Below are 72,089 nucleotides of genomic sequence, written 5' to 3' on the forward strand. Positions count from 1 at the left end.
CCGAGCGAAGTGGGTCGGGAGCCTCGCCCACGCTGCTTGGCTCTGCAGTGGAAGACTCCAGCCGCATCCTTGTCAAATGGGAGCGTGCAGGGTCTTGCTCAAACCCAGCGAAGCTTGGTGTTTGAGGAAGAAGGAAGGGGCGGGGCCGGGGAGTTCAGTTAGGAGTTAGGAGAGCTGGCTCTCTCATGAGATGGCTGGGGCCTGAACGTGCAGAAACCTTTACGGGCGGCTCCATGTGGTGATGCACGCCAGAGCCCAGACTGTTGAAGTGGTTCACTGAAGATGACGTTGTTCCTCCACTGTTGGCGTGCCACCAATCCCTGTGCCAGTCTCTTCTATTTCACTGTCCAGCTGCTCTGGAAGCAGGCCCTGGGAAGGGCATGGCAAGCCGTAGGCATGCAGGGCATCCCCCCTACCTGAGTGTCCACTGCCGTCAACCAAGATCTTCCCTTGGACTTCTTACTTCCCTTCCCTCCTGGACCCCAGACCCTGGCACCACGGAGAGCAGAGAAGATAAAGTCAGGAGTTGGCCTGGATTTCTAGCTCCACCCTTGTCGCCTCCTGCTTCTGTGACCTGGGCAATGGTTTGAATTCTGTCTGCACTGTCCGAATGGAGGAAAACTCACAGCCAACCGTCCCCCGACCCCAGGCCCTCAAACCAGACAGTTGCTCAGAGAAGCATTAGGCATAAAGGAAACGGAAAAGGCCTTGCTTTTGGTTTCTCATTTAAGTAGTGTTCTGTCTGTTCCTGAGGAAAGAAGCTGTCAGTCTCTGCACAGTTGTGCACGGAAGCAAGGCAGTCAGCGTCTTGCACAGGAACGCAGATGTGAATGTCTTCAAGGTTCCCCATTCATGAGACACAGCCACCTCTTGTCCCACAATGCTCCCATGGACACCAGAATCCAAGGGTGCTCAAGTCCTTTATTTTTGTTTATTTTTATTTATTTGACAGCAATAGAGAGAGAAAGAGACAGAGAGAGAGAGAATGGGCGCGCCAGGGCCTCCAGCCACTGCAAACGAACTCCAGATGTGTGCGCCCCCTTGTGCATCTGGCTAATGAGGGTCCTGGGGAACTGAGCCTCGAACCAGGGTCCTTAGGCTTCACAGGCAAGCGCTTAACTGCTAAGCCATCTCTCCAGCCCTCAAGTCCTTTATATAAATGGCATGTTCTACCAGTGCACACCCTCCTGGATACCTCAAAGCATCTCTAGATTATAGTATCCAATACAATACAAATGCTAAATAGTTGTTACCCTGGATTGTTTAGAGAATAATGAAATTAGTAAATAAAGAAATAAGAAGATAAGGTGCCTGCTGTTTTCAGTACAGACACAACTATTTAGTTACATAATATATATATATATATATATATATATATATATATATATATATATATATATATATATACATATATATTTGCTTATTCTTGGTGACAGTCTCATGTAGCCCAGGCTGGTCTTGAACTTGCTGTGTAGCCAAGGATGGCCATGAACTCCCAACCATCCTGCCTCCACTTGTGTTGCTAAGATTACAGGCATGCAGTACCACACCAGCTACGCTTAAAATTTTATTTAGAATGGTTTCAATCCACATGGATGGACAACTCATAGATATTGAGGGTCCACTGTATTCATCTCCAAGGTCTGTCCGCAGAACTCAAGTATCAGAGAGCTGCTTACCAGTGCGTCAGAGCAGAGAGGCGGTGTCTGTGGAAGGGCACACATGGGGCTGGTGCACAGGCGCACTTACCCCAGCTTCGTCACAAACTTCCTTTGTGACCCTGGGTCACACACTTGACGTCTGTAGATTTAAGGTTCTTTAACTAATTGGTAAAATGGGGATCAGAGCCACTGTTCTTCCTGCGTTTCCACATCTAACTGGGGTGATGTGTTCCTGCTTGCCCGCCCAGTGAAAGAGGGAATAAGAACCTCTGCCTGTCCTCCCCCCCAAACAGCGTTGAGAAATCTGAATTCTATGGGAATTGTTTGAACCAAATTAATTTTGTCTTAGTTTCAGGTCTACACAACAGCCCAAATATTATCAGATATCATGTTGATATCCCCCCCGCTTTTTTGAGGTAGGGTCTCATTGTAGCTCAGGCTGACCTGGAATTCACTATGGAGTCTCAGGGTGGTCTTGAACTCTCGGTGATCCTCCTACCTCTGAGATTAAAGGTGTGCGCCACCACGCCCAGCCTAAAATCTCTCTTAAAAGAGAGTAATGTAGTTATCAAATGGCTCTGAATTTCTCTTGGTTCTGGATGGAGTTTCTTCCCCATAGACATAGAAACTATAGTCCTTTCCCTTTCCACAAGGGTTACACTTGAAGACTCCTGGTGAACGCCCCCCAAAAGCATGCATGGTACTGACCTGTACTGGCTTCCCTCCACGCAGGCAGCACTGTTAGGTGTCCTGCCTGCTGTGCTGGGCTCTGGTGCCTCCGGTATGTCACCGGGGGCTTTGGTGCCAGGAGTAGCAGTTATCTTCTCGTTGCTGGGCCAACAGGTCTGTGAGAAGAAGCTGGTGGAGATACAAGGTTTACTCCAGTGCACAGTTTTGAGGGGAAGCTTTATCTTTGTGTGGAAAGCATGGCTAGGGCAGGAAGCTGGTTTATGTGGTCACAGGGTGACCTGGGCTACAAACCAAGAGGCTGGGCTAATAGACAAGGCTTGTCCCCAGTGACACCCTCCTCCAGCAAGGCTCTGCCTCCCAAAGGCTCCACAGCCTTCTGAATGGCCACCAACTGGGGCCAAGCCTTCAAAACTCATGAGGCTGTGGGGACATTTCATTTAAACCATCACGCATGATAATAAAATCAGGGTTATTTGAACATGGCACTACCGTTCTGTGATGGTCAAGCCAGTGACCAAGATGACTTCTTAATGATTCATGGGCAGGTGGCATGTACAGCATGAATACCCTGGATAAAATGTTGATTAATCTCCAGGGTAGATGGAACAGGACAGTGTAAGATTTCATCACGCTGAGAAATTTATTATTTCTGGAAATTTTTATTTAATAGTTTTGGACTAAAATTGACTGTGTACAGTGAAGCCACGGGCAAGACAGAATGTGATTTTTAGTGGTCTCAGGTCACAAGGATTGTTGTATGTATATTTGTGTGGCAGAGAAAAAAGGTGTAATCAAAAGAAACAAAATTTATGGAAAGAAGAAAAAAGCAGTTTCATTAATTCCTAACACATGTTCCACCTTGTTTCATTTATATTCTTAACCATTTTCCTGTCCCATAAATTTGAATAAAATTTCAGACAACACTCAGTTATTTTTTGGAGGGGTGAGCTGTTAGAGATTGAACCTGTGTATGGTGGTTTGAATCAGAAGTTCTCCACAAACACAGGTGTTCTGTATTCTTGGGTCCCAGCTGGTGACAATTTGGGAAGTGGAGTCTTGCTGGAGGTGTATTGAAGGGGGCTTAGGGGCGTTCTAGCTAGCTTGCCCCTTGCCAGAGATCAGCTCACTCACTGGCTGCTGTTGTCCACCTGCTGTGGCAGAGGTGATGTCCAGCCTCTGCTCATGCCCTGCCTTTCCCTGCGTCGTGAAGCTTTCCCTCCAGATTGTCAGCCACTAGAAAACCTCTCCTTCCCTCAGCGGCTTTGGGTTGGGTGCCTTATCCCAGCGGTGGAAAGATAACTACAACATAAAATTGGTACCAGAAGTTGGGTTGTTGCTGTTAGAAACCTGACTGTGGCTTTTGGCCTTTTGGAATTGATTTGTGGAAGAAATGTGGAAGGATTTAAAACCTTGGCCAAAGAGACACCTTGAAGTGCTGAGGGCAGAGTTGGATGGACCATTCTGGTCAGAGTTGAAAGAACTAAATGCAGAAAGAACTATGGACTGTGAAGGCTTGGCTTATGTGGGGAAGAAAAAGCCTTGTTTGGACTGATCTAGCAGCAGTTTGTGTGTGGCTTGCTGCGTTCTGCAACTTCAGCTGGGTTGAGTTTAGAAGAAATGGACTGGATTTGCCACAGAAACAAGTGCAGCCTGCTTGCTTCAATTGCTTGACAGATTACCACCACTGTGGTTGGGTCAGCTGTTTTGCACTGGGACATCAGGATGAATGCTGACTCTTTTGAAAGTAGGGTGCCTTAAAGAATTTTGAAGGGATTTTCCTGCTCACTAAAGTCAGCTTTATTACCTTCTGGATTTAGTAGTTTGCCCGATACTATGGGAGTATAACAAATGCAGGGAAAAAAGGGTCACTGTATTTGCAACGGGGTTTGTATTTTAGAAATGGTCACTGGGCAATGTGAGGCAGGGTTGCTGGAATCTCTGTGTGGAGACCTGATGGAGCCATGAGGATGTACTGTGGGTTGTAGTGGAGACCCTAGGATTATTATTAAGATACTAGGACTATGGGATGGGTTGTCCCCCAAGCTGTGAGCAGCACAGGTGAAGAGGTGGAATTGGAACCCCAGAGACTTTGTCACTGGTTACAATGTCAAACTTGGAGCAACAAGATTTAATGTTTGCCCTGTTTTAGATCTTATATCTGTTCAACCTCTCCTTGCAATGTCATCTTTATCAGTGTTGAATGTTTACTGTGTGCCATTATGTGTTTTTGGTTTATGGCTCACAGTTAAGGAGAACTTGGACCATGGGGATGTTTCAACAGTGTTGGGATTGATAAAAACTATGGAGATTTTAAAAGTTGGATTGAATACATTGTATTTGACATTATGGATCGTCTTGAGTTTATGAGGGCTGGGAGTGGAATGTGATGGTTTGAATCACATGTTCCCCATAAACTTGTGTGTTTTGAATGCCTGGTTCCAAGCTGATGACAATTTTGGACGTGGAGACTTATTGGAGGATGTGTGATATTGGGGGTGAGCTTAGGGGTAATATAGCCAGTTCCCCTGGCAAGAGTTTGGCTCACTTTCCCTGCTGTTGTTTCCCACCTGCTGTGGCAGAGGTGATATGCAGCCTCTGTTCATGCCACACGCTTTCCCCTGCCAGCATGCAGCTTCCTCTCAGGACTGCTTTTGGTTAAGTGTTTTATCCCAGCAACAAAAAGGTGACTATAACACTGTGCTTGCTAAGCATCTTTCTACCACCGAGCTATACTCCCTGCTCAATTCTATTTTTATTCCAGTAAATGTCTCTACATAATTCTTCTCATAGTTCCATTGTTAAACATAAAAATAGCAGTAACCACCTGTGGAGGTTTGAATGTAAAATGCCCCCACAGCCTCACGTGCTTGAGTGCTTAGTCCCCCCAACCCCAGCAACTCTGTTCGGGATTAGGGAGCCTTTGGAAGGTGGAGACTTGCTGGAGAAACTTGTCACTGGGAATGGGGCTTAGGGTTTTATGCCAGCCCCACCTCACTCTGCTTCCTCTCTGCTGCCAATATGATGTGGCACCAGCTATCTGCTCCTGCCATGGTGAAACTTCTCCTTACAAATGAGAGCCCTAAATAAACCCTGTGTGTCCATGAGCTGCTTCTGGTTGGGCGTTCTGTCCCAGCAATGAGGTCACCACTACACTACATAACGCCACTATGTACTCAACACTGGGTATTTCCATGAGCGTCGTATGTGAGAAGTTTGGCTTAGATCCAGATAGGATGAATGCATTTCAAGTGTCTGATTATCCCCACCTAATCCTATTGCTGTTGTGTTGCAGGAACCCTGTTGTCTTAGGTTTCTGAGGACTACTTGAACAGTGTGCATTTCTATCAGGAGGAACAATGTCTTCCTCCATTATGCTCGTTATTTATAAGCGACATCGAGGTCCATCCTGTATGAAGGTGAAGAGATGCTCCTGACTTACCAGCTGAACTTCTGCTTTGCAAACTCTCCCCTTCCTTACCCATTTGGTTATTGTGAGGGGCAGTTTATAGAGCAAAGGGTAGGATAGACGCTTGACCAACCTAGAGAGGCCAGGGTCCTGGACTGCACGGAGGAAGTGAGGTGTGCACCAGCATCCACCCCTCTGCTTCCTGACTGCACATGCAGCGGGACCAGCTGCTCCACGCTGCTGCCGCCCCACCTTCCCCATCGTGGCCAGGATTTCCTCGAAGGTTAAGCTGAAACACACTCTTCTTTCTTTCCTTGTTTTGTCAGAGCAATGGGAAAAAAATAACTAATACATTAACCAAGTCTAGTAAACTTCAAGTGAAGGAAAAAATGTGGTCAGGAGACTGTTTCTCTCTTCCAAGATCTGGATTCAGTGACATGGTGAGAGTGGAGGTTAGGGAGCAAGGCCCAATAACATTTATTTTTTAAAGAAGACTTGGTGATTTTGAAGCCAAAGTAAGTTTGAGAACTGACAGCTGAGGTCATGAATATACTCCAAAAGAACGTTGCTCCTGAAAAGGGCCTTTCACGATTACTGCCTTATCTTCCCCCCAAGGGACCAAAGCAAGATGAAGCTTTAGACAATGCATTTGTCCATGCACATAAGCACTACCCTCTGCAATTTCAGAAGCTCATCAAGAACATTGGGAAGTAAATGACAGTATCTTTGCATAGGACTAGAAATTGCTTTCTGGTGTTGGTTACAATCCCCATAAATTTGAATTTCTAAAATAAGGAAGCTGAGATACCTACATCAAATCTGAGATTAAATTAGGATGTTTTGTTATTAGCTTTACTATTTTTACCTAGAAGATGGCCAGATGTTCATTTGTCCTCAGTAGAACTAATTTTTTTTTTAAATAATGTTTTTATTTGAGAGAGAGAGAGAGAGAGAGAGAGAGAGAGAGAGAAAGAGAGAGAGGGGTATATGGGCATGCCAAGGCCTCTAGCCATTGCAAATGAATTCTAGAATACTGTCACTTTATTCATCTGGCGTTACATGGGTACTAGGGAATTGAGCCCAGGCTGTCAGACTTTGCAAGCAAGCATGTTTAATTGCTGAACCATTTCTCTAGCCACACACCTGCTATTTCTGATGACAACCTCCCTAAGAGATTATTTAAAAGCTTCACAATACCTGATTTAACTGAACCTTTCTGACTCATTCAATTCAGAGGTTCAGTTAGCTGTGATTTTCATAAGTTTGGTCAGGCTTGCCATGATCACTCTCCTTCACCACACCATCATGTACTGGCAGACGCCCCCAAAATATCCACCAGGCAAGAAACCTTGAGGGTGATTATGTGTGTGCTTTTTTTTTTAATTGTATAATTCATTTATACAGAGAAATCATTTGATTGGTCTATTTACAGTATTTTCCAATTTTCATTTCCATGGGCAAATATATTTCACATAATGGTTAACATTTACTTGGACACCACTATAAGCCTGTGATGGCATAGGGCTTTCATTCTCTTTCCTCTCTTTTAAAGAATATAATCTCATTTTAACATCAGCATTTTGTGGTAAGGTCACCAATCTTTCTCCCTCTCATCCTATAAAGAAACCCAACCAAATTTGATCTAATATGGCCAAACTGCTAGCACATTCCATGGCTTTCTTCTCAGAGTCATTACTGTGGGCATTATACACTGAGGCAAATAGCGTTCACACCCCTCCAGCCTTCTACAACTTCCCATGCACCCTCAGGTCGGACTTCTGTCTCCTTTCACGCACACTCCTGCACAACCAGGCACCGCTACTTTAGACGAAACTACTTTCCTTTGCCCTCTGTTTTCTTTTACTATTCCAGTCACTTGCCTTCCCTTTTACTTTTCAGACAACACTAAAACTTTAAACAAAATCCTCGAAGTGGTTTTCTTTCAGTAGTCTAGATTACACTGAGTCATCTCACGTGTCTTCACCACCTGAAATGCTACACTATAAAAACTGAAAATTTCTTAATTGGCTCAAGAACAGTATGGCTTAGTTTCACTTTGTAAAATTAATATGATTTAAAAACCCCACATACATATATATATATACATACACACACACATACAAACATTTTTTTTAATCAAGAAGAAAAACACTTTAAAGACATGCCAATTTGAAGAGGCATCAAAGTAAAAAAATAAAAGCAAATACTAAAAACTACTTTACAATAAAAAATTAAATAATTGGCAGAATAAATGAATGAAAACAAGGAATGTGCAGTGAGAAACTAATATAAAGCATTCCAGTTGATAAAATGGAAAACATACTAAGCTTTATGCTTTGTTTTCCAAGGAAGCTATGCGTTCCTGTCAATACTGAAAATTTTCAAACATAAAAATCTTCCATGTCAATTTTAGGTGTCACTGTTAAAACTTTCAAATTCTTCATGTAAGGTTTAACAAAGAACACTGGTTGAACTCCAGCATTTGCAAAAGTTTGAATTTTAACAAACACTGTAAATATCACATTTGGTTGGTATTGGAAAGTCAATGAATTCAGAGTTAGGAGAATGTCCATCTCATACATATTTCATTTCATTAAAAATACCAGGCTTGCATATTGTAAATAAGCCAAGGAAATACCTTTTTTAAAAGCCTGCAATTTAACAGTAATCTGTGTATCTTTAGCTGCCATAAAAAAAAGAACCCCAAACCATGAACATGTTACAACAGGCACAGAGAACCCAAGGATGGTGCTAGGCAAGATAGACTGTACACATTTATAAATAAACAGTCTCTCATCTCTCCTTTACACCAGAGTCTCTTTCCGTTTGCCACCTAGCTGGGCCTGGTCCCTTGCTCTCCGGAAGCCAGGAGGCGTTCGGTGTGCCTTTCCGCTCCTGGGGTCTTCCCGCGCCAGCACACTGGAGCCACACCCAGACGTGGTCTCCTCTCCTTCCAGCTGCGTGACAGCGGAAGCCCCGGACGCCCTTCTTGGGGCTCTGAGGTTGCCAGCGGAGGGGTCGTTCTCCTCATGCTCTTCGTGGAGCTCTGGCAGACCCCGAAGCTCTGGGGTGCTGGCGGCCTGCTGGAAGGGGGCGATGGCGGTCCGGATACAGCTGAACCACTGCTGCTTATGGAAGACGTCATTGGCTTGCAGAGTGTGAGACTGGCCTGGGCAGGGGTCTTGGAAGCGGACTCTAAAGATATTTTTAGCTGCAAAAATAAAGACGGAAAGAAGAAATTACACTTTAAAAATCAATTATTCAGAAGAAAGCAGTTATATACAGCCTGAACCGAAGTGCTACTATTTATGCAGTTAACTGCGGTCAGTTCCAAGAGGCCCTGACAGCTCAGTGCTGGTACATGTACCAGGCAGGGCGCGGCGCCAGTTCTTACTTTCTTAAAGACTAAGCCTAGTTTCACCGAGGAACATTTATATTTCTTTTCTTCTTTTTTAGAGACGGGGTTTCACTCTGTAGTACAGGCTGGCAGGCCTTGAATTTACGGCGATCTTTCTATTCCAGCCAGTCCACTGCCCAGCTACTTTCTTTACAACATTTAAAAGGTTGTAGTTTACCTTTGTCTGAGTTGCCGAAAGCTCCCCGGAAGGAGCCTCCCATGCGCACGTCACCATCCTGCAGGTCTTCCAGCACAAGCTCCTGGACCGGGATCGGCTGCCGGTAAACCTGGTAGGATTGGCGCTCATTGCGAGTAACAGGCCGAGTCAAAACCAAGATGTCTTGAAACAGGAACACATAAAGTTTCTACAGAAATGGAAAACAAACACTTCCTAAGTATAAACATTATGACTTTAAGTGATTGAAATGCATTAGTAAAATCCAGATTTCACATGTATTTTCTAATATCTTTTTTGTAAATAACTTCATGAAACTGATTTCAAGGCTATGCATATTTTATTTGGAATGTTCAATCCAGTTGTAGGATACTTTTCTTTTTTAAGTTGGCCTGTACTGCCAGGTTGAACAGCAGCTGAGTAAACAGCATGTGTCTCAAAGCCCTTACTATGAGTAGGAAGCACTAGGACTTGAAACATCAGTACTGCATGTCAATCTTCTAACCGCACACATTCAAAGTGCACGCTGCTAAGACGCTAATGGCTCCATCGTGTCTACACAGACAACCCTTAACCGAGGCCCGTGATATAAACCAGAGGTAACGGAGTGCAATGACTTCTGGGAAAAAAAAGCCCAATTATAAATTGAACTTTTGAAAAAACACACATGAAACAAACAGCATTCTATGATTATACTTATTTCTAGTAGGTAGCAAGGTACTATTTAAAAAATAAGCTTAAAAAATAAGTTTGCTTTCCATGTGCTGTACACATTGGACAATGATAAAAGCTTCTTCCATAACCATACAACACTTCAGAAATTTATTCTCAGGGGTACAGTTTCCTATTAAAATCACAACTCAGTTTTTAAAACTCTTAGCTCAACATGTTGACTTACATGTTAAAACTGGTATGTTAATGATTTTCTGAGGCATAAAATCATTGTATTTACTCTGTTGCTACAGAAACCGAGTGTTTGCTTGGTGTAAGTTGACAACACAGTAGCTTTTACGTGCCGTGGCACATGACACCGCGTGATGAGTGGGCAGCGGGCTCCTCCCCGCGGGGCCGGCGCACTCACGTGGCCGTGCTTGCTCTTCAGCTCCCCGTGGCACAGCAGCACCTTACTGGCCTCGATCCTCGGGTCCTTCTGCTTCTCGTCCAAGTATTCCAGCTTGTCGATGTAGTACTGACACTCAGACTCGCCTTTCTTCACGTTGATGTCAGAAAGAACTCCTTGTATTATCAGCACCTAAAAATGATGGAAAAATGGACAGAGCAATTTTTGTGTATCAACTAACTCTTCCTGCTTCCCTACAGAGCAAAGGTGTCACATGAAATAACAGAATTTAAAGCTTCAAGGGACTCTAGAACTCAGTTCAACCAGTCTTTTATTTTACAGATGGAAAAACAGTTCCAGACACACTGGGTGATTAGTCCAAAGCTACCAACTAACTAGAAGAGACCAGCTTAAAATTCAGTTCCTTGACTCAAAAGCCATGTAAAATGTAAGTGCAGCACATGTGCGTATACTCAGTGCATAGTAACCGATATATTGTGCACTTATAATCCAGGAACTTGTATTTATGAGATTTAGAAGTACCACTCCATCTTTTGCTAAGGTAGCCAAGCACATAATATAAACAACAACTGCCAAGTTCCTGTATTGGATTACTTACTGCTTCCTCCAGAAGCTGAGCGTCGGTGTGGTCTTTTGGTGTATGTTTAAGGATCTCTTTTAACAGCAACGGGTACTTGACCAGGCGACTTCGAGGGATATCTAGGAAACTCCACAGATCTAGTTTTCTACTGAAGGGAGACTCAAGACACCGCTGAAGGAAGTCCTGGACTCTTGGGTCCTGTTTCTTCTGATCGAGAAGAGCTTTGGCCGCCAGCTGGTTACTACAGTAGCCTTTGTAGGCATGCAGACCTGGTAACTGACAAGAAACCAGGACAAAGGATGACACAATCTTGTTATGATTGGGCACACTAACGAGCCTATGAGCACAAAACAACAGCATAGCTACTACTGAGTTTTAGCAGATGTGGACAATTTCCTGAGATGAGAATGGGAGGAGAGTGTTCAGGGTGCTCTTTTCCAAGTTCCCTAATTTGATTCAGATCAACTGAAGACTCATGACTTCCACTTTCTACCTTCACTTGCTAGTTATCTGCGTTCTGGGGACAGATGAGGATCTTCTATCATTTTCATCACAGCCCTGATGCTGTTTATGGGCCTGTCCATTCCCAGTGAGATTACAAATGCAGAGACTGTCTTTCATTACTGAATGCCCAGCGACCACTCCTTAAACAGTGCCTAGAGTCTGGCAGGCACTCCAATGGTTATGAGAAAGAATGTAACAGACAATTAGCACCATATACTGTGGAAATTATGTTCATTTACATACATACGTATTTGTAAACAAATGTGTACTCAAATGAAACCACCTCTCATGAAGTTTTTAAATTTTTTTTTTTTGGTTTTTGAGGTAGGGTCTCACTCTAGCTCAGGCTGATCTGGATTTCACTATGTAGTCTCAGGGTGGCCTCAAACTCACCATGATCCTCCTACCTCTGCCTCCCAAGTGCTGGGATTAAAGGCCAGCGCCACCATGGCTGGCTGAATTTCATTTTTAATACTGTGGCTTCTTATTGTCATTCTAAAGTTGTTTGATTTTACTGCCTTAGTGTTCTTCAGTCCTAGCTGTGGGAGCACACTGATCTGATGATAGGCACACTAACGTGCAGCGCAGCGCCTCTGTAAGGAGCATACCCAGTTCACGAGAATGTGACCAATCTGTTCCACTGTCCCATCAGGCTTTGTCGCTTCTCCTATTCTTGTCAACAAATCTGAAGTTTAAAACAGCAAAAGAGCAATAACATCAACAACCCGTCAACACCACATTATGAGTGTAACTTAAAAATGACTTGTGTTAGTGCTATTCACATATTAATAGAAATTAAGAGCACATCTAACCTTCATGCAGAGGTATATAAGCGTCCAAGTCACCAAATATATGTGTGAGCTCCTCTTCTGACATGATAGACAACTTCAGCATGGGGTCATGGTACGCCTAGCGGAGGGCAAACAATGGGTCAAACAAATACCAAGCAAAGAAACATTATGAGAGGTATGCTCTTGAGTATTCCCGACTAACCATATAACAAGGACCTGGACTTCATAAAAGTAAAGTCTACATTAATTATCCAAAATGTGCGCTCACAAACTCTCAAATCAGAAGAGATGTATCTAAACCATCTTAAAACATACTTATTTTCCTACTTCTGAAGGTTGAGAAGCCCATCTTTTATGAGTTGTGGAATGCAATCTTTGAGAATTAGGGTATACGATAACAAGTTATTTACTAACCTTTCTTGCGAGTTTGAGATCCTCGATTAAATCCTGTTCACCTCGGGACATTTCATATATTGCCTAAAGAACATCCAGCAAAGTTAGAGATGAAAATCACATAATTGATATGTCCACTACGTGACGTTTTGAACAAATCTTATTAGGGTGACTTGGTCCTAAAACTGTGATTCAGGGATTCAGGATGGAATCTCCAGTAAGACATTGTTCCAGGTCTCATAACTGTGCCATCAGGGTTATGTGCTGATGAACAGCACCTATCGCAGACTGCTATGTTAGGTGTTAGGAACTGCTGCATGAACACACATGTGTATTTAAGAGATAGGGGTCTATTTTTGCAGTGTAACTCCATAAATGTGGTTTTGGTACTAAATGCCAGCATACCTCCTGACGTTTGATTTCTCTGGTGGTTAAGGACTCCTTCATACTGATGTCTAGCATCTCTGACCATAGCACACTGCTTCGTCTCTTGGTGGGCGTTGGGACTGTTGACCTGCTAAGTGACTTTTGAGCAGAGGCTGGAGATCTGTGGTCACCACGAAGGGTGAATGACTGAATGAGGTAAACAAAAGAGAAAATGTGATTTTGAGACTACATTAATTATGCAGTATTTTTAAAAAGTGTATATAACAAATTTTTCTAAAAGTTTTGAGAATTTCTCAATGATTAATGATTAAAATAACCCTTTAGGTTTTAATTTATCATTCCCCAAAGAAAACATGTTTAAGTTTAGTAGTGAAAACATGTTTGTGTAGCTCAAAGGAAAATACAGATTCTATAAAAAGCCTTGGGCTGAAGAGATGGCTTAGCGGTTAAGCGCTTGCCTGTGAAGCCTAAGGACCCATGTTAGCCAGATACACAAGGAGGCACATGCATATGGAGTTCGTCTGCAGTGGCTGGGGGGCCTGGTGTGCCCATTCTCTCTCTCTCTCTCTCTCTGTTGCTCTCAAACAGATAAATAAAAAATGAACAAGAAAATTAAAAAAAAAAAAAAGTCGAGCTGGGCGTGGTGGCACATGCCTTTAATTTCAGTACTCAGGAGGCAGAGGTAGGAGAATAGCCATGAGTTCAAGGCCACCCTGAGAATACAGAGTGAATTCCAGGACAGCCTAGGCTAGAGAGAGACTCTACATCAAAAAAAAAAAAAAAAAAAATCTTTGAGTACACACTTCCCCTTCATCCTTTTTACCTGTATTGTTTGACCAAAGCGTCTGACTGCTCCATTTCTTACAGGAGAGATTAAATTTGCTAAGGATGTGACCCGAGCTAGAGGTCGAACTCTTTTATTGCTTGGCTCCTGTGAAAACAAAACCAGAGCACACTAAGTGTGTGCTTAGCTGCAATGATTTCATACAAGCCTGGATGAAGCTAAACCCTCATACAAAACAGTATTTGTATATTATAAGACAGAGAAGGAATTATAAAAATGATTATTGTTCTTCATGTGACAAAACCAATAGCTTAATAAAAATAATGCTTTATTCTTATCCCAACTTCAGTATTTTAAAGTAAAATCCATACATCTGTGATTTCATTTTTAACTGTTTCAGCTACAGAATACTGTTTGAACATTTGGAACTGATCAAAACCACTGAAACCGAAGCAGAGAGGTGGTTAGACCTCCTGGGATCTGGTACCATAGTGACAGGCCTCAACTCCTGGCTCTGGGGAAAGCTGTGAGCCACAGGGTAAGTTGCTGCTCTGGCTAAATGTTAAGGACATCTCCATTCTGACTTTACTCCAGCTACATGGAGGCCATCAAGTGACCCATATGAAAGTACTAAAATAAAGAATGCCAGGTCACAGAAGGTCTCCAGATGTAACATAAGTATGTTTGTATTTGGTACCTTTGACAATTGTGAGATAAGATAATCCTAATGAGAATTTAGGACAGATAATTTAAAATTAAAATAAAAAAGAGGGCTGGAGAGATGGCTTACAGGGTAAGGCATTTGTCTGCAAAGCCAAAGGACCTCGGTTTGATTCCCCAGGACCCACGTCAGCCAGATGCACAAGGTGGCACATGTGTCTGCAGCTCGTTTTCAGGGGCTGGAGGCCCTGGTTCTCTCTCTGCCTCTTTCTCATTCTCTCAAATAAATAAATAAAAGTAAAAAGTAAAAAATAAACTTTTTTCCCCCAAAATTCTTTGATATGATCAAAGTCATAAAAAGCTTGAACAAACTAAAAAATAACCTCCTTCAAATAATTCAAGAAAAACTGGCAGAAAGTGTTAAAATATTTCAGAAGAAACTTAAATGAATCAAACATACCAAGAGGCAATTAGACTTTGAAGCTCATGATGTATAAACATGTGTCAGAAGGAGATGTGCAGTACTGAAGTAAAGACACTGCAACATAATCAAAGAGAATTCACAACTCTGGAAGCTTTTACAGACAGCTGTGGACCAGGCTCTGTCCCCTACCCAAACAGTTAACTGCAAAGTAAAGCTAAACATAAAGCCATGAATGTGTACACCTTCAATGAACTGGAAAAGAAACCTCAGAGATATGTCGTGAAATGGCACGCTGTGTGAGGGAGGGCATGTGTGAATGCCTTTGACACATCTGTGCAGACTGAGTGACACACGTGTGTGCAGAGGCCAGCATGAGGCCTTCCTTTCCATTTAGTCAAGTCAGTAGACAGTCTCCTGTTCGAATGGATAGAATTACCTCACAAAGCAAGATATACCAACCTTAACTAGACACCAAGCAGTGGTCACAAAGTTCTGTTATGTTTTTTGGAAACAAGAGGTTAGCATCCCTTTAAGACATTATCCCTATTTAAAACATTAAAACATAATTCACTTCCCAGTAAACCATGGAATATTCAACTTTAAGGTCCTCGTAAAGGTGCACCTCTCAGTGAGTCTTAAAGGAAAAGTTATTTTAGTGGGCCAAATTTTTGGATACTCTCTACATTATTACATGAAATAAAATTAATGATAAAAATTCTAGCCTTTTTAGGATTACTGTACCACTACTTGTTTCCCAGTAACTCAAAATGGTGTGGTATTTAAAGTGAAAACAATAGCACTTATTATTTTTGTTGTTGAACCCAGGGCACTGTGCATGCCAGGCAAACATTCTACCACTATACTACTACAACATTCAAATTTAGGTAATAAATGTCTAAAGGGGTGTTTACAAAACTAGTGTGCATTTTGTTCAGGCAGTCTCTTTAGGGTGGCACTTGGTGGTTAAATGTGTTCCACAGTTTGTTAAAAGTAATGATAATCTTATTTCTCCACAGAGGGCATGCCACTAATCAGAGCTTGGCAAGTCTAAAATGCCTGGTAAGAAACTGTGGTGCACTCGTGCAACGGAGGTTGGAGGCTGCCACAAGCTACACGTCTACCGGGGCTAACAGTGATTTCCTAGCCCGCCTGGGCTAGAGACTACGAGACCATCAATCTCAACAAACTAACGACAAAACAAGCAAGCAAAACAAAAAGCATGATGGGACATGTCCTTTCTGAGGACCCAGCGTGACCAATGTATGCCACTGTACGAACGTTTAAAATGAGGGTAAGACACAATGCTGAAAGGCATGCTACCAGTTTCAGCATACAGACGTTCTTGAAGGAGAGTCACAGAGAAACCTGAGTGGAAACGTGATCAGGAACACGGGTCATGCTGAGGTAAAGGAAGGGCAAAAGCCGTCTCTTTCAGAATGTGGGTTATGATTTGACCCAGGTGAGTTATGACCGAGCCTAGGAAGCTAAGAATCTACATTATAAGAAAACGCCCCTCTAAGAGATGGCTTTTGGAGCATGCATACCATACCGATGTTCACCTCTTCCCCACTGGCAGGCCTCAGCGATGGGATTTGGAGATGACTACCTACCTACCACCCAAGCAAGGCTCATACAGGGTCTTAAGAGCACTGAACACATGTTATGGTGAACATAAGAAGCTTAAAAACAGACATGAATCCCGAAATTGCACACTCTCCTTAGAAGAGAACCAGGAAGTCTAGGCAAACAAAGAGTCCTAACAGGGTTTCTGTGTGCAAAGAACTTTCTACTGTAGGCAACTTTTTATCAGGGCTAAAGTTCACTGGGAGGAGGAAAAGCCAATGCTCTCAGTCTAAGTTCATGCTGTTTACTCAGGTTAATGGTTAACGACACTACCCAGGTCAGCCAGCCACAGCATGGCTGTAGGACATCTGCCTTACACTGGGTTTTATTTACTCAATGTTCATAATTCACTTAAGAGTCAGATTTTATGTCCTAAAATAATTCTGAATACCTACAAACAGAAAAGTAAGTCTAAATTAAAGTGTTAAAAGGACATATCTTACACATAAGTCCAGCAACATGGAAAAAAAATCCTGTTGTAAATTTAGCTTTTCATACAAAGTTTTTTCCTAATGATGTCACTTAGTGGGCATATTTTCGTCTCTTCTATAGTCAATCAAATCACGACACTTAAGATTAGTATGTATCTAATAATCCTTTGGTTTACTTAATCAGCTTTTCTTCTTGGCAAGATCTTTAAAACCAGAAGTATAAGACTAAAAAGTTTTTTTTTTTAAATATAGAATTAAGTCAGGATTACATGGTATTTTCTGTCTTTTAGTAACAGAAACATTCAAATTACTAAGGCTGTGTTGAGAGTTCTAAAACCTTAACATCATTCCTGGTGCTTCTAATCCTTGAAATAAAGTTTTGCCAAGAAAATGGCCATGTGTGATACTAACAACAACAAAACAACCAAAAGCTAATCCTTGATGGCTCAAAAGATGACTAGTTTTAGTATTTTCAGTGATAACAATGTATAGAACACTCTAGTCAAAGAAAATGCTTATTCATTTTCATAAATGAAAATAAAACTGAAGAGTGTAGAAAAAAAATCAAGACCAAACTCCACAGCCAAACCATATCAAATAAAAGCATACCTCCTAAAGATGGTAGCTATTTTAACTACCAAAAGGGGTATGTGGAACAAACAGCTTTTCTGAGGCGTATAATAAGCTACATATTTAAAATGGAAAACTGGTAATTGTATACATTTCAGCACAAGCCCATCACTACCATCAAGAGAGGGTTAGTTAGTACCAACGGGAGTACACACTGCAGTGTGTAGTGTTCAGAAACAGAATGACATCTACTGTCCAATGACACCTATGATTTAGTTGAGTTCATAAAAGCTTTTAAAGGCCAGGATATCTTCAAACAATTAAAGCAAGGAGGGCAGACTTCAGTGCTTTGTGGGAGTAAATATTTTAACACTCAGAAGAAAGTGGTCCAGGATGACCTTACTAGATGTGGAAAGAAATGAGCATGTGTTCCAGCAGACAGCACTCCCAGTCTGTTCAGGAGCACGAACTCGGGAGGGCAGGTTCCTTAGTTCCCTTACACCACTAAGACAGTTCTATGACTTAGGAATATAAATTCATGTAAAAACGATCAAGTGTAAGAATCAATACTTTGCACTAGGGTAGTATATGCATTTAAAATCTTTTAATACAAGCTGTGCACAAACTCTTTTAACTTTAGCCCACAGTTCAACAGACATCAAACTTGCTTAAAGGTTAGACATTTTAAGATTTAATTCGATCGAAAGTTTAAAAGTGAAGCTACTACTTGGGAAAACCTTCGTTTCTGGCGCGAGGAACCCCCTCGGCGCCCCGTCTCACCTCCGGCTCTCTGGAGGGCAGGTTGGCGTCCAGGACTCGAATGGTCCTTTTCACAGGCAGGAGCGCCCCCAGCTCATCGTGCGCCCCCATGCTTCCAGCCTCCACCCAGGCCGCAGGGGCGCGCGCGGGGAAGCTGGCGGGCTCGGCTGCGGCTCCTGGTGCTCTGCTGGCTCGGCTCGCGGCCCTGCGCCCATGCCGCCGCCGGAGCTCCGAGTGATCTGCGTGCGCTCGCGTGCGCTCTCGCCCAGCTCCCAGCTCGGGAGCCGCGGGGCGGGGCGGGGCGGGGCGGGCGGCCCACGTGACCGCTGGCCACCTCCCCACTCGCCCAGGGCAAGCAAGGGCGCTTATCAAAACAAGCCCAGCCAGGTGAGCCAGGTAGGGAGGGAGTGGTGAGCAGGCGGGAAGAGGAACTGCGCTGAGATAGTTCCTCTAGCATCTAGTCCCACAGGGCCCCTTTCCTATAAAGCTATTAGCTAGGAAAGAAGTGAGAATGGGCAACTTCAAGGAAACAGTTCAGGGTTAAAAACCAATGTAATGAAAGCATCCAGCAGTGCACATATAAGTACAATTGTAAAAGTACCCAAACCTCTTATAAGCGGTTTCTAAGAAAACGGAGGAAAAGAAATGAGGGATAAAAGATGGGGGTGAATGTAATCGAAATGAAAGCACCGCAATGAAACCTACTGTCCTGCACAATTCATGTACACTGACAAAACCAACTGAAAAACTGCAGTAGCTGCTACCTATGTTTTCTGCAGGCTAGCAGAAGAGAGCTCGCTCTTCACTCACACACCCTCCTGGGTTGCAGGCCAAGCATAAGTTGGCTATTTTCAGGTTCAATATTTCTTTGATGGAGAGCAGATAAATTTTTATTTTAAAAATTTAATGTATGCATGGTAGATATTTTATAAAGGATGATTTCTGTTCTAAAACTATATAAGCTGAATTAACAGATCTTAATACAGTTGTTTTTGTTGTTTGATGTATGGTCTCACTCTAGCCCAGGCTGACCTGAGATTCACTATGTGGTCTCAGGGTAGCCTTGAACTCACAGCGATCCTGCTACCTCTGCCTCCCAAGTGCTGGGATTAAAGGTGTGTGCCACCACCACCGGCCTTAATGTAGTTTTAATAGGGTCAAAAGATGTACTTACTAAGCCCTACACTGTGTAGGTGAAGGGATGGGGCTCACAGGGCGAAGTGACCTGCCAGGAATCGCACACGGGGTCCGCCTCCTTCCTGGAACAGCACTATCTCTCATGGTCTGCTAGGGCCTACCTGGAGCAGACTTCTAGGGCCTTGAACAGCATGCTGCTTCTCACAGGTTTGAGGAGGAGAGAAGCTATGGAGGATGAGGAGATGAACTAACTGCATGGTCACAGCTGAGATAAGACAGATGGGGCACATGGTGTTGCTGAGCAGATGAGAGATGACAGTCACATTGAAATCAGGTCTGTGTGGCAATGCAGAAATCACAAGGCACTATCAAGAACTTTGCCCGAGGTAGGGCAGTCATAAAGAAAAGGATATATGCAACAAGTCCGAGATACTGAAACTTTTAAACACAAGGTGGGGGTTCACTTATTAACACATAAAATGAGAAACAAGATTTGAAAGAAACCTTGCATTTCACTGTAGATCTTCTGAGCTCAAAGTGACAGAAACACATGCTACGTGGTTAGTTGTTGGAAACGTTCAAAAGGACTTGGAAACGGGGCTGGAAAGGCAGTCTGGAGAGCCAGCTATGGGGACGAGAAGGGAGGCCTTGGGGTGAAGGACAGGCTTGGAAGAAGTGGGGATGAAAAGAACACAGGCCCAAGGGCACAGCCGGGGGAGCAGCAAGACGACCAGTGCTTCGCTGAGGGGCCAGAAGGAAAGCAGCAGCCAAGGGAACGAGTGTGACTTGTAGGCGACAAGAGAGAGAGAGAGCTCCACAGTGGGTCTTGAGTGTGAGTGTGACTTGTCAGCGACGAGAGAGAGAGCTCCACAGTGGGTCTTGAGTGTGAGTGTGACTTGTCAGCGACGAGAGAGAGAGCTCCACAGTGGGTCTTGAGTGTGAGTGTGACTTGTCAGCGACAAGAGAGAGAGCTCCACAGTGGGTCTTGAGTGTGAGTGCAGGCAAGGGCAAGGCACACAGGTGAAGGGCACTCAGCAGACCTAACTTACCGGTCTGCAGCATGCTGCCAGCTCTTGCAGGAAGGGCCATTGCCCTCCTATGATGACTGTGTTTGTTCTTTGTCTTGCCTTTTTGAGACAATATCTGGTCACCTGGCTGGCCTGGAATATACTATGGAGACCAGGCTGGCATTTATGGCCATCCTCTGACCTCTGCCTCCTGAGTGCTGGGACCACAGGCTCGTACCACCATATCCATGTTTTGTATATAAGATGAGGTTAATGATTTATGTTTCTGCTTTGAACTTGTAAACTTAAATGATATAAGATTGGGGATAACTTATCACCCACACTCTATTATTCAGCCACACCTGGGCAGTACATGTAATGTGGTTGGCCTCAAGAGTAGATGATTGTTTGTATAAAATGCTTCCACATAGTATTAACGTGGGGGCACCTAGAAATTGTGGGCCCCAGCTCCCTAAAGTTACAGGTAAAAATAATGATCTGCCTAAGTTCTTAGAGGTAATATGAACAGCCTAGGCGAGAATCTAATATGTAGTCTGGCTCAGTTATTCATCAGTTAAAAATAATGGTGCACAGAGGCCAACACTTTATGGCCACATGGTCTCATAGGGGAATAAAGGATTATGAGCAGTGAGAGTTAGGAAAGAAGTTGCTAGGGAGTTCTCATGGGTCTCTTACCCAATGTCTTCATTGAAACAATGTTTTTCTATTTAGTTTTGTTTGAAGTGTGGCCAAGCTAATGAGGGGAAGGGATATCTTGCATTTCCCTATGTTAGCTGGGTAGCCAAGAAGTAAAGGTAGAAGTCTGGATAGAAAGCCCACATGAAACAAGCAGGCTATAGCAGAAACAGGAGAGTTTAAAGAACTACAGCTTGCCATCACGAGTCTTCATTTCATTTTAAACGTAAAGATCTGTGGCTTAACCCTAACCAGACCACTGTAGGTCGCATCTGAAGGAGGATGACCACTCAGTCAGCACGCACACCCTCAACCCACCCTCCCTAGTTTTCTCAGGAGAAAACTGAAGGAAGGTGGTCAGGCACTGGACAGACACAGATCCTGCGGTGCTACAGCGTTATGCGTGTTATTCAATAACTCTACAGCGCCCTTGTTTCCACCATTTAGACATGGAGGAAACGCAGACTCCGTGACTAAGAAACTCATCAAAAGTACCTGGTGAGTCCACCCTGAGTAGCAATTTGAATGTGGTCTGTAACTTCATTACAGGCTGTCTTCCAGGTAAGAGAATAAGTGCAAAACACTGAGTATATGTTCTGCACACAGCAAGTGTGGAGGAAGCGGTAGCTGAAATCCAGTAGAGCTAGGCTCAAACCCCAAATACTTGAGTCCCACACTAATGCTCACTGAGTAATGGCCCATATTTATTGAGGAGGAAATCATAAACAAAAGCTAAATGTCGACTTAAAGCCTTCTTATTCCAAGGTGCAGGGCTACAGGTAAAGGAAGAAAAAGTCATGCCAGTTGTATAAGTTTAAGAGGGCTTTGATTGCAGTCAATGGTAGGAGTAAATGAAGTCGCTAACAGCAACATACAACTTTCGGCTCTATAATAACTTGGGTGCAGACTGGCTGCCCTCTGGTGTATGAAATTTGAATCTGTAAACTTAACGGTGTTACCTAAAAAATAATGAAAGTTTGGATAAACGGGTCAAGTTTTTGATAAAGTTAGTAGTTTCTAAAGATCAGGGTTATCGTCTTTATTCTGCTTGAATGGAGATTTTAATGCTTTATTCTTTTAAAATATGAAAAAGGTTAAAAAATTAATGTTGTTTCCTTCCTCTATAGAAGACTGTTAGGATATGTTTACCTTTATCCTCTTTTTTTCTTCTTTTTTTAGTTTTTTAAAGGTAGGGTTTCACTCTAGTCCAGGCTGACTTGGAATTCACTCTGTATTCTCAGGGCAGCCTTGAACTCACGGTGATCCTCCTATCTCTGCCTCCCGAGTGCTGGTATTAAAGGCGTGCGCCACCACACCCAGCTTCTTTCTCCTCTTTTAATGAAAACATGGTTTGGGATTCAGAAGTAAAATTCAAGTTTAGGAGTAATCAGAGGTTTGTACTTTTGTCTAGGTACTCTTCATTACTTTTGTCTGAAACAATATACAATTGGAAATCAGGCTAGGAAAGTCATATGCTCCAACAGGGGACAAACTAAGTTCTCTGCTGCCCTCTCCCTGGAACATTGTGAAACGCAGCTATCAGCCTGATTTTCTCCATAGCTTTATAACTAGGCAAGTGAACATACGTGACTACATAAACACTTTTGTAATTTGTAGGATATGAATGACAATAAAATCTGTATCTGCAACCATTATGTATTTCATGTTTGCAGTGCTAAACTAAACATGTATGTAAAGATCATATAAGTGTATGAAAAAGATTCCACAGTTCACAAATACGTTAAGAGCATTTCCTCAATATAATAAAATTGTTCCAGGGCTGAAGAGATGGGTGGGTGGTTAAAGGCACTAGCTTGCAGGGCCTATTGGCCCACTTCAATCCCCCAGTACCCATGTTAGGAGAGATACACAGTGGAGGATGCATCTGGAGTTTGTAGTGATTAGAGGTTCATTCATTCATTCATGTTCTCTCTCTCAAATAATATTAAAAAAACGATTCCATTTTAAAAGTCAAGAGTTAAAATTATAAATATCTACTATGTATCTCACTAGAAATAGATTAGTTAAAAATAACATTTAAAATCTTGCTAAAAAAGGAAGCATGATTGAAAAATATGAACTTCTGAGAAAACAGCGTTCCAAAGTATGTAGCAACAGGTTGAATACAAGAAAGGGCAGATACAGTTGGACTTGGTAATTATGAAAGAAATGAGTAATAAAGTTATCTGTGGATCTGACTTTTTAAAAGTTACGTGGCTTGGGCTGGGGAGAGGGTTCTGGGTTCAGTTCTCCAGGAGCTATCTAACGCCACACGCACATGCATTTGGAGTTGATCTGTGGAGACAAGAGGTCCTGGCAATCCATTCTCTCTCTCAAATAAATAAAAATCTTTCAAAACCTGTGGATTAAAAATCAGTGTCTTCAAGCTTTACTAAGAATTTGGCTTAAGAACAGCTCAATTCCTATCAATTAAATACTATTAGAAAAAACTATATAAACTAATAATAGTTCAACAAAGAAGTTAGGTATTTTCAAAGCAGTCATTCTTTTTTTAACTTTAAAAATATTTTATTTATTTATTATTAGAAAGAGAGGAGGCAGAGATGGTGGGGGGAGGGGGAGAGAAAGAGAGGGAGAGAATGGGCATGCCAGGGCCTCTAGCCACTGCAAACAAACTCCAGATGCAAGCACCACCATGTGCATCTGGCTTACATGGGTACTGGGAATCAAACCCATTTCTTAGGCTTCATAGGCAAGCACCTTAACCACGAAGGCATATCTCCAGTACAGTACAATGGGGTGCATGTGCTGTTAGTTGTGACTGTTTTGCATATGCACTGTGTGTGGTATGCACGCCTGTGTGTCTGCATGTGCACATATGTGTGGGTGCACCCGTGTGTGTCTGCTGTGTGCCTGTGTATAGCCAGAAGATAACCTCACAGGTATCATGTTCAGGTTTTGTGGTTTGAATCAGATATCGCCCAGACTCACGTGTTTTGCATGTTTGGTCCCCAGCTGATGGCAATTAGGGAGGTGGAGCCTTGCTGGAGGAGATGTGTTGTTGGGGTGAGTTTTGGTGTGTTTCAGCCAGCCCCTCTCCCCTGCTGTGACAGGTGCCCCAGCCTCTGCTTACACCATGCTTTCCTCTGCCAGCAGGAAGCTTCCTTCCCACCAGCTGCTCCGGGCAGGGGCTTTGTCCAGCAAACTGCCGTGACTACAAGTACACTGTCCACCTCCTTTTGGAGGCAAGGTCTTTCGTTGGCCTAGAGCTCACTGATTAGGCTAGGAAGGCTAGCCAGCAAGCTCCAGGGACCCTTCTGTCTGGGACTGCACAGCTATGCTACCACACCTCCATCATAGTTACACTGGTGATGGGGATCAAATGCAGGCCCTCACGCCTACAAGAAAATGACCACAAGTAGTTAGTGGTTAGTTTCTATGTGGGAAGGACAGCAGTCCATGTTTGCTCTCATGTTCTGAGGCTAACTTTATGATGTTTACCAGAATTCTTTCTACAAGGACCTTGATATACCATAAAATATCATGGCAGTCTTCTATCTAATGACATCTTATAACAAGACAGAACAGAAATGGCAAATATTCTGTTAGCCCTAGAAAATCAAATGCATGCCACAAAAATTCAGGGGCTGCCATACCAACAGTTTTAATAGAGCCAGTGGCCCAAAGCTTTCTGGAATCCCTCCTTAAGGACAGGCGTTGTGCCTTGCATGGCCTAGCACTAAAACACAGCTCTAGGTGGGGCTCTTCATCATTTGCAGGAAGTGCCTCCTGCGTTTGAGAATTCTCAGAGCCACAGATGAGATCATCTGAAGGCTGGCAGTTTTGAGCAGGACTCAAGAAGCAAAAGAAATCTCCCTAACAGGCCAGGCCAGGGCTATGGTGCAAGCTGCCCTGCTGTTCAGGCCATGTGACAGAGCATTATGGATCTGGTCTGGGGTACAGTGGGAGACAAGGGGGCTGTGTGATGCCTCTGGTAAGGTCAGCTCAACAGGGCAGGCCCAGGTCTTTACAAGGCCTCAGCTAGTACATTAGGAGTTGCCTTGCAATTAGCGGCTATTTTCTGCCATGGAAGGCATTTCACTGGTTCCAAAATCTTAGGGCTCTGCATGGCATACTCTCCCTGACCTGTCCACCTGAAGAAGTAGTCAGTGGTCAAAGATGAGCAAGTTAACCCCCAGTAAACATAATACCTAAAAAAGAAAGGCTAAAACAATAGAAATGTCATTATATAACCAAGTTCATAAGAATATTAGAACACTATTACTTTCTTTTAGAGAATTTTAACTACTGAAGCACAATTGTTTGTCAGAGGACACTCGGTGTGTTTGTTTCCTAGGTGGTGTTCACCTTTTCTCAGAGAAGGCCTCTCAACGGTCTGGAACTCACAAAGAAGGCTAGACTGACTGGCCAGTGAGTCCAGTCCACCATCTCCACTGCTACAGTGCTGAGATTTTAAACGTACTCCACCACACCTGGCTTTTAAAAACATGGGTTCTAAGGATAAAACTAGGTCTTCATGCTAGCAAAACAAGTGCTTTAATGATGAGCTATCTCCTCAGCCCCAAAACTCATTATTTTTAAAGAATAACGAGACAAAGTGTCGACCATTTATCTCGTCTTTATTATAAAGCGGTAAATGCAGTCCCTGAAGTAAGTGCATGGTGGATGAGGGGAATTTTGTCTTTATAGAGTATCCCAGTTAAGAAGCTGAGAACTGATAAGGGCACAGCAGTGCCCCTTACAACCATCAGTGAGAAATGAACGGACATGCCGATTACTAACTGAGAACACCACAGGAAGGAACTGTGGACCTTCTGAAGGAAGCCCATAGTCTTTACATACAAACTGAAGCAAGCTTAGATCTCTCTACCGACTTTTCAGAAATACAGGGATAGAGAAACATGGAGAAGGATACCACAGAGAGGCCATCATAAACATGAAGTACTGGAACACTTGACAACGAAAAGGACATAGTGTCTTTAACAAAAGTTTCAAAAGAACAATGAGCCCAGAGGGGAGCTGTAGGTCAGAAGATACTTAAGAAACCAGGCCAGCTACTGGAGGTGCTGAGGCACAAGGACAGCAAGGCCTGCCTGGGCGTCTTAGTGAGACCCAGTGTCAAAATAAAATTTTAGACAGAAAAGGGTTGAGGATGTAGCGTGTGCCATAGCAGTTGTCAAGCATGTGTGAGTGAGGCTCTGGGTTCAATCCCTGTTCCTGCTTCCTCCCCAAGACACTTGAGATAATTTATCAAAATGAATAGATCTTATTTCACATTGAAGGTGAAGAGAAGGCAGTAAAAATGTGTGAACACTGAATTAAGATACCAAGTATTTTTTTATTCTTTATTTTGTGAAAACAGTATTTGTTAAGGCAATTTATTTTGATGATAAGTGATAATGAAATATTCACAGATAAAATGACATATCTAGGACCAGTAGATACATGAGTAGACAGACTGTTCTGGTCACATCCTGATAACTGCTAAGGATGGACTGATGAAAAGGAGGGTTGTTTGTTTTCTGTTTTGAGACAAGGTCTTGTCAGGTAACCCAGGCTAGCCGAGAACTCATATAGTCCACGGTTGTCTACAACTTGTGATCTCTCCTGCCTCCAGCCTTTGAAGTGCTAGGATTACAACATGTGACACCATGCTTGGACTTTCTTTCAGTAGATTTGACCATGGATTTTATAGTGGCAAACTATAAAGTACCTCATTTCTATATAATATTTAATTTCACACATAAGTAATAGTACTCTGGACTGACATTTCATCCTTTCAAATACAAGATGTTTAAGTGTAACTAAGCCTGTTTTGAAACATCTAATACTTAAAACATATAATTCTTCTATACTGACATTACCTACCAAGGCGATGAAACAACCTTATTTGCTAAAATGTTGATAGGCAGAATCTATAAAATTTTAATATTTTGAAAATGTTTCTTTAAAAGCTGCGGTGGCTGCTGCTATTAAACATCATGTAAAACATTAAAAGCACATTTTGTCTAAAAAATGAAAATGTAACTTTTTGCTTCTTTTATTTTTTTGAGACAAGATTTCACAGCTTATAACGATCCTCTTGCCTCAGCCTTCCAAGTGCAGGGACGACATGTGTGCCATTGCACCTAATATTAACTTTCTCAGAATAGCCATTAAAAAAAAAGACTCCTTAAAACTAAGATTTGCCAGGTGGCAAAAAGTTCCTTCCAAAGATAGGAGGCTTAAGTGTAATTGTAGGTAACGGGTACCCAAGTACTCTCTGCAAGTGCGCACTGACTCAACACTTAAAATTCAGGAGATTTCACATGGAAGTCTAGACTCTGATGGTCCTCCAAGTGCTCTTTCAGGAAGCACGTTGCTCTCCTTTGCAGCACAGTCCACCATAGGCCTGGCCCTTTAGGCATTTGCATGTGTGATCACTAGTTACGGCCTAACAGTGCTTCAAGAATGGTCCCCATTCTCAACCACACAGGGGATGCACAGCTAGTAGTATTCAGCCTTACACTTAAGGAAACGCAGCAGACATCTTCTCCCTTCCCAACTTTGCTTTCCTGTAAAGGGCAGCAAGGCTCACCTTCAGATCCAGGCTGCTAAGGCTGACAACATCATCGTCCTTCTCTCTCCGTTTTCTTTTCTGTAAGAACAAAGAAGAGATTTGATCCTTATATAGAAGGATGTTACCCCATTAAACGAAAGATCACTTTACAAAAGGGAAGCCTTGACTGTGTAAAACAAAACAGCCCACAGGCCAGTGCAGAGCTGCAGGAGCAGCAGCCAGGAGGGATGTCTCCTCGCACGCGCCTCCTTGCCAAGTCAAGAAACCCAGACGGCGAGTGAGCGGGCCCAGCTGAGCAACGGCTGAAGGTCACACACGGGCCCAGCTGAGCAGTGCCAGTACTACTCCAGGCACCCTGCACAGCCTCTCTTCCCCCAAACGCCAGTGCTGTGAACCGCCTGAGCACGCAGCAAATGTGAGGTTGGAAGCTATCCCAAAAGGTAACACGGCCTACTGATGCAAAGCCAGCTACATAGGCCTGCTGTGGAACTGCTGATCTCACCTGAATGTCAGGACAGGTGATGTGTTAGATTTGACTGAGGTAGTATTCTTGGTGGTTTACCAGTCTCAAATACGCTGCGTTTTAGTGTTGACTATTGTTCTTTGATGGTTCCTGACTTATAGGGCCTTTGTCTTTTTTTGTTGTTGTTTTCCTGAGGTAGGGTCTTGCTCTAGCTCAGGCTGACCTGGAATTCACTATGTAGTCTCAGGGTGGCCTTGAACTCACGGCAATCCTCCTACTTCTGCCTCCTAAATGCTGGGATTAAAGGCGTGCGCCACCATGCCCCGCTTAGGAAAAATATATTTTATAAGAAAGGCAGCAATTATTTTCCAAAAGGAGCTTACTGTTTATACTGGGGGAGGTGTACTCACTAGAAAAACAAAAACAAAAACAAAAACACCCTTTTCTCGTAACTCAAACCAATTAAAATTTGTTGTTTGAAACAGGATTTATCTACTAGAAAATAATCCATCACATCCCTACAATACTTCCTAGTAATCATTCAGCCCTGCTTGATGCCACTAGCAGCAGAACTGTGCACATACCTGACACTTCTGCTCTTAGTCGCTCTGGAGTGAGCACCCTCACCTGTCACCTCTGGGTCTCGGTGGCTGTGGAGTGAGCACCCTCACCTGTCACCTCTGGGTCTCGGTGGCTGTGGAGTGAGCACCCTCACCTGTCACCTCTGGGTCTCGGTGGCTATGGAGTGAGCACCCTCACCTGTCACCTCTGGGTCTCCGTCGCTCTGGAGTGAGCACCCTCACCTGTCACCTCTGGGTCTTGGTTGCTGTGAAGTGAGCACCCTCACCTGTCACCTCTGGGTCTCGGTTGCTGTGAAGTGAGCACCCTCACCTGTCACCTCTGGGTCTCGGTGGCTGTGGAGTGAGCACCCTCACCTGTCACCTCTGGGTCTCGGTGGCTCTGGAGTGAGCACCCTCACCTGTCACCTCTGGGTCTCGGTTGCTCTGGAGTGAGCACCCTCACCTGTCACCTCTGGGTCTCGGTGGCTGTGGAGTGAGCACCCTCACCTGTCACCTCTGGGTCTCGGTGGCTATGGAGTGAGCACCCTCACCTGTCACCTCTGGGTCTCGGTGGCTGTGGAGTGAGCACCCTCACCTGTCACCTCTGGGTCTTGGTCACTCTGGAGTGAGCACCCTCACCTGTCACCTCTGGGTCTCGGTGGCTATGGAGTGAGCACCCTCACCTGTCACCTCTGGGTCTGGGTCGCTCTGGAGTGAGCACCCTCACCTGTCACCTCTGGGTCTCGGTTGCTGTGAAGTGAGCACCCTCACCTGTCACCTCTGGGTCTCGGTGGCTATGAAGTGAGCACCCTCACCTGTCACCTCTGGGTCTCGGTGGCTATGAAGTGAGCACCCTCACCTGTCACCTCTGGGTCTCGGTGGCTATGAAGTGAGCACCCTCACCTGTCACCTCTGGGTCTCGGTCGCTCTGGAGTGAGCACCCTCATCTTGATAACTGTTTGGATTGTCTAGGTTCTTCTTTTCCTCTTTTCAAGGCACGCTGTGAGTAGTGCTAGGATTACAAGCTTGTGCCTCCACACCCAGCTTTGTGGTACTAGGGATCCTACCCTGGGGCTCATGCATGCTGGGCAAGTACTGGACCAACTAAGTCACATTGCCAGCCCTGACCAAATGTATTAATACAACTTCACTATCCCACATTACAGAATAGCTTTTCACATTACTTGTGACCCAGATTACCTCTTATGAAGACTTAAAATAAACTAATTGAGGCTGTGAGTCTAATTAGAACTAAGCAGGACCATTAATAGAGACAAGAGGAAAGGGAGGCAAAGTTCAGATCCATGTGGGTGAAATAATAAAGCCAGTCCCCATGAAAATGAAAGAGGAGCTTGGTGAACTGGAAAAGTGATCTAAGCTTCCTTCAAAAGTGGAGAAAGACAAAACACATTGAAATGCACACAAAGTCCCAGTCAAATCCCATACAAAATCATTCTGAAAAAAAAGAGAATAAGAGGTGGAATCCCACAGTGCAAGAGAATGATGAGCATGGAGGCAGTTTTAGAGGCAGACAGAGCTGTAACTCACCACTTCACAGCCAGCCAGAAAGATTAGAAAATGACAGTAGAAATGAAGGAACAATATAAATCACAATTTTGGAAGAAAACCCCTCAATGCTGAGGTGACAGAATTTGGAAGTTTTTAAGGTCAATTATTTATCTGGCATGTGCAGAGGCCTATGGTGTGGTGCATGTGGAGGTCCTCGTCTTCCTCCTCTCTCTTTGTTGTTCACTGTTCCTTTCTCAAGCTTCCAGAAAATTCTCCTATCTCTACCCCCCCTTCTTTCACAGGAGCACAACTTTTATGTGAGGTCTGGAGGTAAGTGCTTTATCCACTGAGCCATCTCCCTAGCCTGAGAATTTAAAATCCTTTGTTGATCCAAAGGTCCTGTCTAGAAAATGCAGAAAAATATGAATGTGATCAGGTTTTCAAAGCCACCTAAGAAAAATTCCTGTGTATTTTTTTAAAAATAAGAATACAGGCTATATAGTATAGTTTTTTTCATGAATACACTTTAATTTTATTTATTTACTTGACAGAGATAGAGAAAGAGGTAGATAGAGAGGTCAATGAGCACACCAGGGCCTCCAGCCACTGCAAACAAACTCCAGATGCATGTGCTCCCTGTGCATCTGGCTTATGCAGGTCCTGGGGAATCGAACCTGGGTCATTTGGTTTTGCAGGCAAGTACCTTAACCACTAAGCAATTTCTTCAGGCCAATTCCTGTGTATTTGTATCTGTCTGTGAGCCTGTGCAACAGTAACACAATATGAGCCAAGTACAGAGGGATACATATGGTACGGTACTGCTGACATGGTTAGAGAAAGATTTATGTGTATGGGGAAGGAGAGAGGGGCAGGAAACTACAAGCAAAGAGAGATAGAGAGAGAGAGAGAATGGTTGTACTGAGAAGAAAAGCACACAAACCAATCTATACAAATGTATAGAGAAACCTAACAGAGCCCAGCATGGTGGTGTACGCCTTTAATCCCAGCACTTGGAGGACACAGGGAGGAGGATCGCTGTGAGTTCAAGTTCACCCTAGGATTACAAGTAAGTTCCAAGTTAGCCCAGGTTAGAATGAGACCCTACTCCCCCCCCCCCAAAAAAAAAAGTCAAGCGAGATAGAAAAATGGAAACCTAATAGGTATTGAGACATCCTACTATCTTGAGGCTTGAATCTCCTTCATCTATTTGGAATTTACTATTGTACATAAATGGCATGAGGTTGTACAATCAGCTGCTCTGACTGGAGCTCTATTTTCTGCTTAAGTATTGAAGGCTTGATCCTGATGCCAGCAGTGGTCAGAGGTGGGGCTTTGGGGAAGTGACTGGATCATGAGGCCTCTACCTCCACTGACAGACTCAAATTAGAAGACTGCAGAGAGGTGGTGGGACTGTGAAGAAAGGGACTTAGCTGGGCCAAGAGGCCACTGGGGGTGTGCCCTGGAAAAGGATAGCTCTCCCTGGCCCTTCCTGTCTGTCTCCCTTTGCTTCCTGCCCGTTAGGAGATGAGATCTGCTCCTCCGTGCCTTTCGGCCAGTGTTCTGTCTCACCCTAGCCCAGGAACAACAGCACTATCAGCCACAACTGAAGTAGCCAAAATAAGTGTTTCTTCTTTCAAGTTGTTCATTTTTTTTCTACTCTTACCTTCAGTTTTCTTTCGTTTACTCGGCTGCTCTTTTTCTAACCTCTTGTGTTAGATGCTTAATATTTGTTCTCTTCTCAAATTTTTATTCTTTTCCTGTCTCAAATTTAAAATTTATGAATCTTAGTACTTCTTAATCCTATTACAGAAATTTAAATACATGAACCATGAGCTCTTGTGTCATAGGAAACCTGTACTACAGTGCTTCTAAGTGCAATGAACTGATCACAGCAGATCTTGCAGATGTCGTCTTTGTAGTACAGGAGTCAATGTTTGGGACTCCTTTTTTTATTTTTATTTAGGCCAGTAAACTAGAAAAGAGATATAAAGGGAATAGAATGGAAAGGAGTAGGGGACGACTTAATAGGATTGTATTGTATATATATAAGTAGAAGAACAGATTAAGGGGGTGAAAAGGCCTAAGTGAGGTCAGGGGAAGAGGTTGAATAAAGGAAAGGTGGAGGGAGTGCTAATCAAAATCTAAGAGGATATAAATAAATCATATGGAAACCTACTTTTTTGGTCAATGGAACACAGGAGCCATAGATTGTTACTAGAAAATTTTCAGTGCCAGGGATGGGATACCTCCCAGTGAGTTGTTGGCCAGGGAGATCCCTGATGCCTCCAAAACCTGACAGGCCATTGCTGAGGCCCTTGGTTTCCCACCAGGAATAGATGGTAAGAACCTATTGCTGAAGACTCCACATGCTTGGGCTGCCAGGTCACTGAGAAATCCTGCTGGAGCTGAGCTGAAAACCTCCCCCATGTAGACCAGCTGATAGAAGGCTGGAAAAAGCCATGCTGCATGCAGTTCAATGGGAGTGACAGAAATCACCAGTGAAGATACTCAACAGTGGACACTGCAAGCCTTAAATCTGACCAACCAGGCCAGATGAGCCAATGGGTGCAATAGTGGCAAGTCTGTCATGATGGAAACAAATTACCCTCTAATTGGACTAGAGGCCTACTCCATGGGAGGGAATACATCCCTGATACTGAAAAACAACAACAGGGGTAGTCGTGAGCCGTAGGGCTGTAATGTCTGCTGCTGTCTGGGTAAATGTATATACTATGCACTGCCCAGTAAGCACTTCTCTTAATGTTCATACCCTTATATTAATGCTACTCTCACTTTTGGCTAGAGAACCTTCTCTTTTCAGATGGCAGTAACCTTGGGATGACTCAGAAGGCATCATGGTGCTGAGAAGAAGTGACAGAGGAGTGCTCAGCACTGCAATATCTCTATCACACCTTCCAAGGCTCAGGGTCCATTGTGCAAGAGGTGGTGGAAAGAATGTAAGAGCCAAAGAAAGGATAAACTCCTTACAACATGCTCCTCTAGACACAAACTGGCCTGGATATCCATGACCTCACAGTGCCTGACACTACCCACCCAAGACCATAATAATAGGAGGAAAAGATGATGACATCAAAATAAAAGAGAGATTGATTGAGAGGGGTTGGAGATATGATGGAGAGTGGAGGTTCAAAGAGGGAAGTGGGGGGAGGGAGAGCATTACCATGTTTACAATCATGGAAGCTGTTACTTATAAAAAATAATTTAAAAAAATCAAAGCAGAAACACAGAAACTGCTGAGCACCTAACACTAAAGTAGACTTGTAACATAATGCCCAAGTAGACCTGTGACACACCCAACACCAAGGTAAACCTGTGACACACCCTTCACCAAGGTAGACCTGTGACACACCCAACTCCAAGGTAGACCTGTGACACACCCAACTCCAAGGTAGACCTGTGAACACCCAACTCCAAGGTAGACCTGTGACACACCCAACTCCAAGGTAGACCTGTGAACACCCAACTCCAAGGTAGACCTGTGAACACCCAACTCCAAGGTAGACCTGTGACACACACAACGCCAGGGTAGACCTGTGACACACACAACGCCAGGGTAGACCCATGACACACCCAACGCCCTGTAACACACCTAATGCCAAAGTAGACTTGTAACACACCAAATGCTAAAGTAGACTTGTAGCACACCTAACACCAAAGTAGACTTGTAACACACCTAACGCTAAAGTAGACTTGTAATACACCCAACGTCAAAGTAGACTTGTAACACACCTAATGCTAAAGTAGACTTGTAACATACCCAGAAGGCTCAGGAATGTTGGCAATGAGAGGACAGAAAAACTGTAAGCCATAGGGTGGGAAGGAGTGTCTAGAGGCATTGCTCCACCACAATGACTGCGGCTTTTGTAACTCATACCTCCATGTTGAATATCAGTAACCCCAATGAGGAGGGCCCTGACTGGAATGGGGGCAGGGAAGAAGGGAATGGGACCAACATGTGATTTGTCAAGAGACAATTTCTAATAAATAAAAATTTTTAAAAATGGGGCTGGAGAGATGGCTTAGTGATTAAGTGCTTGCCTGTGAAGCCTAAGGACCTCACTCAGTTCGAGGCTCGATTCCCCAGGACCCACATTAGCCAGATGCACAAGGTGGCGCATGCATCTGGAGTTCGTTTGCAGTGGTTGGAGGCCCTGGTCTGCCCATTCTCTCTCTCTGCCTCTTTCTCTTTCTGTCACTATCAAATAATTAAATACAAATAAACAAAAAACATTTTTAAAAATATATTTAAAATCCTTAAAAAATAAGCCTTAGTAATACTTTAAAAATAATAGGTTAATGATGTATACAGCATTGAAAGGTTAAAAGCAATGGTGGTATACTCAGACCCAATAAGACATCAGACCCAGAAAAATTATTATGGCTATTTGAAATACAGATTTATGCCACTGACATGAACCTTACTATCAGTGACTACTATGCAGGAGATACTAGATCAGAATGACAGAACATACATATAAATAAATACACTAGAAGCACATGCTCAAAGCACTTTTGCTGACAGTTTTTTACAATTAAATATATAAAGATCTTTGTCTATAATGTTTTTCTGTTTAAGATTAGGTTTGTAAGCCAGGTGTGGTGGTGCACACTTTTAATCCCAGCACTTGGGAGGCAGAGGTAGGAGAAGTGCTATGAGTTCAAGGCCACCCTGAGACTACATAGTAAATTCCAGGTCAGCCTGAGCTAGAGTGAGACCCTACCTCGAAAAACAGAAAACAAACAAACAAACAAACAACAACAAAAAAGATTAGGTTTCCAAATCCATGAAGAAAGAGGCCAAGACAGACAATGTTCCAAACAAAAGTACAGAACTGTGCTAAACTCATGAAAGTCTTCCTATGAGCACATGTAATGGGAATAAAAGCATAGAAACACTCAAGAGACACACACTGAATACAAATGAACACGGACAGCTGGGCCCGCCAAAGCGTCATCAAAACAGATGCACGAACATCTGGTGACAAGTCATGTTAATCTTCCCAGATAAAAACATGGCTTATTTAGATATGTATTGTGATGTAATGAGTCATAAGCATAAACAATCAAGTATCTTGTGTCACATTACACAAAATTATATGTTTCTGTAGTCTTAGCCTAAAAACATGATGCAGGTCCTCTGAGATGATCAGCAGCAGACAGTCATTGATTCCTTTCATACATGTGCATATAAAATCTATCATCATGTATCAGAGTTTGCAACACAGGAAAAAAGATGTCAGAGAATTACCATATTTCACAGTATTCTTCAATCTCACATTAGTAGGAAGAACAGAAAAAGACTTGCATAAAAGACTAATTGATATGAATATTTTGCAAAATATTTTATTTACTTGAAATAAATTTTTTCCTGCTTATTAGAAGAAAACGACTATATTAGGATATCAAATATGGCTTTAGAAATCTGGTTCCTGTGATACTCAGAAGTCCAAGTGAGTTATATAACAGATTGAAAGATAAGCCAGGAGGTAACACCTCCTGTGATGGTTAATTTCTGTTGTCAACTTATCTGTTTAGGAATCCACAGACATTGCTCTTGAGTGGGTCTCTGAGGCTGCTTCCAGGAAGGATTAACTGAGGAAGAAATCCTTCCTCCAGAGTGGACAGCCCTCTCAGAGGGGTGTTTGTCTAAGGAAGCTCTGGGAGGAAAGTCTCCCCTCCTCCCACCTGGCTGCCTGTGCTGCTTGCTGCCTTCCAGCGTGGACTGAAGAGCAGCGGCTCTCCAGGATGCCTCTAGGCCTCCTTGCCCGATTGGGACTGCTGAGGCATCCAGCCTCGTGGACTGAGCAGCCACCGGGTTCCTGGACTCTCAGGCCTGCAAACTGTTAGACTGCCGTAAAGTAATCCAGTAAATTTTCTTTTAGTGACATTCATTCTACCAGTTCTGTTCCTCTAGAGAACCCTGGCTAACATTTCACCTAATGTGTTAAAATGAAAACCAGGTATCTACTCACCAAAGTGAAGTCCCAGTGTGGGCCCGGTGTTAGAAATGTGAAGGAGCTACCTCTCCGAAGGGAGTATCTATTAAAAGAAAAATATAATCAAGGAACTTCAGGGTAATAGAGCAGTAGGCAGATAAAAAAAGCTATTCTTTACATAGCTTCAAAATTGGCTAAAGTAGCCTAATTTAAATCTTAGCAATAAGGACAGTGCATAAAACATAACACAACACAGGTTTTGGTCATCCTCAGAATCTTCACACTTAAAGAGCCTATGCAAAATCAGCAATGAGATTACTATACAGAAATTCACCAAACCAAGCATAGTTCATCTTAAGGATTTATGCACAGTTCCACATTGGGAATCTTTAATATTGGACTAAGATGTTAAATAAAAACAGGTGAATTTTCTTAGATATGAAATTTGACAAAGTTCACTACTCATGCCTAATTTGTTTTGCACGAGCGTGTGGTATGTATGTGAGGGTACACATGCGCGCAAATGTCACAGGTCAGTGTCAGATGTTTCCTCAATTGTTCTCCGTTTTTTATGAGACTAACACACTACCTATTGCCCTAGCAATGGCCCTCCACCTTTTAGCTTTATTTATTTAGTTGTGTGTATGCAATCCCGTTCATCACAGGTCAGAACATAACTTCCAGGTGTGTGAGCTGCACCTTCGCTCAAAGTGTCCTGCCACTGCAAACCGCTAGGCTGTAAAAGGAATGAGACTAGCTGGTCCATAATCTTCAGTGAGTGTCAGAGTCTACCGGGTCTGCCTTCCATTGTTGCAGGCGGGGCTGGGATCCCGGATGCATGTGCCACTTTGCATCTGGTTTCACATGGGTGCTTGGACATTGAATCCTGGACCCACAGGCTTTGCAAGCAAGTACCTTTAACTGCTGAACCATCTCCTTGGCCCCTCAACCTTATTTTTTTTGACAGCCTCTCATGGAACCTGGAGCTCACTGATTTCAGTTAGACACCAGTGAGCCCCGAGGATTCCATCTGCCTCCCCAGCACTGAGATTCTACAGGCTCATGCCACCATGCCCGGCATTTACGTGGATGCTGGAGATACTAACACAGGTCTGTTTTATTTATTTTTATTCACTTATGTTTTTGGTTTTTCAAGGTGGGGTATCACTCTGGTCCAGGCTGAAGTGAAATTAACTAAGTAGTCTCAGGGTGGCATCGAACTCACTGCAATCCTCATACCTCTTCCTCCCAAGTGCTGGGATTAAAGGTGTGCACCACCATGCCCGGCTTATTTTTATTTTTTAGAGAGTGTGAGTAAGCGAGCGAGAGAATTGGCACACCAGGGCCTCAGCCACTGAAATCGAACTCCAGACACTTGTGCCACAACCTTGCACTTGTGTCACCTTTGTGTGTCTGCTTTTTGTTTTGGTTTTTAGAGGTAGGGTCTCACTCTGGCCCAGACTGACCTGGAATTCACTATGTAGTCGGAGTGGACTTGAACTCACAGTGATCCTCTTACCTCTGCCTCATGAGTGCTGAGATTAAAAGCATGCACCACCACGCCCAGCTCCAATTCTACTTATTTTAAGCCAATTGTAAAAAAAGTTATTATTTAGCTTCTTAGACCATGGTCAACTTGTAAATCAGCCTTATACATAATTTTCTTTACCATAAATTATAGCAACACCACAGATTGCTGTCATTCCTGGAAAAAATTATAAACTTAAATAAAAGTTTCTATATTTTTCAGAGTTAAACATAAAGTAGACGTTTATGTTTTGACAACTAACATAAAGAAAAAATGGCTATAAGGATAAAGGGGGAAAACTTCACAAAAGACTACTAAAGCTGAATCTGAAATAAAAATTACTCCAGCATGAAGGTGGGGTGAAGTGAGGGACAGTCAGGAGACCCCAGCATGAAGGTGGGGTGAAGTGACAGTCAGGGCTGCTGTTTCATGCGTGGGATAGCATAGACGAGGAGGGAGCGATCATGACTGAAAGCCTCATGAGCTATCTGTCAAAAGTATGGAATTCTATCTTGAGATCACTAGTAGACGCAGTTTCAGTACCGTATAGCAAGGTTAAGTGATTAGACCCACAGTCCAGTGACAAAATGGGCAGGATAGACCTTTCTTTCCCTTTCAATATGTTCTTCAGTTACTGTTAAGGTTCCTGGCGTGTGGAAACATGATGCTTTGACAGTAATTAGGAATATATGCAGAAAGATATTCAGACATATAAGTCAAACTTTCCCAAGATACTAGTTTGGGAAAGATCAAAACACAGTAAGGATGGGTATGACACACAACTGTAATTGTAGCATTTGGAAGGCTGAGCAAGAGCAGAGCATATTGTTCAGAGCCAGTATGAGCTGCATAGTGAATACAGCTAACCCAGGGCAACATTAGAACATGTTGTCCCCCAAAACCAAACAAAACCACTAAGCACAACAAGGCTCATTACTAATGGAGATTAAGCTTGTTTTTTTTTTTTAAGGGTCTTTTTAAAAGAAAAAAGAACTAATTATTCGAGTTTTTCTTGCCACTACAAGAAGATTGAGCAACAATATGGAAAAATGGGTGTTTTTTTTTTTTAAAGTTTTTATTTATTTTATTTTGAGGGGGTAGGGAGAAAATGTGCATGCCAGGGCCTCCAGCCACTGCAAATAAACTCCAGATGTATGCATCCCCTTGTGCATCTGGGGTACTGCGGAATCGAATCTGGGTCCTTAGACTTTGCAGACAAGTGTCTTAACCAATAATCCATCTCTCTAGCATGAATTTTTTTTGACAAAACACCGTAATAAAGTGATTAAGTTAAACAAAAAAGACATCTGGGGGCTGGAAAGATGACTCAGTGGTTAAATGTGTTTGTTTGCAAAAAGAGACATCTGAAGTTAATTTATAATTCCTATCATTAAAAAATAGGAATATTATAGGTTGGAGAGATGGCTTAGCAACTAAGGCATTTGTCTGCAAAGCCAAAGGACCCAGGTTCAACTCCCCAGGACCCATGTTAGTCAGATGCACAAGGGGATGCATGCATCTGGAGTTCATTTGCATTGGCTGAGGCCCTGGCGCACCCATTATCTCTCTCTCCACCTGCATTTCTTATCTCTTTCTCAAATAAATAAAAATAAAATATTTTTAAAAATAGGAATATAAATGATGGAATATTATGGGGATGCCAATACATCTAATACCCTAAGCTGACAGATGATACTTTTTATTGTATATTAAATGGACCACCATCAGTGGTCTGGGTTAAGAAGCAGCAACTATGATTTCAGAAAGTCACTTTTTATCTAGTATAAGTATACAAGGTATTCAATGTGAGCACTTAAAATATTCAGTAAATGTTTCTTTTCAGATACAAGTGTTTTGGAGAACTGTAAAACCAAAGCTATTAGTTTCTTTATTCTGAGGAAATGACTACATTAACCTTAGAAGGAACTTGATGTCTGGCAGCTGGAAAGGAAAATATCTCTTTAGGATCTTAAAAATGTTAAACTGGAAAAATATTTCCAGTCAGAATGTAAGATTCTTTTAAGCACTATCTGCAATCAGTTTTAGAGGGTTTTTTTTTTTTTAATAGCAAGTTTCTATTTATTTTGAGTACCATGGAAAAAAGAAACCAAAATAGCAAACTGTGCCCAGAAAACATGTGACAGTGCCAACTTCCAAACATCTTGGAAAAATACACGCTCACTTCTTTAATGAGTTAGACTCACGAGGCAATAGCTATTTTAAATCTTTGTGGGAAAGAGAAATCATAGAACATTCAGACTATAAGCGTCTTCCTAGAAGAAACACTGGACAACCCTCAAATGCAGAGCGGAAGTAGCAGCCTTCATTAAATTTCTCTTCATGTATCCAAATACTTTGCTCATATATTATTTTCTTATATACCAAATAATTAAAACATCTCAGGTATATTATAAGCTATCACATTAAGGAACCAGTGTGGCTTTTTAAACCGTGTTTTCTTTAACTCTACTGTGACATTCCTTTGCCCTCTAAAGTTTCCTTTTCACATGATTTGATGTGTTTCTAAGCAGGAAACACAGAGAGTGAGAGAGAGGTAGAGACAAGTGTTTTGGAGCCAGATGATTTCATCCATCTTGAGCCCTAGATGCCAGACATGGGGCTGAAGGATTTGGTATTTGCCCTAATGGACTTCAATCTTGTTTTGGCCTGATCTTTTCTTGCTATGTCCTCAATCCCCTCCTTTTTGAAATGGGTATGTGTACGGTGTGCTACTGGATGGGGAAGTATGTAATTTGTTCTTTTGACTGTGCAGAGGCTCACAGTTAAAAGACTGCCTGAGTTGGGAAAGAGACTGAGCTAACACTTTCATAGTGTTCAAACTGGTAAAGACTTTGGGGACTTATTTTATTTTATTTATTTATTTGAGAGCGACAGATACAGAGAGAAAGACAGATAGAGGGAGAGAGAGAGAATGGGCGCGCCAGGGCTTCCAGCCTCTGCAAACGAACTCCAGACGCTTGCACCCCCTTGTGCATCTGGCTAACGTGGGACCTGGGGAACCGAGCCTCGCACCAGGGTCCTTAGGCTTCACAGGTAAGCGCTTAACCACTAAGCCATCTCTCCAGCCCGACTTTGGGAACTTTTAAAGTTAGACTCAATGCAGTTTAAGATGGCCATGAGCCTACGGGGATGGAGGAGGGAAGGATTTATGGCTTCAAAGTGATGTTTGGGTGTCCCGTTGACAAGGACGAAGTTGTGATAATTACTCTTGGTTGTCAACTTGGTAAGATTTAAGATCACCATGGAAACTAAACTCTGGGCATGTGTAAGTTTTTAGGCAGGGTGGATTCAGGTAAGAAGGCCTACCCTAAACAGATGATGAGGAGCCTTAGACCATGGGTCAGGGACCTGGACTGAATAAAAAGGAGACAGCAAGTTGAACACCAGCGTCCATCCTTCCCTGCCTTCTAACCATGGACGCACCATGTCTAGCTGTCTCATACCTCTGCCGCCATGACGTCCCTGCGGGTCTGAACTTTTGAACTATGAGTCAAAGCAACTCCTTTCTTATTTAAGTTTCTATTGCCAGGTATTTGTCATAGTGGGTAGAAAAGTAACTAATATAAAGACCTACATGCAAAATCTATAACTGAGCCAGGAGTGGTGGCACACGCCTTTAATCACAGACCTTGAGAGGCAGAAGTAGGAGATTGCTATGAGTTCAAGGCCACCTGAGACTACACAGGAAATTCCAGGTCAGCCAGGGCTAGAGCAACACTTTATCTTGAACCTTCCCCACCCCAAACAAACAAACAAACAAACAAACAAACCAAACCAACCAAACAAACAGACAACAGCACTATTAATTGGGGCTGGAGGAATTGCTCAGTGGTTAAGGTGCTTGCCTGCAAAGCCTAATGACCCAGGTTCAATTCCCCAGTACCCAGATAGAGCCAGATGTACCAAGTAGTACATGCATTTGGAGTTTGTCTGCAGTGGCTGGAGGCCATAACATGCCCATTCTCTCTGTCTCTTTGCTTGCAAATAAAAAAGTATTTAAAAGAAAAAAGTGGCATAACTGTACAGCTCTGAGAAGGTAGGGCACACCTTGGTGACATTGGATTTGGCAGTGATTTTTTTGCATATGTATGGTTCAAAAGCAGGAGTAGCAGAAGCAAAAACAAACCAAAGCACAGGACAGGAGATGTAGGAAATGGAGGGTCACTGGCTTGCAACATAGTTCTGGAGATGGCAGCTGCGGCTCCCTGGTATGAGCAGCGTCACAATCCCTGCACAGAGGCCATGAGGAGCCAAAGCACGCAGGTGTGAGGAACCACGAGATGCAGTAGAGACCCCAGGATGTTGGGGATGCAGCCAAGAAAAGCCACTGTCTCTGCGCGGCTCTGCCCCAGAAGCAAATAGCACAGGTGAGGGGTGGTTGTCCCAATTTTTGGAGCCCAGAGGATCTCATCACCAGCCTTAGGTGCCAAACATGGAGCTGCAGGATTACATGTTTGCAATGCTAGGTTTCAATCTTGCATTGGTCCAATCTTTCCTTGCTATGGTCTCATCCTCCACTTTTGATTTGTTTTATATTTTTAATTATTAGAGATAGAGACAGACTGTGTATATGCATGCACATGCATTGCCAGGGCCTCTTGCCACTGCAAACGATGCATGTACCACTTATCTGTGCACCTGGCTTTACATGGGTACTGGGAAGTGAACCTAGACTGGCAGGCTTTTTAAGCACCCAGTGCTCCTAGTTGAAAGTATATGTGTATTTTGAATTTCACATGGCTCACAGTTAAGAGACTGTCTTATGTCTTTGATGAGACTTTGCCCTTTTAAAATCTGTTGGGACTGGTAAAGACTATAGGAACTTTTAAGGTTGGACTGAATGCATTTTGCATCAAGTCTCTATGGGTACCAGAGGCAGAATATGGTGGTTTGGATGTGGAATGAATTCATGGCCTCATGTGTTTGTGATTTAGCCTCATACTTTGTCCTTTGGGAGGTGGAGCCTTGCTGGAAGAGGTGTGTGGTGAGGCAGGTTTGGGGATTTTACAACCCAGCCCTCTTGCCAGCGCTCACTCTTTCTGCTTCCTCCTAGCTGATGTGAAAGAATGTCGGCCATCTGCTCCTACTGTGCTTTCCCCACCCACCATGATGAAACAGGTGCTTGAGACTTTACACTGACATAAAACTTTTCCTTCTACAAGCTGCTTCTAGTCAGATGTCTTATCCCGGAAACAAGGTCACTACTACAGTGCTCTAATTGTTTTTATAGACAGGGTTTTTAATTTTCTTGTATGTTGCTTTTTCTTTTCAAAGTAGTTTGTAGTGAGTTTTATATGCAAAGTCTTAAAATATTTGCAGTCACACACACCAATCTTTTCCCTTACACCATGGTTAAATGTTTCTTGCCTCATTACAAACATTATATTGTCATTTTATGTTCTTGCAGATGATCATGCATCTTTACTCTTTTTTTCCTTTTATTTATTTGAGAGAAAGGTAGAGAGAGAGAGAGAGAGAGAGAGAGAGAGAGAGAGAGCGAGCAAGCATACACCAGGGACTCAAGCCATGGTAAACAAACTCTAGAAGCAAAAGCCACCTTACGCATCTGGGTTACACGGGTCCTGGGGACTCAAACCTGGGTTGTTAAGCTTCACAGACAAGTGTCTTAACAGCTAAGCCACCTCTCCAGCACATATCTTTATTCTTAAACAGACTACCGAGTAGTTATTTCATTCCTTATTCTACCTTCACATTTTCCTAATTGCATCATTCTCCTCGTGCTACTTATATCAACATTCTTCTCTCAGTAGACAAAATAAAGTAAAAGCCTGATGAGAAGGCCCTTAAATACCTGATTGCAACCCGCCCTACTCCCCAAACATCTGCATATGTACACATTCATAGCTAAATTCTCAACATTGGGATTCTACTCTTTCTTGTCTTCTGGATCCTTGTTTCTCTTGTCTCTTCAGCCTTGCCTTCTGCTTATTCCTCTAAACTTATCAACCTTCTCCTTTGTTAAGAGGCTATCCTGCAAAGGTGTGTCCCTTCCAGGATTCTTTCTTGCTTTCCTGGTGCAGTGGCACCTCTTGTTTTCTGATCTCCCACCTACTACTAGCTATCAGATGCAAGCACTCATCATTCTTCATGTAGGCGAATGCAGATTGGTTTCTCTCAAAACCACCATCTACTGTAAGGTTTTCAATTTGCTGTAAACATAGTTGGGCTCCAGGAATCCACAAATCTCTTGAAATGTTATTAGCATTTTGGGGGCAATTTTAATAGGATTTAGTGTCATGTCCACAACAATGTTATTTTTCTTATGGAAGACAGAATGATCAGTAAAAATAGAGTATAACCTGATGGGGAATATGAACAATATGCAATCTCAAAATATCAATTAATTAAAAAAACAAGCAACAGTTTAGACTAAAATGAGAACGTCCCCTGTTCATCTGAATTATATTACATGGTAATCAATTAAACATGATATGATCATTGGGTTCATAAAACACATCTTAAGAATTAAAAGAATCCATATTTAAATCCTAGAAAAAATGCAAACATAGTAGTGTGACTGTCTCATTTAAAGTGTTTCACAATTATCTTTCATCTATCAAGACATACCAAGCCCCTTTATAATGTGGCTCTTACCTCCTGACCCAACTTTTCCTGGCTACCTTCCCCGTGTCCCAACGGTACAGATGTCTTCTCTGTACAACTTGTATACAGTAAATGAGTTCTAGCACTATGCCCAACGCTATTCAGGACCTTTGTACATGTTGGAAATTAACTACTTACATATGATCTCAAAATCAATGCTCTAAGATTCAGGGACTAAATATGACTTGTTTCCTATTCTCTACAGCCAGGATTAGTGTTCCTTTTATTTCCATTTATGTCATTCTATTTATACCACTACTGTGGCTTTTGTTAGTATTAGTTAACTTACTTATTTCTCTTCTGTACTAGATTATTTTCCATATTCATATGCCTGTGTCTGTCATCCACACTACACTCTCTTCTCAACCCTCTGTGAATTCAACATAGATGTTCCTCCATGTAAAATGAGGTTAGGTACTGACAAAATCTTGTTTAAAAGGGTTGAAAATAGGTATAGCACTGTATGCTTGTAATCCTAGCACCTGGGAGGTGGGAGCAGGAGGATCAAGAGTTGAAGGTCACCCTGGGGTACCTGGTGAGTTCCAAGCCAGTCTGGTGAGACTGTCTCACACACCCAACCCTCAAAAGGGTGAAAAATGTAATTCATTTAAGACATGTAATCTACTTTAACATGCTTAGAGATAATTTGGATTACTCCTATAACTTACTAAATACCTGTACCTCAGACCACTACCAACACACGATACTGCAGATTACCAGTGTTTGACCTGCATGATCATACCATGGCTGGGAGCCAGAACTCACTGTCACTGCCTAGTATGGAGGTGCATACCCCATCACTGATGTGGGAAAATATCAAAATTTAAAAGATTGTCCTATTAAATACATATTGTTTTGTACAACTGTAAAGTTGAAAAGTATCAAGTTTGTGGTGGTTTGATTCAGGTGTCCCCCATAAACTTAGATGTCCTGAATACTGGGTGCCCAGCTGATGGAGATTTGGGAATTAACGCCTCCTGGTGGCAGTGTATTGTTGGGGATGGGCTTCTTATGGGTATTATAGCCAGTTTCCCCTTGCCAGTATTTGGCACATTCTCCTGTTGCTGTTGTCTACCTAATGTTGGCCAGGGGGTGATGTCCACTCTCTGATCATGTCCTTGCTCTTCCCTGCCATCATGGAGCTTCCCCTCAAGTCTGTAAGCCAAAATGTATCTTTTTGTCCCACAAGCTCCTCTTGGTCAGATGTTTTCTGCTAGCAATGTGAAACTGACTGCAATAAAGCTGAACCATCCTAAGTTTGGGACCATCAGTACCCTAAAAATTCTGCTTCTTTATCAGATTTAATGGTCTTTCCATTTGCCATTTAGCCTAATCTTCGATGTAGTAACCTTTTGTTCCTCTTCTGTTACATCTGACATAGCCCAAAGTTGTAGTTAGCTCCATGTTGCTGGGAGGGACATCTAAGCCAGGCAGTTAAGGGGAGGAAGGGATTGATTTCTAGCTCACAGATCTAGGTGGGAAGCTCATCAGTGGCAGAAGAAGCTGCTTCCAGACGTCCCAACAGAAAGAAACCATCGCCAGCCAGTAAACACCAAAGCAACAAACACAAAACTGGCAACAAACAGCAGGGTCCCAGCCAGAGCTCCACTGTTCTGCATACCTTTAGGCTGGAAATCAGATCCACCCCCAACACACCTTAGGACTGGACCCTGGGATCTGCCCCAGACCCCAGTGATATGCCTCCTGCCAGGCAGCTGGATACCCAAAATATAAGGTTTAAGAAAACACCTGAGTCTATGGGGGACAGACACTCATATGATGTTTTCTTTCTTGAAATCCTTTCCTCACTTGGCCTGGAGATGGTTCTTGTCTCACTTTACTCCTTCAGCACATTCTCATTACCCTGATCTTTAAATGCTGAAAGTACCTTGGAGTGTACACTCAAACAGTACTTTACCATAATGTTTAGATGGGCATTCTAATGCCATGGCTTCAAGTCTATTTGCTGATAATTCTCAAATTTATATTTGGTTACACAGGCTTGGGTTACTTTGTGAAATTTCACTGAAATAAGCACATGCACTCATTTGATTGGATGTTTCAATAAGGTTTGTTGCAAATTCTCTTTAACTGGCATCTTGCATCTCAAAACCAATTTCCTCCTTACTGTTTCCTTTCACAAAAATCCCATTCCTCAAAGGCTCAGGCCCCAAACCTGGCATCTCCCTTCATTCCTATTTAACTAGAAATAGAATGCAGCTGTATCTTGCCAGTTCTGCCTTCAAAGTATACCTCAAATGCTCTTCACCACTTCTCCCACATTCACGTTATCTCTAACTACAATAACCTAATTGTTCTTTGCCAGTTTGCTTCCTACACAAGAGTAAGCCTTTCAAAATATGGCTCACATCACTTCCTCCAACTTCCCAACTCACTAAACCAAGTGTGAAGTCTTAACAACAAAGGCATCACCAGGCACTACCACTCCAGTCCACCAATCTGTGGCCTTGTTTCCCACCATTACCCACCTTGCTTTGCTCCACCCTATGCGTGTTTTCTTGAAGTTCCTTGGACATACCTAATCATATTCTATTTCAAAGCCTTTGCACTTGCTGCTTCTTTACGCTTAGAATAGATTCCTTCACATTGTCACACGCGTCCCTCCTTCCATTACTCTAACTTTGCTATCGTCAGACACTTTCCTTGAGATCTTAACAGCAATGATCTGTGTCCTCCTTACCATGCTTGAGTTCACTTCATTGTGTGACCACCTGATACATCTTATTTTATCATCTTTCTTCCCTCCAGTAGAATTTAAGCTTCCTAAGAACAAGGTCTGTTTTTGCTCACTAGAATTCCCATGACGACAGCAGTTTCCCTTACAAGGGCCAGTGCTTAACAGTATTAATGAATGCAGAATGAATTTAACACTGCTTCCACTTGATCTTTTTGAAATCTTTTTCTTTTCCCTTAACCAGTCTTTCCTGGTTCTCCTATTTCTCATTTTAAAGGTGATGACTTTCCTTCTCTCTGCACTTATACTTCTTCTTAAAGACAATCAGAAAGGTAAGAACTATGCTGGGGATAAAGTCCAACAGCAGAACACTTGAGAAACATGCTTAAGACCCTGGGTTCAATCCCAGCAATGTAAAGAGAGAGGGACAAGAGTTCAGGTGAAGATTATCTTAAACTTCAAACTAGTAAAAGTTAGCACCAAGTGAAAAAGTCTAGCACTCTGGAGAGTAACTTAAGAGGTTTATAAATGCCTTGCTAATGAAAGCAAAGTGTTTTCTTATTTCTAAAAAAATGCCATTTTGAGGCATGACTGAAATGTAAGCTATATAAAGGACTGTATCTCTCTCTCTATATAATATGTGTGTGTGCATACATATAAAGTTTTATATTATAATTTATATAAAGTTTAAAGTCATGTCAAATAGGCCATAAGGAGTCTGAAAAGACGATCTTATAGATTTTTTCAATGAAAACTAACATAATGGGCTGGAGAGATGGCTTAGCAGTTAAGGTACATGCTTGTGAAGCCTAAGGGCTGAGGTTCGATTCTCCAGGTCCACATAAGCCAGATGCACAAGGTGGCACATGTGTCTGGAGTTCGTTTGCAGTGGCACACCCATTCTCTCCCTTTCTCTCTAATAAATAAGTAAATAAATTTTTTTTTTTAATCCAACATTTGTTGATGCTTTCCTGTCTACAGGGACATGCTAAGCACTTTACTTTCATGAAGTTTAAATCTCACCCCTCTGCTTTGTGAAGGGAGCACTACTGCAGTGCCAAATGTACAGACCAGGAGGCAGGCTTGGAGATGCTAAGGAATGTGGCCAAGGTCACACAGCTTGTAACTGGAACCAACTCCAACATTACAAAGGAGACCTCTGTCTTCCGAACTTCAAAAATTGTTCATATTTCAATAGAATCACTGAGCAGTCCAGACAAGTGGTAGTCCTACTTTCTACTCAGTAATAATGTGATTCCCATGGATCCTCTTGCAGACAAACCTTTCTGAAGCGTAGTGTACACCGTTTCCAGACACACAGATATGAATACACAACACAGAATATGAAATGCGTTAATAACCAGAAAGCCACCGACACCCCTCTTTAATTTCTACATTGGGAGCCTGAGCCTTGCACTAGGCAGTTTACTGACATGATTTGGTTCTCAGAAAAGAATTTCATTTAAAAAACACACTTTTAGCCAGGAGTGGTGGTGCGCACCTTTAACCCTAGCCCTTGGGAGGCAGAGGTAAGGATCGCTGGGAGTTGGAGACCACCCCAAAACTGCATAGTGAATTCCAGGCCAGCCTAAACTAGAATGAGACCCCACCTTTTAAAAACCAAAAACAAACAAACAAACAACCAAAAAAAACCCAACCCCCCCCCCTTTTTTTGGTGGGAGGGTCTCACTCTGGCCCAGGCTGACCTGGAAATCACTACGTAGTATCAGGGTGCCCTTGAACTCAGAGCGATTCTCCTGCCTCTGCCTCCCAAGGGCTGGGGTTAAAGACGTGCGCCACCACGCCCGGCCAAAAAAACACACTTTTTTAATCTTGACAATTTTACATTTGTTAGATATGGAAGCATCTGTGACTTTATGGGGAGGTCACTTTTCCTTCTGTTTACTATTTAGGCCATGCCACCTCTATTATCTTTCTCCTTTTCCTTGACACTTTTCCTAAGCCTTGTTACACAGCAGACACACATATATCTCTTTTAAGTGTCCCACATGTCTCAGTACTTTGGGGGAGCGCCTCGCTTTTAGGTTTAAAAGCTTGCCAGCTGTGACGCCAGCATCTGCGGGGGTCCCAAGTCCAGGCCCCAGAGGAGGGTCAGCAAGCCCGCCCCTCCCGCGGCCCGGCCCGTCCCCTCGCTCGGCCGGCTCGCGCTCTCTCCCTCCCTCGCCCGCACTCACCGGCCCTCCGCCGGCCCCGGGGTGTCCGCCGCCGGCCCCGGGGTGTCCGCCGCCAGCCCCGCCGCGCCGTCCCCGCTCCGCGCAGAGCTCCGGCGGCTGCGCCTCCGCGGCCGTGGCGGCCTCTGGGCCGCAGACGCCGGCTCCATGTCGCGGAGCAGGGTGCGGCGGCGGCCGGTGCCGGAGGGAGGAGGAGGAGGGAGGCCCGCCGCGCCGGCGCCGCGCCCGCCAGCCCCCGCCAGGCCGAACGCCCCTAGCACAGACCCTCTGCGGCCGCCGGAGCCATCATCCGGGGATTTGAAAATGGCGGCTGCACCGCGGGCAGCCAATCAGAGAGCAGGCCGGGGTTGCTCGGATACGTGAGTCCCGCCCCCTGCCTGTCCCAGGCCTCCTGGGCAGGTCTGAGAGGAAAAGGAGAGAGGGAGTTAGCAGAGCCTGGCATGGGTTCTAACTCCATCCCTGACGTTCCCAAGGACTAGTACTTCTTTCAGTGTTCATGAGGACTCCCTCTGCAGGCCCAGCAAATGGGCTGGAAGCATTTTCAGGCACTAGATCTTGCATCAGAGAGGCTGAAAGTAATAACTCTTTAACCCAGGGCTGGATTATTGATTGTATGTATGTACGTATGTATGATTAGGTATGTATGTGTGTGTATGTATATATACACTAAGTTTATTAATGTGAGATAAATGTATTTCCAGTTACCAATTACTAATACCCAAAGAATTGTGTCCTCAACAATGTCTTTAGTTATAACTTTAGTTTCTTCTGTTTTCAAATAAATAAGAGTCTATCTCCTTAGTAAAATCTATTTTCCGGGGCTGGAGGAATGGCTTAGCAGTAAAGGTGTTTGCTGGCAAAGCCAAAGGACCCAGGTTTGATTCCCCAGGACCCATGTAAGCCAGATGCACAAGGTGGGGCATGCATCTGGAGTTCGTTTGCACTGGCTGGAGGCCCTGGTACGCCATCCTCTCTGTGTGTGTGTTTCTGTCTCAAATAAATAAATAAAAATACTTTTAAAAAATCTATTTTCCTCTGCTGACAAGAAGACTGCATGAAATAAAGGAAGTTCTCAAGTTAAGAAGATTATTAAGTGAACATTTTTTATTTTAATTATTGTAATATATGTGCTAAAGGCTTTAAATATAACCTCATCTTTTTCACTATGATTCCATTTCCATGGATTTATCTTAATAAATAACACTCTGTATATATGCTTTTAATGATGTTCATAATAGAAACATTAAAAGGAATGTAAGATGATTGAGAAACAACTAATTACAACTCATCAACTGGGTATCTTCAAACTTAAAAAGTTAGAATGTGAGCCGGGCATGGTGGCACATGCCTTTAATCCCAGCACTTGGGAGGGAGAGGTAGGAGGATTGCCGTGAGTTCGAGGCCACCCTGAGACTCTATAGTGAATTCCAGGTCAGTCTGGGCTAGAGTGAGACCCTACCTCAAAAAAAACAAAAATGAAAAAAATAATAAAATAAAATAAAAGTTAGAATGTGTACAAGAATAGCATATTGTAATTTTAAGTAGGAATATGGGATACAGAGACATTTTCAGTTATGAATTACAAAAGATTTTAGAGCTGGATGTGGTGGTACACTCCTTTAATCTTAGCATTCAGGAGGCAGAGGCAGGAGGATCACTGTGAGTTTGAGGCCAGCCTGACTACATAGTGAACTCCAGGTCTAGAGCAAGACAAAACAAAATATTTGTAAGTGGATTTGGAATACGTCTAGTTGGCAGAGTGTTTGTACACCATGCATGAAGCCTTAGCATTGAGTAAGACTGGCTGAGGTGGTGCATATCAGTAATTCCAGCACTTGGAAGGTTGAAACAGGAGGGTGACAAGTTCAAGGTTATTGTGGCTAGATAGTGAGTTTGTGGCCAGCCTGGGCTGCATGATACCCTGTTTCAAAATGCCAACAAATAGACAACAATCTAAGTGGTCAGATTTTGGTAATTTAAAAATTTAATTTTTATTTCCTAGTATTAATTTTTTTAACTGAGATACTAGAGAGATGGCTCAACAGTTGAGCCCTTCCTGTGCAAGCATGAGGACGTGAGAAGGCCCAAGAGATGGCTGGCGCTGGGTCAGACCAACATGAAAGGAGGCATAGCCACATGTGCCTGGTGGGAGTTCGGTTCAGGTGTCCCCATAAACTTACATGTTCTGAATGCTAGGTTCCCAGCTGGTGGAGATTTGGGAATGGACACCTCCTGGAGGCAGTGTATTATTGGGGGCAGGCTTATGTGTGCTATAACCAATGTCCCCTTGCCAGTGTTTGGCACACTCTCCGGTTGCTATTGTCTACCTGATGTTGGCCAGGTGGTGATGTCTACCCTCTGCTCATGTCATCATTTTTCCCTGCCATTGTGGAGCTTCCCCTCAAGCCTGTAAGCCAAAATAAACCTCTTTTTTCCACCAGCTGCTCTTGGTTAGGTGATTTCTACCAGCAATGCGGACCTGACTGTAACAGTGTGTAACCCCAGTCCTGTGGGGAGCAGAGGCCAAAGAACCACCAGAAGATCCCCAAATCAGAAGTAAGAGTCCCCAAACCAAGTAAGAGGATGGAAGGGGAGACCTGATGTTCTCCTCCTGCCATTGCCAGCATGTGCTCCACACAGGGGAGTGTGTCAAGTGTGCCACGTGGGCACACAGGCACATACACATAGCACCCACCTGCAGCACACACCACCACATCACACACACACACATGCACATGCGCAAGATACTGAGCTTGTATTTTATTTATAAACTAAAAAAATGTTTTAGTTTTAAAAATGAGAGTACTGGGGATTTATCTCAGTGGTACAGTGCTTGCTTACTATGCATAAAGCCCAGAATTCAATCCCCAGTACAAAAACATAAAACTTAAAAAATTAAGATATTAGTGAGTAAAATGGCTTCACTAACAATTACTTCTCCATTATTGTCAACTCTGCTTTCAAGCTGTCTGGTTCCACTGCAATGAATTGAAGATATCTACTTGTGGCAAGCAGGTAGGTGAGGCAGGAGCCACGGCCCAGTCCCTGGAAGGCCTGCAGTTCCCTCCTGGGCTGCTGCACAAAGCAACTTACTCTGAAGGACAGTCTACCTGAAGGCGTGCTCTGAGGCAACCCAAACAAAACAACAAAATGATTACATCTCTTCTATTCTGCTTCACAGTAGTCCTCCAAAAAAACTAAATTATGGCTGTTAGCAGTTGTAGTTATAAAAACACAGAAATGGGGCTGGAGAGATGGCTTAGCGGTTGAGCGCTTGCCTGTGAAGCCTAAGGACCCCGCTTCGAGGCTCGGTTCCCCAGGTCCCACGTTAGCCAGATGCACAAGGGGGCGCACGCATCTGGAGTTCGTTTGCAGAGGCTGGAAGCCCTGGCGCGCCCATTCTGTCTCTCTCCCTCTATCTGTCTTTCTCTCTGTGTCTATCGCTCTCAAATAAATAAATAAAAAATTAAAAAAAAAAACACAGAAATGTCATGCAAGCACTTAGGATGCAGATGTTTGGATGAAATCACACTTGCCCAAGAAAATGGCTAGAACATTGGAAGTTATAATTTGTCCTCAGCTGATTTTGTTTTTAAAATATTTTATATATTTATTTGCAAAGAGGGAGGAAGGAATGGAAGAGGAGAGAGAGAAAATGGACATACCAGGGCCTCTTGCTTCCCACTAATACCAGATGCATGTGCCACTTAGTGCATTTATTTAGCTGTACATGGATACTGGGCATTCAAACCCAGGCCATTAGGCTTGACAGACAAGTACTTTAATGGCTGAGCCATCTCCCAGCCCCTTGAAATTGGTTTTGATAGTGTCACTAGATGTGGTCAATCCTTTGGGAACTTGTGGTAGATATTCCAGGAGGTTGATGGTGTTTTGTGGGATGTACTTTCCAGTGATCAAACAATGCTGTTCCTCTCCAGGAAACCTTTGCAATTTTCATTCACTTAGACGTGCTTACTGTTATTAATTTGGTGTGTGTGGGGGGGCACATGATTAGTAGCTACTCATGCCCCCGTGCATTCATGGGGTGGTGAGAGGACGCTGGGTGTCCGGCTCTATCTTCTATATTAGTTCCCCGAGACAAAGTATTTCACTGTATATGGAGCCCCCTATGTTTCAGCTAGATTGGCTTACAGTTGTGCCCAGTGATCCTCCTGTCTCTGTCCTCCTCAGCATTAGCACGTTTTGTGAAAGAGACCTTGCCTCAAAAAAAGGGGGGGAGATGGGGAGGTAGGTATAGTGGCACGCATCTTAATCCCAGCACTTGGGAGGCAGGGGTAGGAGGAATGTTGTGAGTTTGAGGCCACCCTGAGTGAAATACATAGTGAAATGCAGGTCAGCTTGGGCTAGAGTGAGATCCTATCTCGAAAAACCAAAAAGAAAAAAAAAAAAAAAAAAAGGAAAGTTAAAAAACAGTCAGTGTCAGTTTGAACATCCCAATAGAATAAACTCCCTGCCAGCACCTTTCCTGCTCTCTTCAAGATCCACATCTCATATATGCACAGGTAGAGTGATGTAGTGAGGATGTTGCACACAGCTGTCGGGTCACGGTTTGCACCATTTTGTTTGAGTTGACTTCATGCTGCCCTAGGTGTGGGCTACAGTCCAGTCTGACAAACCAGGAATCCTAGATTAAATATGAAAGCTCTGTCGGTGACTCCCGGTCATCTTGACTCCAAACCCCATGACAGTGACCATTACAGGTACTGCCCCAGCAAAGGACAATGGGTCATGCTGTTGGCATCTCTGTTTCTTTTTTTAAAAAAAAAAATTAGTTTTTTTAGCCATGGACATACTTAATATGTAAACACTGCAAATCGGTACCATCCTTTCCCTCATCCCTGGCCTTTGCCAAAGGGGCCCTCCATGATGGGGATGCAGGTCATCCCTATGGGGATTGTGGATCATGCATTGTGGGGGCAGCCGTCAGTTATGGGGGAGACACAATGTCTCTGTGCATAATGTCCCAACTTGTGGCTCTAACACTCTTTCCACCCCCTCTTCTGCAAAAGTCCCTGATCTGTGCTGGGAGCATCTTAAGTCTACTTCAGTGATGGGCTTTAGGAGCCCCCGGATCTCTGGTTTGGTAGGTATTGAGTGTCCTCAGTGTCTGTCTCCTTAACCCATGTGCTGATATCAGGTTCACTGAGAATGCAGCACTCTTGCTCATATCCCCAGTTCCTCTGTGGTTTCAGCTGGGTTGGGGCGGAGTGTGGGCATCTGCATTTCTTTATGGCACCAAATACATTCTTTTTTTTTTTTTCCAAGAAGCCTTCTTCATTTTATTTCTTTGAGAAAAGAAAATGAAGTCTTTCCATCACATATGGTAGATATATATATATATATATATATATATATATATATATATACATATATATTTATATATAATTTATTTTGTGATTGGACATCTCAAAGCTGAGTCTGTTCATATATTTTCTCTTTCTACTAATGCCTTCTCCCAGTCCCTGTGGCCCAGGCCCAGGTTCTGGGGCAGATGCAGTGAGGGGTTAGTGGATGGGCAGTGGTTACCAGGGTGGCCTCTCACCCAGCTCAGAAACCTGGTGAGGACTACCCAAGAGGGGCTGTGCAGAGGGCTGGAGGCCATGAAAGGGCACTCCCAGTTTTGTAGGGGATGCACAGCTCATTAAACAGTCACCAGTCAAGGGAGGAGGCTGGTAGGTATATAGGGACTTGCTCACAGTAGTTGCAAGCTCTCTCCATTCTGCCCAAAATTCAATCTCGGGTGTGGAAGAGAGCAAAAGAGAAACACAATGACTGAGGGCCAAACCTCCTCTGATTGTTATTGCTGGTGAATTGAAATTTACTTTCTGAGAAGGAAAATTAAAGTTTCCTTTCCTTAGGGAGATAGACTCTGATAGTGACCCCAGTGAAGGAAGAGTATTAACTGTCCCAACCAATACTGATGGTCACACCAAGTCTCCCTGGGCAAACACTGAGCCAAGTGTGGCAAGCAACCAAAGGGTCAGTGGTCATCACAGAGCAGCCTTGTTCTTCAAGGAGATCACAGCCAACTCTCCCTGGCCTGGAAAAACAAGGGCCTCAGGCTCAGACTTGGGCCAGTGGAGCTGGGAAGTGGGCAGAGATCAAGCAGAACTTTTAATAAAAGAAAAGATGAAACTCTGAGAAAAAGGCAGCTTGAGAAGATGGTGTGAGCATGAAGCTGGGGAGAAGACTGAGGGAAAGCATGGGAAGACACTCATCTGACCTCAGAAACTGGACAAAATGAGTGCCTGAGAGACAATAGCACTTAATAGCTGGAGTTAAGAGCTGAACAATGACCTTGGTTTTGGGGTCAGCCAAGCAGTGGGGGCTGTTGCCCTGTAGAATTCTGGCTATAAGGGTGAGAGTGCAGCTGAGAAGCTTCTAGGTGACCCGTCCCAACAATAGGAAGGCAGATGTCCCCTTGGTGCTGAGCTTCCAGCCTCAGCTCTCTCCTTCCTCAACCACACAGAGGGACACTTGCTCAGAACAAAACCAGGCTCTGAGGCCTGAGCCCAAGACATCTGGCTGGGAAGGGGTTGGGCAGGTAACCCCCTCAACCTTACAGACAAGCTATCTGCACCCACTTGTCCTGCCAATCTGCCTGGGGAGGAAGGACACCAAATGAAGGAGAGAGACAAGGAACCCAGGGTCTGACAGGATCCCTAGATCCATACAGACCCCACCAGGCTGTGTGACCTAGGAGAGCTGACCGCAGCAACAGACACAGGGAGTCGACAACAGCAACCTAAAGCCCCGAAGAAGCGGGGCTGGGGCACCTCCTGGTGATACAAGTCTGCTGCCTCCATCTCCAACAAGAGGCTTCCCAGAAAGGGGATGTTCCCTACTGCCTAGGCCCTCATCTCCCCAACGCATCATGCATTCTACCTTCCCCCATGCTTTCTCCTTGGCAGGAAGGACCGGCGTCTATCCATAAGGGCAGTGCTGGAGCTGGTAGGACATGAGGTGTGGGGCGAGCCTGGTCACAGCTGCTTTGAGAACCTCTTTGGTCTGGGGACATGTGGCACATGGAGAGGGGAAATGGACAGAAAGGGATACTGAGGACTTGGACCTTCAGACAGGGCATTTGTCAGAAGGGTGTGTACCCAGGTGGAAGGTCAGATTTCTGTGGATTCAATGCGCTCAAGGCGGGAGGGGGTCCAGGCCTTCTTCTCCTCACCATGCTGGGGGTAGGTGTGCTGGCACCCCCAGCCACCCCACGCTCCCGCAGTCGCCGCTCCAGCTGCTGGTTGCGCTGGTACATCTCTACATAACTCAGCTGCAGCTGCTTCTGGTACTCAATGACCTTCTCCTTCTCCTCTAGCCGCACACGACGCTCCTCTGCAAAGCTGGCACCATGGCACTCCCTTGCCCGCCGCTCAGCGGGCAGCTCAGCCTGCAGCCGCCCCACCTCCCGACGCAGGGCTCGTGTCCCAGTCTCTCCCCCAGCATCCACATCCGCATCCACAGAAACCAGGGAGGCGGCAGCTGACACCCTGGCCTGACGGCGCATCTTGGCCTCATCACTCTCACAGGTGGCTAGCTCCTGGGGCTCAGCCAAGTCCACAGGGGTCAGCACAGGCTTGAGGCAAGCAGTGGGCAGCTCGCCCTCACTCAGCTCCAGGCTGGCCTGCTTGCTGCCGAAGGAGTCCCTCAAGCTGAGCAGCTGCTCCTCCTTCTCCCGGAGCGAGGCCCGCCCTTCCCGCAGCTGTGAGCGCAGCCCCACGATCTCACTCAGCTTCTGCAACACGTCGGCCTGTGAGTCCTTCAGCTGCTGCTTCAGGAGGGAAATCTCACCGGCCTTCTGGCACACCTCCCACTTGGTTTCCTCCATGCGGGGCAGGAAGTCGGCCTGCTCCTTCTGGCAGGCGGCCACCTTGTCCTCTAATTCTTCCCGCTGCTGCATCAGCCGGGCTGCCTCCTCCTGCAGTTGCTTCTTGTCTTGCTGCAGCCGCAGCACCTGCAGCTGTAGTCCCTGCTGGGCACGCTGGGCACGGCGGGCCACCTGCTGCAGCTTCCCGCTGCAGCCCTGCTGAAGCTCAGCTAGCTTGCGCTCCCAGGCCCTCTGCCGCTCCTCCAGCACCTGGGCCACCGCCGCCTCTCTCTGCTCCAGGCTTCTCCGCAAAGCCGCCACCTCCTGCTCCTTCTCCCCCAGCCGCTCCCCCAGCTCCTGGATCAGTGTACTAGGTGAAGGTGGTGAGCAGGCTGCAAATGGCAGACCCCCACTTCCTCCCTCCCCAGATCCCAGGTGGCCAGACCGCCCCATGGATGATGATGGCCCGCTCTCACTGGAAGCACGCCCACTGTCGGAGGTCCCCCACCGCTGCTGCCACTGCCGTAGCTGGCGGTGCCAACGCGGTTGATATGGCTAGTGCAAGCACTAAGGGGTGCCAGGTGCTGGCTGTAACTGGAGCTATGGGTGGGCAGGCTTGTGAGTGAGTTCGGGCCTGAGTCTGAGAGGCCACCCCCACTCCCACCCGCTGGTGTCATGGTCCGAGATTTGTCCAGTGCACCCTTGAGGCCAGCAGGGCCCTGTCGCCCCTCAGGGGTCTCATTGGTCTGTGGAGGACACAAGTTCTGCATGGAATGGAAGTTCTTAGGTACAACAGGCTTGAAGGCTGATGGCCGAACTAGTGGTTCTGAGCACTGATCGAGCTTGCCAGAGGTGGCCAGGAGCTTGGGTGGGTGGCTGGGCTCCCGATATTGTGGTGGAGCCTTGTCACTGCCCCCACTGCTGCTGCTGCCACCACTGCTAACCACCAAGTTGCCACAGACATCTGTGTGGTCGCTGCTCCGCAGGTCACCATCGAGGTAGAGGGAGTTGGCAAGAACCTTGTCCTCTGAGGGGTAGCGGCCAGGCCTCTCCCTGCTGGCCCCACTACCACTGCCTCAGGAACGAGGAAAACTTCCCTGGCTGCTCCCACCCCCTGTGCGGGTGCCCACGCTCTTCATAGGGAACTCCTGAGCATGGGCCACCCCACTGCCCATGGCCAGGCGGGGGTCTGGAGGCCCAAGCTCAGAAGGCCGTGGGGCAAAGGCCAGGAGGGGATCCCTTCCTGGGTCGGCACGCACAGGTAGCGTCTCCAGCTTCGCCATGACTAAGCCAGGAGGGCACTTTCCAAGAGGGTGGGGGGACCGACGGGTCTTCAAGCCAGGGATCCTCTGAGGCCAGGTCTGCAGGGGCCAAGCAGCTCACTCTCACAGTCACAGTCGGGGTTCGGCTCGAACCAGCTGGGTGGCTCTGGACAGGCTGTCAGAGCCATCATGAACTAGTTTTCTGCTCTCTGTGCTCAGAGAGGCCCCACTTGCTTCCTGGTTCTTTTGTCCTAAGTCAGCACCTAGGAACACCTCTTAGTGGGTGGAGAAACTGGGATTGTCAACATCCAAGGGTGGTGTAGGTGGCTTCAACATCCAGCTAGGGTAGCAAAGCCCCAGAAGTCTGTCTGGGAGACAGTGCGGGAGCAGGAAAATCTGAACCTCTCTGCCTCGCGGAGCGGCGCAGGGTCCCACTCCGACGCCGGCTGGCCGCGGGCTCGCCGGCGCTGCCCGAAGCCCGCCCCGCTGGGCGCCCGGCGCGGGCCCAGTTCCACCAAATACATTCTTGTATTCACTCATTTCCTGTAATGCTTTCATTATTGCCTTTGCGTGTCCCCTGTTCATGAACCAAGGGCTTGTCTTGGGGCTGCAGAGTACAGGCCTACAGTGCTGGAAGTTATACCATAGAAGGAGGCACTTCCTGCCCTTCAGCCATGCAATTAAAATGAGCAATAAAATTTTACTTAGCACAGTGACTAAATTAACAAATCAACAATGAAAAATATGAAGGAGCTACAAAAAATAAAGGAATTTTTTTTCCTGGAGAGGGAAGCTTGTCTCAGTACCAGATAGAGGCCTGGAGGGATTGGATAAACACAGGAGGCATAGCCCACGATGGAATGGGTTCTGAGCACACTGTGGTAGTTGGAGTTCGCTTCCCAGTGGTTGGATGTCTGCACCCACTGATGGAGCAGAGTCTGATGTGTGCAGAGGTTGCTCTAGACCAGTGATCACTGGGAGAAGTGCTGATGTTTATGATGATGTCCATGACCTCAGATGGAAAAAGTCGGTCCTGTATCCAGTGCTTCTGGCATCCCTGATTGGTCAGCTGGTGTCTTGGGTGGTTCCAGAGCTAGGAGAGTCAGAGGCTCACTGGAAATGGAGTCAGCTCTAGAAGTCAAGGTAGTATGGGAGCTTCAGGATGAGAAGAGCTTCCCCAACATAAATATGTTCTCCCAATTCGTTCCCAAGTCACAAAAGACCCCTTTCCTGCTAGACAATGTCCAGAACCTGGTCCCACAGTGAGGTACATCATGAGCCTGGGTCCTCTTCTGGTTGCAGGCCAAATGCCAGCTTCTGGAGCCTACCTGGCGGCACCCACCACTGAAACATCACTCACACCCTCAGGCAACTACCATAGACGTCTTCATGTGGAGCATTCATAATCTTGTCTTTGTTCTTCAGTGACAGAGCGGCTAGGTTTGAGTAAGGTATGTTGCAATTCAAGTAGGCTATCAGCCTGCTCAGTGTGGCCATGTCTGGAACCCCATAAAAATGTGTGGCATGTTCTTTATTCACCAGGCAAAGAACACACCTATGGCAAGGCAGGACAGTAGCCAGGAATTAGTCAGATGCTTGACCTCTCCTTGTCCAGCACTGCCATGGATCCTGCAGGAAGAGGTTCCCCAGCTCATGTGCTGGGCATGGCGAGCATAGGAGTGGTGCCCATTTGGACACGGGGTACTGATGCCTTCTTCCTAGACCCTGAATGGAGCACAGCACTGTGAAAACTGGCCTGGGTAGGGCTAATGGTGGGCATGGAGTTATACTGGGTTCTGCTTTTGGCTGCATCCTAACTCTGCTCCTCAGTGCTGAGGACTCTATCCACAGATCTGTTTTTCTCTACCTGTTGCTGAAGGCAATGGTCCTCTAGTGGAAATCATCAGAATAGGGTGAGGGTCATTAGCAGCCCTCTAGCAATAGCTCCCCAAATATCCCAGGCTGCAAAGGAGAGCTTGCCTCCAGATCCCACTCACCTCTTATTTGTTAGCCTCTTTATAATCTGGCTCAAAAACCAGGTACCTAGAGGCTGCCACAAGGGTGTTAGTCCTTAGAGACTGTGTCCCCCACCTGCCAGGACATCTAGAGGTCTAGAGTGACACCACAGAACGAGGGCAGCCAGGAATATGGGTGTGAGCTGCCCGCTGACCTACACGCTAAGGCCTGGGAAGCTTTCTGCAGGGACAGATGCTTGTTTGTGTTTGTGTCGTGAGCAAACCCAAGCAGCCTTCCCAGACATCTATGTGGGCATAAAACTTGTCAGGGTACCTCTGGTAGGGGGGGGTGGTCTTTGGTCATGTGCCATTTATGCTAGGTATGCTACATGGCCTCTGAACCTCTTGTACAAAGAAGAAAAGGACTTTGCCTGAGGCCTAAGAAAGAGTGGTTCTGGACAGCGCTTCCTTTGGGGGAGGGATTTAACTGAATGTCACTCACTTGAGTGACAAGACAACCTTTCAGACCCAGGCCCAGTCCTGCATGGTGAATCTCATTCTAGGAGAACAAACAGCCTCAGAGGCAGCAGAGGCTTCCCAAGACCTAAACAGGAAGGGGTGGGCTGGGGAGATGGCTCAGGCTGAAGGTGCTTGCTTGCAAAGCCTACCTGGGTTCAATTCCCCAGTGCCCATGTAAAGCCAGACACACAAAAGTGGTGCATGCATCTGGAGTTCATTTGCAGCCCTCACATGTCTGTCCTCTCTCTCCCTCTCACTTAAGTAGTTAAGTAAATAATTTTCTTTAAAAAGAAAGACAGGCTGCTCAGAAAAGTCATTATTGCATCGTTCCTGGGATGCCTGCCTTCCTTCCCTCCCTCCAGCTGCAGAAGCCAGCAGCATTTTCGCCAGAGTCCTGGAACTCTCACTTTCTCCTTCACCCGCTGCCTGGGCTCCCAGTGCCCATCATGTCAGGTGCCGCTGTGGACACCAGCTCGCAGATCACCACCAAGGATGTGAAGGCAAAGAAGGAAGCTGTGGAGGAGGCAGCTCTGGATGGAGGAGTCAGTCGAGGTTGTCTTTCCATTATGACTGCCTGGTTGCCAGGGTTTCAAGTTCTACTAACCCCTATCAGTTAAGTGAGGTCATTCCTCCTGATACTCCATTACCTGAATCCCTTGCTCTGAATAGACCTTCCCAATGTACCATTGAGGTGCAGACTTCTCCCCTCTCCATGTGACCCAGGGACAACTGGACACAGTTATAGCAACATGATTCACCCCACCCCAGAGCCCTAAGAAGCCTGGCTTCAGCCAACTTAATCAGCTTTCAAGGAGACAGACTGGGTCCCAATCCATCCTCTCCTAGACAAATTTGTCACCCTAGATGTGATGGTTTGATTCAGGAGTCCCCATCAACTTAGGTCTTCTGAATGCTAGATTCCCAGTCGATGGAGATTTGGGAATTAATGCCTTCTGGTGGCAGTCTTCTTATGGGTATTGTGGTGGTTTAATCTAGGTGTCCCCATATACTTAAATGTTCTGAATGCTAGGTTCCTAGCTGATGGAGATTTGGGAATTAACATCTCATGGAGGTGGTGTATTTTTGGGAGCAGGCTTATGGGTGTTATAGCCAGTTTTCCCATGCCAGTGTTTGGCACACTCTCCTGTTGCTATGGTACACCTTATGTTGGTCAGGGGGTGATGTCCACCCTCTGCTCATGCCATTGTTTTCCCCTACCATCATGGAGCTTCCCCTTGAGCCTGTTAGTCAAAATAAACCTCTTTTCCCCACAAGCTGCTCTTTGTAGGGTGATGTCTACCAGCACTGTGAACCTGGCTACAACAGGTGTTATAGCCAGTTTCCCCTTGCCAATGTTTGGCGCACTCTCCTGTCACTCTTGTCCATCCGATGTTGGCCAGGAGGTGGCGTCTATCCTCTGCTCATGCTATTGTTCTCCCTGCCATCATGGAGCTTCCCCGCAAGTCCATAAGGCAAAATAAACCTTTTTTCCCCACAAGTTTCTGTTCTTGGTCAGATGTTTTCTGCCAGCAATGAGGACAGACTGCAACAGTAAAGTTGGTACTGAGGAGTGGTGTCACTTCAGATAAACCCTTGGCCCTGCTAGACCTGTTAGATTCTATAATGATAACTCATCAACCCACCAGGATGACTGTCAACAGCTTTTGCTGGTTCTCTTCACAACCGAGGAAAGGGAATGGATTCTAGCTGCCTCCTGCAAGCTAGTTCCTGGACCTAATGGCCAACCCACAACTGTGCAGGCTGTCGTAGACACAGCCTTCCCCTTAGCCTGCCCTGACTGGGACCCCAACAGCCCTGAGGGTAAGGAGAGACTCAAAGCCTACAGCCAGATCCTGATGGGGGGTGTCTCTGAGAGGCTTCTAGGAAGCCCACAAGTTTATCTAAGGTAGGGCAGGTTATACCAGGTAAGGAGGAAAACCCAGGAGCCTTTTTAGAGAGGCTACTAGAATACCAGGCCTATATGCACCTGGACCTGGACAAGAGAGAACCAGTCTGCCGTGAACATAGCCTTTGTCAACTAGGTGGCACCAGACATCGACAGAAAACTCCAACAACTGGATGGTTTCGCAGGTAAGCAGATGTCAGAACTTGTAGTAACAGTAGAAACAGTTTTTAATAATAGAGAGACTCTAAAAGATAAACAAACTAGAGGCCTGGCCAAAATACTATTGGCTGCCATGGGAAAATCTGACCCAAGGGAATTAAAATACATGGCTTATGGGAGAAGCAGGGCAAACCAGCCCCACAATTGAGAGGGGAAGGGCAACACTGACCCCATCTCCAAAAAGACCAATATGCATATTGTAAAGAGATGGGACATTGGAAAAATGAATGTTAACTGAATTTGATGACAAAGGATTCCTCTCCTCCTTACAAGCTTTATTTCAGGTGCAAGAACATCTCTGGCCTCAGCTACATCTATGAGAAGGCACCTCCACCTACACCCCACGGGTTCAGACTGGGAGACCTAGTGCTCATCAAAAGACACCAAAAAGAGACTCTTGAACCCAGCTGGAAGGGACCCTTCACTGTGATCCTGACCATTCCAACTGCTGTCAAGGTGGATGGCGTCCTCATCTGGATACATCACTCCCATGTGAAGCATGTTTACCCACATGTAGATCCAGATGACTATGCATGTTACAGGAAAGGCGTGGAGAGTTTTCCTTTTGGTTTTAGAGTGAAGTGGGAGCATATTTCTAAAACAAGATCATGTAATTGATTGAGCAATTATGACTTTTCCTTTTTGGCTTGGAGGAGCGTTTTAAGAGACTGTGCCTCCTGGGAAAGTTTATTAATGGCTTGTCTAGTTATTTCTTCTAGATCAGAGGGAGCATCAAGCACCGGGCCACAAAAAGGGAGTGGTATGTTATAGGGTGGTGGCCGTGTACCCAAAAGTGCCTGGGGGGGGGTGCCAATCAGGGTTATGATATTTGGCAGCCTCATCCGCTAGCTCTGATCCCTCATCTGGGGAAAGAGGGATATTAGGGGGAGGGATAACTGAAGATTTGGAGAGAATAGGATAAATGGATTTAGGGGCAGGTGGGTCATTCTCTGGCATAGGAATAATGACGGAGGGGCACCACGAAGGGGAATCATTTGTCCTGCCTAGCGCCTTTGCCTGGGCACCACCTCCACCACGATGTCCGCCTGGAGGGCGGGGCTGCTTGGGGGAGGGAGCTGCAGCCCCGCAGCCGCAGCTGTAGCAGCCACGTGGGGATCCTGAGGGCGGGGAGTTAGTTCATGAATGGGAGGGGTCTGGCTAGGTTTAAGATTATTTTTTATGAAAGAATTCTCCATCCCTAACAACGTTTGAAAGTCTGGTTGGCACCAGTGAGCCTGGAGGACGTCGTTTATTAAATTCCAATAGGAGAAGATCTGAACCGGTAACCTGTAACTAGCTCCCAAGTTAAACCTATTGAAGGAAGATCTAATGTGGCTGAGCTGCAGGATCCATAAATCCCAGAAGAGGGGAGGGAGCATCTGAAACAAGTGAGCCTGCTGGGTCAGAAAGCTCTGAGAATGAGGAGGGGGATGAAACTTTACTTACTAAACCCCAGCGATATCGCCATCTTAAGTTTAAACATATAAAAGAATTAAAAAAATGCAGTATCTTCATGTGGTCCTATTGATCCTTTTACTGTCCCGCTGTTAGAATCTCTAAGTGAGGACTCACTTACTGTTAATGATTGGGTGATGTTAGCTAAAGCTCCTTTAAGTAGGGGTGATTTTCTTCTATGGAAAGCTGATTACACTGAGAGGTGCCAGGATGCTGTCCACCGTAATTTGGCTGCTGGTGGTTCTTCCAAATCCTGGACGCTAAATAAACTTTTGGGCAACCGTCCCTATGATGTGAATGAAAAACAATCCAAATTTCCTCCAGGATTACTTACACAAATTCAACACGCGGCTCTCAAAGCCTGGAAGAGCCTTCCCTCTAGAGGGTCAGCTGTCACCTCTCTTGCTAAACTCAGACAGGGTCCACAAGAACCATATGGTGACTTTATTGGCCGCTTTACAGAGGCCGCTGAACACCTCATGGGAAAGGAGGAAACAGACCATGAATTTGTCAGACACCTCGCCTTTGAGAATGCTAACTCCGCCTGCCAAGCAGCAATACGCCCCCATTGCCGTGGCAAAAGTATTTCTGACTTTATTAAACTCTGTGCTGATGTGGACCCTACGTCTCACAACATTGGATTGGCCATAGGAGTGGCACTTAAAAATCTTACCCAGGGGGACAAGCTCAGGACTTGTTTCAACTGCAAACAACCAGGTCATTTTTTCCAGAGAATGCATGGCCCCTAAGGCTGAGTGGCCGCTCCCATCCTCTCTGTGCCCACAATGCAAGTGAGGCAAGCATTGGGCCTCTACCCCAGAGGCAGGGAAACTTCTTACAGGGCCCAAGACCCATATCGGACAGAACCCTGGAGTTGTCAGGTTCGTCCCTCAATCGACCCAAAATGCAACATCTCTGCCCTTTCTCGGGCAACCGCTGGCAGTGAAGGACTGGACCTCTGTCCCGCCTCCAGATCAATACTAACTCCAGAGGCGGGGACTCAGGTCCTTGCCACAGGAGTTTTTGGTCCCTTGACAAAAAACACTTTTGGCCTTATCTTGGGATGTGCCAGTTCAATCATTCAGGGGCTCGCTATTTCTCCAGGAGTCATTGATAATGATTATACTGGAGAAATTAAACTCATGGCCACCGCCCTTCAGGGGCCTATTACCATTCTTCCCGGCCAATGGATTGCTCAGTTAATACTATTGCCCCTCTATGATAAAGCACCCTGCCAGAAACAAAAGAGAGGCCCCATGGGTTTGGGTCATCAGACAGTTACTGGGCACAAGAGGTCACTCAAGCAAGACCCCTTCTTAAATTAAAGTTAAAAGGAAAAACCTTTGAAGGACTTATAGACACTGGTGCAGATGCCACAATTATTTCCAGTAAAAATTGGCCTGCATCTTGGTCTCTTACTGCTTCCATGACTCACCTCAAAGGAATTGGACAGGCCTCTAACCCCTTACAAAGTTCTGAAGTTATTCAGTAGGAGGACAAAGAAGGCAATCGAGGTACTGTTCAGCCTTATGTGGTCACAGGCCTGCCCATTAATCTCTGGGGCCGAGACATCCTCTCTCAAATGAAACTCATTATGTGCAGCCCTGATGAGTTAGTAGCTTGCCAGATGCTTAATCAAGGCTTCCACCTGGGACAAGGATTGGGCAAACATTCACAGGGAACAAAAGAGCCAATCCCGGTTACTATAAAGACTGATCGTGCTGGAATAGGCTATGAAAATTTATCCTAATGGCTGTTGACATGCCTGTACCCCATGCAGATAAAATATCTTGGAAAACAACAGAACCTGTTTGGATTGATCAATAGCCCTTAACTTCTGAAAAATTAGCTGCAGCCACAATGTTAGTGCAGGAACAACTTGCTGCAGGTCATATTGAACCTACCACCTCTCCTTGGAATACTCCTATCTTTGTTATAAATAAAAAGCCTGGAAAATGGAGATTGCTCCAGGACCTTAGAAAAATTAATAAGGCCATGGTACCTATGGGAGCCCTGCAACCAGGCCTCCCCACTCCAGTGGCAATTCCTGCAGGATACTGTAAAATCATTATTGACCTAAAGGATTGCTGTTTTACAATTCCCTTACACCCTGAGGATTGTCAGCATTTTGCATTTAGTTTACCTTTGGTAAATTTTAGAGGCCCTATGCTGAGATTCCAATGGAAAGTCTTGCCCCAAGGGATGGTCAATAGCCCTACCCTGTGTGAAAAATTTGTGGCCTAACAGTAAGGTAAAAAGGAGACATAAAGGATAGAGAAAGGAAGGGATGAGGATACTTAATAGGTTGATATTGTATATATGTAATTACAATGATTGTAATGGGGAGGTAATATGATGGAGAATGGAATTTCAAATGGGAAAGTGTGGGGGTGGGGAGGGAGGGAATTACCATGGGATATATTTTATAATCATGGAAAATGTTAATAAAAATTAAAAAAAAAATTTGTGGCCTAAGTTATAGATCCATTTAGACATAGATGGCTTTCCTTGTATATCATTCATTATCTGGATGACATTCTCCTGGCTGGACCTGATTCTACTGAATTCCTTATTTGCTCTCAAGAGCTTTTTAGGGCCCTTACCAGAGTTGGTCTTCAGATAGCTCCTGATAAAATTCAATTAAAACCTCCTTACTTATTCTTAGGCTTTGAACTTTTTCATAACAAAATTCTTTCACAAAAAATTCAACTTAGAATTGATCATCTAAAAACTTTAAATGATTTTCAAAAACTCATAGTAGATATCAATTGGCTCAGGCCTTATCTTAAGCTAACTATTGGAGAGCTTATACCCTTGTTTGACATCTTCAAAGAAGACCCAGACCCTGCCTCCAGCCGCTCATTAATGGCCCCTGCCCTAGAGGCTCTGAAGATAGTAGAGGCCACAATTCTGAGCCAAAGGGTCACTTTTATCTCTTATGAGAAGCCTCTTCTCCTGGTCATTTGTGCCACTGACTTTACACCCACTGGGGTGATCTGGCAGGAGGGGCCCCACTTCTGGGTCCATTTACCCACCTCACCACCCAAAGTCCTTACCCCTTACACCTTGTGGGTGGCAGAATTAATAAAAATTGGACATGACCGAAGCAGAAAAATATTTGGTAAAGACCCTGATAAAATAGTTCTACCCTATTCCACTACCCAAATCCAGCGGTTAATACAAAATGATGACGACTGGGCAATATCTTGCACCTCTTTTCAGGGATCCCTTGATATCCACTACCCTGCTGACAAGCTTCTCCAATTTCTGAGAATTCAACCATTTGTTTTTCCTACATTGACTTCTCCTCGACCTCTTCCTCATGTCCCCCTAGTTTTCACAGATGGCTCCTCTAATGGAGTGGCAGCCTTCACCATAGACAATCAAACCACTTCCCTACAATCCCCATTCCACTCTGCTCAACTGGTGGAACTTTTCTCTGTTTTACAGGTTTTTCAACAACTTTTAAATACCTCCTTTAATCTGTATATTGATAGTGCTTATATTGCTCAATTCCTCCCCCTGTTAGAAACTGTGCCATACATAAAACCCACCACAAACGCTAACCTTCTGTTTTTCTCCATTCAGCAATGCATACATTCTAGGCAACACCCTTTTTATATAGGCCATATTCGTGCTCATTCTGGACTCCCTGGGCCTCTAGCCACAGGCAATGCCATAACTGACAAAGCCACCCAGTTTGCCTTCCTTGTTAAGCTTGATCCTGTGACCCAGGCCAAAGCAGCTCACTCTGTACATAACCTTAATGCTCAAACCTTGTGTCTTCTTTTTAAAATCACTAGGGAACAAGCTCGTCAGATAGTCAAACAATGCACAAACTGTGTCACCCTCCTACCTGTCCCCCACTTGGGTGTAAACCCTAGAGGTTTAATTCCCAATGAGGTCTGGCAAATGGATGTAACACATGTTCCCTCATTTGGTAATCTTAAGTACCTCCATGTTACTGTGGATACCTTTAGTGGATTCATCTTTGCCAGTCTCCATGCTGGAGATGCTTCAAAAAATGTCATTGCTCATGTGCTCAATTGCCTTGGTGTCATGAGAAAGCCCCAAATTATTAAAACTGATAATGGTCCTGGATATACTGGAAAAAAATTCCAAAATTTCTGTCATCAATTACAAATTAAACATATTACAGGCATACCATACAATCCCCAGGGTCAAGGAATTGTTGAGCGAGCCCATCAAAGTATTAAACATACCCTCCAAAAATTAAAAACGGGGGATTTATATCCCATAAAAGGCTCCCCAAGAAACAACCTTCATCATGCCTTGTTTGTCCTAAACTTTTTAACCCTTGATACTCAGGGAAATTCAGTTGCTGATCGCTTTTGGCACACAAACACAAAAAATAGCTTTGCCAAAGCTACGTGAAAAGATCCATTGACTAACAAATGGAGTGGACCCAACCCTGTATTAATATGGGGATGAGGATATGTTTGTATTTTTTAACAGAAAGAAAATGGAGACTGATGGTTGCCAGAACGTTTGGTCCGGTATGCAGGCCACGAGATCAAACAAGAGGACACTGCTGATCCTGATAATATGGAGTCATCTACATTTTGCTTACAGTGACCTCTACTGTACCTATGTTCCTGGCCTTCCTATATTACATCCGGTGACCTGGGAGAAAAAAGAAATCATAGTTCTAGTCAATAACACTCAGTTGCTAAGTACGCCATCTAGTAAAAATATAAAATTACATCAAGTAAGTGTGAGTTCATATTCAGGGCATGGTCTAGGCATTCCACTATGCTTTTCTAAGACCAGCATAGTGGGATGTTTTGAATTAAAGGAAAGAAACATTACTGTAAAGCATGTACACGAGCAAGTACAAGGTACGAAGAATATAAAGCAAGCTCAAACAAGCAGAATTTCTATTTGGCTTCCCTATGGAAATCAAGTTACAGGGGCTAGTCCACCAGAGGACTTTATTCCCTGTGAAGGAAATACACTTTGGTTCAATAACTCTGTACATTGGAACAAATGTGTAAGGAAAAAATTTATCAGGTATCATGTTTCTGGATCTACCAGATATGTTAAGGATTGGTCAGGATCAGCAGGTTCTATAGGGAATAAAACTGTAGGGGTTGATGATTGGGCTACTGGAATGTCCTTAGGATTGTGGTGGTCAGACAATGGACATCAGCAAACTTACGTGTGGAAAATTGCTGCTGCTATGGGAGGTATCAAGGTTACATCTGACAGCAATAATTCAAATAGTCTTCTGTAGGGAACTGTTATGGCCTGTGTTACACCACCTTATGCCCTGATGTTAGGAAATGTAAATATTACTTGGAATCACGGGTTTGAAGAAATGTTTAATGTTACCTGTGATAATTGTAGTCTGTCTAATTGTGTTTCTCATAATTCTGAAACTGTAATGATTGTCAAACAACCTGCATTTGTTATGATTCCTGTTAATCTTTGAAAGCCTTGGTATTCTGACAAGGGTATTCAAATTCTAGAGGCAGTTAAAAATAGTTTAAGTAGACAAAAGAGAGTTGTAGGTTTAATTATTGCTGGGATTGTTGCATTTATTACCATTATTAGCTTCTATAACTACTTCTGCTGTTGCTCTTACACAATAAGTTCATACTGCACATTTTGTTAATAATCTAGCCAAAAACATTTCTGTTGCTTTAGGAACTCAAATAGCCATATATAAGAAGTTAGAAGAAAAAATAGATGCTTTGTTTGATGTAGTGACCTATTTAGGAGAGCAAATTCAAGGTATGAAGATTAGAGCTCGATTAGAATGCCATGCAGATTACCAATGGATCTGCATCACCTCTAAAACTTATAATGCTAGTTATGAAGATTGGGTAAAAGTCAAAATGCACTTAGAAGGAATTTGGCACCATGATAACATTTCATTAGATTTGGTTAATTTACATTCAGAAATTCTAGCTATACAGAACAGTCATCTTGATTTTGACACCACTGAGGCTGCTGCTGGTTTACTTGCTGCAATTAAGTCTGTATTGCCAGGTTGGGACTCTCTAAGTTCCTGGATAGGCAGCTTTGCAGCTGTGAGAGTTTGCCTTCTGCTTCTCTTATGCCTATTGCCTATTTTCTTCAAGTATCTAATGAAGTCTATTGTGAATATTCATGCAGAGTTCCGAGATATGCACTATAGAACATGTCCTTGGCTCCCTCAGACCTTATACTAATTCTCCCTGAATTTTATCTGGCTGGTAGCCAGAGATGGGTAAGATTGGGGGAGGAGGCATCCAACCTAAGACAGGGCACGTATTGAAGGATAATACGTTTGTCCAATGATGGGTAAGGATGTTCTTCTGCCTCTGACAACCTAAGACAGGCACAGTTTCTGCTTTTAATAAATAAAGAAGGGGGAGATGTTGGGAGCCGCAGCTGCTCTTTGACCTTGGGAACTAAGGGTGTTCTCTTATCTCTTAATACAAAGGAGATCTCGTGATCTGCAGCTGCTCTTTGACTGTGGGAGCGAGGGTGATCTCTAATCTCCTAATCTCTTGATCCTAAAGCATTGTTTAGTATACAGCCTAGGTGGAGTGGGCACCTGATAGAGGGATTAACATACGACCCTGGTGAAACTGACCTTAGGCATGTAAGCATTGTCAAGAAAGTTCTGTCTTCTCTATATAAGCTATGTCTGCTGAATAAATCTCGAGGCCTTGACAAACACCTAGCATGCTCTCCTTCTTGTGTCTGTTTGCCTCCTCCCATTCAGGTTAACTTTCCCTCGGGTCCTTGTTCAACTCCCAGCTGGCCAGAGCAGAAAAGACTTAATTACACTAGAGGGGGCTGCACGGGGGAAAGATACAGGAGAACACCTTATAAACAGGGCATGTAAGGAAAAACAATGCAACTCCCTAACCATCATATTTACAGAGAAGGGAAAACAGGACTCGAAATTGGACTTATTGTAAGATATGGGGACTCAAACTATACATAATGGGGACAGATCCTGGTGCTCTATTCACTATTAGACTGGTAGTTGATCCAATGGGCCCTACCCTACCCCTAGGGCCCCAAAAAATGTTGGTCCCACCTCAAAGCCTGCCTCAAAGAACCACAGCCCCCCCCCCTTAATTTCTCAGACTTCTAGAGCCCCATCCATGTTCCCCAACACTGAACCTGTGGCTCATGTTGTCCCTCCACTCAACACTGGGCCACTGGAATTATCAGAGGCAACCTTTAAGGTCCTCAGCTCCTCTAGGCCTGAACTTACTAGGCCTGCTGGTTGTGTCTCAACCCACATCCTCCTTTCTATGAAGGTATAGCAGTACCAGAAACTTATTCCATGACCACAGAGGTAACAGCCTGCTGTTGGCAACCATCAGTAAAAGGAAAATTATTAACCCTCCAGTCAGTGACAGGGAATAGGTCTTGCATTGGAGATCAGGTTCCTCAAGCCTACTCCATCTATGTAACCAAACTCAGTATCCCACTGGTTCTGGGCATTTAATTCCCCCAGAAGATAGATGGTGGGCTTGTACTACAGGATTAACCCCCTGTGTCCATACCCAGGTCCTTAACCAAACAGGAGACTTATGTGTATTAGTACAGCTGATTCCCCCATTAGTCTACAACCCCAACCAAGACATTCCTTAACAATTAGAGCCAATGGGATGGGAAAAGCAAGAAATCATTACAGCTATTTTATTGTCTTCTCTTCTAGGCCTTGGTTTAG

General features: G+C 44.4%; 1 protein-coding gene and 1 pseudogene across 2 annotated transcripts; both read right to left on the reverse strand.

Annotated features, from left to right (window-relative positions):
• Positions 1-6,848: 6,848 nt before the first annotated feature.
• Net1 (neuroepithelial cell transforming 1) lies at positions 6,849-49,395 on the reverse strand. Of its 2 annotated transcripts, XM_045135015.1 has the most exons (12): positions 49,250-49,395; positions 36,223-36,289; positions 27,716-27,775; positions 13,889-13,996; positions 13,084-13,251; positions 12,700-12,762; positions 12,307-12,403; positions 12,103-12,179; positions 11,009-11,266; positions 10,411-10,581; positions 9,333-9,519; positions 6,849-8,968 (listed from the first exon to the last, which is right to left on the reverse strand). In XM_045135015.1, exons 1-12 carry the CDS (start codon positions 49,393-49,395, stop codon positions 8,562-8,564), a joined length of 1,809 nt encoding a protein of 602 aa, XP_044990950.1. In that variant the 3' UTR covers positions 6,849-8,561. The 2 variants fall into 2 exon arrangements, with proteins under 2 accessions (XP_044990950.1, XP_004662459.1); XM_004662402.2 differs by lacking the exons at positions 27,716-27,775; positions 36,223-36,289; positions 49,250-49,395 and adding an exon at positions 18,338-18,517.
• A 6,669-nt stretch (positions 49,396-56,064) lies between these two features.
• On the reverse strand, positions 56,065-58,706 carry LOC123455091 (annotated as a pseudogene).
• Between the last annotated feature and the right edge of the window lie 13,383 nt (positions 58,707-72,089).

Source organism: Jaculus jaculus, chromosome 15, assembly GCF_020740685.1.
Source record: "Jaculus jaculus isolate mJacJac1 chromosome 15, mJacJac1.mat.Y.cur, whole genome shotgun sequence".
NCBI lineage: Eukaryota > Metazoa > Chordata > Mammalia > Rodentia > Dipodidae > Jaculus > Jaculus jaculus.

What these genes read in the sequence shown, in the direction of transcription:
- Net1 (XM_045135015.1), bottom strand. Translation starts at nt 49,395, where the DNA reads ATGGAGCCGGCGTCTGCGGCCCAGAGGCCGCCACGGCCGCGGAGGCGC. An exon ending in TTATATACCTCTGCATGAAG is followed by an intron (nt 12,180 to 12,306) that starts GTTAGATGTGCT and finishes TTTAAACTTCAG; the next exon opens with ATTTGTTGACAAGAATAGGA. An exon ending in CTCAGCTTCTGGAGGAAGCA is followed by an intron (nt 10,582 to 11,008) that starts GTAAGTAATCCA and finishes CATCATTTTTAG; the next exon opens with GTGCTGATAATACAAGGAGT.